At 43.9% G+C, this 60,948-nt stretch overlaps 3 protein-coding genes and 1 pseudogene across 8 annotated transcripts; 2 read left to right on the top strand and 2 right to left on the bottom strand.

Annotated features, from left to right (window-relative positions):
* Positions 1 to 2,973: 2,973 nt before the first annotated feature.
* Positions 2,974 to 13,953, top strand: TMEM14A (transmembrane protein 14A). Of its 5 annotated transcripts, none has more exons than XM_024557859.3 (5): positions 2,974 to 3,132; positions 7,039 to 7,116; positions 10,508 to 10,609; positions 11,218 to 11,305; positions 13,393 to 13,953. In XM_024557859.3, the coding sequence occupies exons 2-5, from the start codon at positions 7,047 to 7,049 to the stop codon at positions 13,430 to 13,432; spliced, it is 300 nt and encodes a 99-aa protein (XP_024413627.2). In that variant the 5' UTR covers positions 2,974 to 3,132; positions 7,039 to 7,046; the 3' UTR covers positions 13,433 to 13,953. The 5 variants fall into 5 exon arrangements, with proteins under 5 accessions (XP_024413627.2, XP_024413628.2, XP_045049345.2 ...); XM_024557860.4 differs by having other exon boundaries at positions 2,983 to 3,227; XM_045193410.2 differs by lacking the exon at positions 2,974 to 3,132 and adding an exon at positions 5,109 to 5,208.
* Positions 13,954 to 22,022: 8,069 nt separating this feature from the next.
* LOC128779552 (large ribosomal subunit protein uL15-like) lies at positions 22,023 to 29,879 on the top strand (annotated as a pseudogene).
* A 1,357-nt stretch (positions 29,880 to 31,236) lies between these two features.
* On the bottom strand, positions 31,237 to 44,127 carry LOC112302231 (glutathione S-transferase A2-like). The gene is made up of 7 exons (XM_024557857.4): positions 43,998 to 44,127; positions 39,290 to 39,396; positions 36,919 to 36,970; positions 36,601 to 36,733; positions 34,377 to 34,518; positions 32,242 to 32,373; positions 31,237 to 31,497 (listed from the first exon to the last, which is right to left on the bottom strand). Exons 2-7 carry the CDS (start codon positions 39,374 to 39,376, stop codon positions 31,375 to 31,377), a joined length of 669 nt encoding a protein of 222 aa, XP_024413625.2. The 5' UTR covers positions 39,377 to 39,396; positions 43,998 to 44,127; the 3' UTR covers positions 31,237 to 31,374.
* A 2,086-nt stretch (positions 44,128 to 46,213) lies between these two features.
* On the bottom strand, positions 46,214 to 60,396 carry LOC112302174 (glutathione S-transferase A2). 2 transcript variants are annotated; one of them, XM_024557770.4, is made up of 8 exons: positions 60,278 to 60,351; positions 57,187 to 57,304; positions 55,668 to 55,761; positions 53,211 to 53,262; positions 52,257 to 52,389; positions 49,548 to 49,689; positions 47,327 to 47,458; positions 46,214 to 46,590 (listed from the first exon to the last, which is right to left on the bottom strand). In XM_024557770.4, exons 3-8 carry the CDS (start codon positions 55,752 to 55,754, stop codon positions 46,468 to 46,470), a joined length of 669 nt encoding a protein of 222 aa, XP_024413538.2. In that variant the 5' UTR covers positions 55,755 to 55,761; positions 57,187 to 57,304; positions 60,278 to 60,351; the 3' UTR covers positions 46,214 to 46,467. The 2 variants fall into 2 exon arrangements, with proteins under 2 accessions (XP_024413538.2, XP_024413537.2); XM_024557769.4 differs by lacking the exon at positions 57,187 to 57,304 and having other exon boundaries at positions 60,278 to 60,396.
* Positions 60,397 to 60,948: the final 552 nt, after the last annotated feature.

Below are 60,948 nucleotides of genomic sequence, written 5' to 3' on the forward strand. Positions count from 1 at the left end.
GTAGTCCCTGCTCGGACATTTTCGCTGGGAAGATACTGAGCTTATTGTCATCAGATGAGACTGACACTAGGAATCAGTGTCATGTGGGCGTGAGAAGAGCAGAGCCGCAGATTGGGGTGAATGTTACATTTGACTGTTCAGTTTCACCACTACATAAAGGAAAAGAGGGATGTCCGAAAGTCTGCAGGAAGTTCAGAAAAGTATTATTGGAAAGGGGGACAGAAAGGATAAAGTTATTTTTCTATGTGGGACAGAAATATGTCATTTTTTATTAAATATAGGAAATATCTAATTAGCCCTATTATTTTTATATTCCCCTTTTAAAGTCTTAAGCATCTTATTTTGATTTACATATTTGTATTTAAAATAGCCATAGCATATTAACACAGCAGTATGTGTCTAATTTAGAAATAAACATTATAGCCCTGGCTGGCATGGCTCAGCAGATTGAGCGCTGGACTGCGAAGCAGGGGTTTGCCGGTTCGATACCTGGTCAGGGCACATACCTGGGTTGTGGGCTGGGTCCCCGGTAGGGGCGCACAGGAGGTGACTGCACATTGGCGTTTCTCTTTCTTTCTCCCTCCCTTCCCCTTTCTCTAAAAATAAATAAATAAGATCTTTAAAAAAATAAATGTTATACATATATTGGGATGCTTGCTCAAAATTTCTTTTACCGATGAGCATAGGCCTAAATAATAAGTAGCCATATGGGCTCTATCTGGAAGAAGAGAAGAATCAAGGACCTGACGCAGGCTTTTATGTTTTTGAAAAATCCGTAAGTCTTCTGTGACTTCGGTTTTTATGAATCCATCTCCCAAAGCCAGGGTACCCCTGGAAGAACCGGTACAAACTGAGTGTCTGAACATTTAAAACTGAGGACCAGGCTCAGGAACCACAGCGCACTCACTCAGGTGTAAACATCCTGTGAGGTCCTGCCTGAGCAGCTGGTCTGTCTGTCTGTCTGTCTGTCAGCCTCTCCACCTTGCTCTGCCTTTCTCCAGTTCTGCACATGTACAACCTGTGAAAACCTGCACTGCTAAAGTTTGGGAATTCTCCAAATCCAGAGGAGCCCTGAGAATTTGGATAGGAAAAAGAAATTCTATTTTCATTAACCTCTAATTAAAAATTTAGCATTTCTTTTTGTTAGGAAAATAGGCAGCAAACCACAGCAATATTAGCACCTGTGACTCTGTCATCACTGGGAACTACAGTCGGTCAGTCACATGTTGCAGATACCTGAAACTATTTGTATGTGCTCCACTACTTGGAAGTTATGGTCCTTAGTAAACCCACTCCTAGATCTTGTAATTTAATAAAGAAGTGCATCTATTATGTCACAGATTTAATGTTTAATGATTTGATAACTGTATTTCAATAAAATTGGCTTCCTTGGCAATCCTATGGACTTGTCTTGTGCCTTTCTCCAGACTGCCAAAGGGCTTGAGGGCACATTGGGAGCTAGAGTGTCCGCTGTGGATCAGGAATAGGAAGCTTTACAGATCGTAGAGGTCAGTAGACTTTGCTGTACCCCTCCCTCCTGCTCTAATCTTACCATTATCTGGGGTAGGAGGTTGCTGGAGGCATGTGAATTGACAGGACAATGGGCCCTTTGCCTAAGGACCTTCCTGTTTCTAGCAGTATGGAATTTCCATACTATTTCCATAATATGCAAAGAGTTGCCCTTCTATGTTAGGTGAAAATGCACCGAGTAGCAATATCACAAAGCTATTCTTACCTTCAAACACCTTTGTGACAGGGGTGGAAGGGGTCTCAGACAGCATCTAGTCTGAGCAGCATCTTAAATCCAGGCACTGAGGTTCAGAGGGAAGTTATTTACCAGGGTTTACATCAGTTAAAGATAATGGTGCATTCCAACAGGGTTTTAATTTTATTCTGAATGGGATAAGTGTCCTGGGAGTCTGAAGAAGGAAGGGGCGGGGGAGGGAGAGGGAGGGAGAGAGAAGATGGGAACAGAAGGGGATGGAAAGGAGCTCTGGGAGAACTCAGAGCCAGATTTCAGGACACTTCTTCCAACGCACATTCCAGTGTCTGCCATCAACTCTCCTGTGAATTTTCAGGAATCTTAACTCCCAAGGGCCAATTTAGAGTTCCACAAGTTAGTCACATTACTGCTCAGACGCGCTTTGAAGCGCATGGAATAGATTCAACAAATTCCACAGGATTTAGTGTATATTCCTAGCTCCTTAAAAAAAATTAATTGTATTATTCCCAGCTCCACAGGACTCCTAGAGCTAGCTGCTTGTTGACGCCTACACGACAGCCTTCTTCGTGTATCTGAAGGGCTATTATGTAAGGAAGTGGCCTAGAAGGCAACACGAGTGAGATGAGAAGTTGTTTCCAAAGTCAAATTAAGGTTCTTTCTGGGAATGGATTATCCAGGCATTAGACAGATTTTAAGTGCCTTCCAATTCTGGTACCCAATACATACCTTTCCCTTCAGATACTAAAAACTCTGCAAACCCTGGGCGTGGATTATCAAATGGATCCTGACCTCCCCGCCACATCTAGATGACCCCATGCAGTGTGTCCATGAACGGGGCTTGAGCTTTGAAACCTGACAAACGTAGGCTCTACTTTAGCACCCCAGGGAGACTGGAGCCCCCTCCACTGAAAGCGGAAACAATCTGCTGGAGAGTATGTAAAATACTTGGGTTGTTGCAGACACAAATGTCCCTGGAACTTCAGGGTTAAAAATCTCTGTGGGATTCCTGCTACACCCAGACCCACACCCTGCCAATGCTTCTTAGTTCCTCTCCATCCCGCAGGAGGCAGCAGGCAGCAGCCCCCAGTCCCCGGCCCAGGGCCAGAGCCGAAAGCGGGGCAGACGGAACAAGAGTCCAGATCCATCGCCTCTCTGGAAGCCTCAGCACCAGCGCTCCACGGTTCCTACCGGACTGCCCGCCTAGTTTCCACCGGGCGGGTCTGGGCGGCGCAGCACTTGACCAAGGAGGGAAGGACGCCGCGCATGCGCGCTGCGGGCAAGGCGCCGCCGGAACCAGCCGCTGCGGTCGAGTCCCTGGAAGGTGGGGCGCTGGCGAGCAGGACCACTTCCGGACTTCAGGTAGAAGTTTGCCCGCACCTGGCTCCCACGAGGAGGGCTCGGGGCTGCAGGTGAGTTGTACACCTTGCAGTCGAGCATTCCCTGCCCTGAATTTTCCACCAAAGGTGCAGGAATAAGCAGAGAACTAACCATACAGAGAACCTTGGTAGGTGTTTTCAGGAGATGGGGTCTGCTCTCCAGGGATCGCTTCTCTCATCCTCCTGGGACCTCCCCAGATTTCCTCCTTCTCACGGACCTGAATCTACCACCAGTCCCCCCGTCCTGTCTTCTTGGAGCTAGGGAGAGGTGGGGAGAGTGGGGCTCGTGGATCATTGAAAAAATGCTTGGCAGGGCTTTATCCTTCCTATACCACCGACCTCACTCGAAAATGTGTCTTTCGAGCCCCAAGGAGTGCAAAGGTAGGTAGGTAATTGTTGATACTCAACGTATAAAAATGCTTTTTATATGGTAGCTTACGGAAAATGTTAGTGGGTCCCCCAAGTTTTGGAGGGCTAGGGACAAGGCAGGGCCCTGCCACCTGCTTTTGTACACGGTGTAGTAAGTCATTTTGCTGCATTGCACCCAGGATGCTTTCTGGCCTTTCTAAGTGCTGAGCGTCTGGTTGGTGAGGGAAGTCTGTGATGCGTCCCACGTCGTCCCCACCCACATCCCTTTCGTGTTAACTCAGCCTCTGGCTTTTCATGTGCGCTTCTGGGTTGCTCAAACGTTCCTGCCATGGCAAAGGAGTAAGAGATGTGATTGATTTTTGCTGAATTTTCTCTGTGAGTACAGAAACTTCTTGCAAGGATTGGGAATGTATTCATTTTACCTCCTAAGAACAACACTCAGTTGACTTAAGGAGAGATTAAGGCAATGACTGTTTCTTGGTATTAGGTCAGTATCACAGCGTCTTCAGACGGAAGTTACCGGGTTCACTCATCACTCTTTCATTCAGCAAGTATCTACTGAGCACCTGCCTGTGCATGGCAATGAGCTTGATCCTGTGAGAAAGACAAAGATGAATTTAAACTGAGCTTACCTTCAAGGAGCTTGACTGGCTGAAAGAAGAGATAAGCTCTTATAACTAACTCTATGCCAGGGCACCCCAAAAGCGTGTCAGGGGAGGAAATGGGAGGCTTGGAGAAGAATCAGCCTTTCACACCAGGTGGTTGGCTTAAAAAGAAAGTAAGGTCCCCAAATTATTTCCTGATGATGAGTGATCTCTCTCGTACGTGTCAGACCTATACAGGTGTTCTCCTTACGGCAACAGCCTCTCAGCTAATTTCCCTGCACTTCAACACATCTCCCACATCTGCAGCCATGAAGTGCTTGTGGGAATTAAATCTGATGGAGAGGCTCCCTTCATTCATTCCTCACTGCCCTTGGGACAGAAACCAGACTCCCTCACATGGCTGCTCAGGCCCTGTCTCTCTCACCAGGCCCATTTCTTTTCACAGCCTCCTTGTAATTATTTCCATTCCGAAAACATGCTTTGTCATGCCACTAGGCCTTTGTATATGTTCTCCCTTCTGCCTACAACATGCCCCTTCTTGCTACCCTCTCACTTAGCTTACTCATATTCTCCCCAGGTCCCAGCTGGGCCCTGCTTCCTCTAGGAATCCTTCCTTAGGCCCCCAAGCCTCATTAGGTGCCCATGCCTCTCAGGGCTCTTCCCATATCTGCCTCCTCTGCTGAGCTGTACTGTAAGTCCTGGAAGACCAGGACCCAGTTCAGGAGCTTTTCATTGCTTCCTACCACCTTGCACAAAGAAGATGCTTAATAAAGTGGCTAAATGTGGCTTGTAATGTTATGGTTTGATTCATTAAATGTCTGAATCATAAATTCATCCTTTCCCAGTCGTTTTCTCAGTGGCCTTATACACAAGCTTAAAAGTGGGTGTAAGGGTGAACAAGAAGAATAGTCATTAGAGCAGCTAGTATTTGTTGAGTGCTCGGTATGTGCCAAGCACTGTTGTGTTTTACAGTTTTAACTCATTTAATTATCACAGAGCTATGAGGTAGATATTTTTATCATCCCTGTTTTACAGATGGAGGTACTGAATGACACAGACATTAAAGAACGTGCCTAATGTCACACAGCTAGTAAGTGGTGGCATCAGATGTGAAGCCAGGCATACACTGTGGAGTGTGAGTAACTTGCAGAAAGACAGTAAGTAGGGTTGACCCTGAGCTGCTCATAGGGCTGAAGATGACAAGGCTCCAGTTGAAAGACTGGACAGTGTGCTCCCGACTTTAAGCTATGGAGCCAGTCAGAAGCGATTAATTCAGAATTTAAAACTCTGAAGAACATCAGTTTCACTTGCGTATTCACTTTTTTCCGGCCAGCAAACTCAGTTATGCGAGGTACCATTGCTAGTGGTTAGGAATGAAACTTCTCTGAGTCTGAAATCATGATTCTGCTATGTGACCCCGGAGGTGTTGCTTGCCTTCTCTGTGCCTCAGTCTCAGCTGGAAAATGGGGATAGTAATGGTAGTACTTACTTCATAGGCATTGTGGTCATAATTAAATGAGGTGATACATGTAAAGCCTTAGAATGGCCCCTAGCACATGGTAATTGCTCATAAACAGTATCCTCGTTATTACTTTTCCATCATTTAGTTAACAGTGGTTTTTGAATGCAGGTCCTTCCCACGCATAGAGTCCCACTGTACCACTTCTTGGGCAGAGATGAGCTTCCCTATTTTATTTAATTCTTTCCACAGAAGTTGAGGAATTTTCAGTGTAGCCTCTTTTTCAGTTCAGTCTTCTCCTCCCATGCCTGAGATTCCCTCCCCCAAGGCCCTTCCTCACAGTAAGTTCTAGCTTACTCTGAAATAAGCTCAGAACGCTTTTTCCATTCTTCTGGGTCAATTTGTTACCAGCTGTTACAGGAAATAAAAGGCTGGGTTAACCCAAATGACAAGCCGTGAGAAAACAAAAAATGCAGTGAAATCTCATATGTCATTCCTTGTATGTACAAAGGTAATTATTTTCCCCATGGAGGAAATATAGCTGTAAAAAAGCTAAGTTACAAAGGCACCACAAGGTCTCTTAGAGGAGCTGGTGGTAAGGATGGGGTGGGATGCGAGGACCAACAGCCAGCTAGTGACAGGTGCCTGTCTCCAGCCTGTAGGCAGCACACTTCGTCCTACAGCTCAGAGAACCAGGGCAGGACGTCAGTGGAACCTCTCACCCCTGGGTGTATGTTTCAGTTGCCACAATGGTGCACAATAGAATATCATCGTCACTCAATTACCTTGGTGCCCGGGCTTCATTATATTTGCTAGTGATTTACCACTGAGTAAGTGTCCATGCCTCTGCCACCAGGGAAGAGCCATGTCATAACAAAGCCAGTGACAAAGTGGATGTTTCAAGTGAATCTGTGGTTCAATCAATAAGTGTCCAGATCACCCCTGTTCTGTTCTTCGGTGTAAGGAGGATGGAGGGACAAATATCTGCACAAATATGAAAGAATTATAAGATGGAGTTTTGCAGTCAAGGAATGTAGAGGAAGCAGAGTAGTTTGCTCCAGTAGTTGGACGGTGCAGGCTGGAGTGGTTAAGGAGGTTGGGAGGTGGTCAAGAGTGGGGTGAGGTGTAGAGGGTGGGTGGGGTTCGTAGTCGGGAGAGAGGGGGACATTCCAAGCACAAAGTGAAAAGCAAAGATTGTGGTGTTGTCTCCAGTGAGCAGAAATCTTACCCGGGGAAGTGGAAGGGACGTAAACAGCTGACCATACAGCAGGTCTGGAAGACAAGGAAAGGAGAGTCAACATGGGCGTCCCCCGAGTGTGTGTGCGCGTGGTGAGCATGGTGGCACAGCAGTTGAGTGGTGCACGGGTGAAGATCTGGCCTCCCTTTTCTAGTAGAGAAATTCATTTTTATCCTTCTGGTTAATGCATGTCATTTACGTGCATTTGTTCCCCCAAACTCATTTTATTTTGTAAAATTTGTCCTTTCCCCCTTGCTTTACACTTGCAGCCTTGCCAATGGACCTTGTTGGTTTTGGTTATGCCGCCCTTGTGACATTCGGAAGTATTTGGGGATATAAGCGGAGAGGTAAGCCCAAAGAAGAGTTTTCGTCAGAATGACGTGGTGGGGTTGGCGATTGTGCCAGGATCAACTGAGGGTCTGTAGGTAGGACAAGAAGCTACAGATGCCCTAGAGGTGGCTGAGGACCAGCAGTGGGAGGGATTCATGGAAGGGATTCATGGAAGGAAGGGGGTTACGTGGGGCTGGGTATAAACAGCATGCCAACCTGGGGGTTCTGGGTCTGCCTCCACTACAGAATTCTAATTTCACCTGTCATTATCAATGACATAATTAATTGATTTAACCTCCTCAGGGCCACTCACTTATCAAATGAGGAAATCTTTTTGTTTATGTAGTCATAGTGTCAAAAAACTGAATTATGTTGATGTGTGCTGCAAAGGAAAATTTCTTGAATACTTAAATATAATATATGAAGTTATCTCTCCATCTGTCCAGAAGAAGGAAAGAAAAAGGACCTAGTGGATAAATTAAAGGGTTTTCATGAAGAAAAATGAAAGGTCAGGTTTTATATTTCACTTTGTTTTAAGGTAGAAGCATTTGTAGTCACGATGTCAATATTGCTCTTACGTTTTTATGAAATTTTAAAGATGAAGTATATATATATTTTTTTCTTCCTCCTATCCCACCCTCTGTGAGTGATTTAAAAATAGAAAAGGTCAAAGCCCAGTTGGGCATAGATTTAGGTTTGTGTTTGCCAATTATTTCCAATTCTTATTATTCTTAAATTTTAAGTAATGTAAAAATTGTCAAGGCATTTTCATTCCAACATTATTCTATCATAACAAGTCCTTTCATGAGCAGGGGTTTTTTTTCTTATCACTTAAAATAGTTTAATTAATCATAAGCCAGTTTTGATGCTTATAAGGCAGTATCTAAGGTTTAAGTAGAAAATCTGTTGCAAGAGAAAACGATGAAGTATATTTTAAAGAGTGTTATATTTGTGGCATTGGTGGACTTGAGTTTGAGTGAAAAAACGAGGTCTACACAATTATCACAGTTCCTTCCTTCCTTACAGTTGCTAAGAAGCCCAGGGCCAAGAAGAGCAGCTCTGCCCAGGGTGTGAGGGGCTGGCAGGGTAGGGTAGGTTCTCCGCTATGACCCCTGAGAGCCTGTAATTCACCTTACACTTCTGCTGTTCTTGTTTTTTCTCTCGATATGTGTAGCATCGTGGATGTGTATTTGATGGGGGGAAACGATGACACCAAATGAAGACCTGTAAACAACTACATAAAAGTTGATATTTCATAATCTACATTAAAGAGGCCTCTGTAAAATCCTGATAGGGTTGTTATAAAAAAGTTTTTTTCATTGTCAAAAACATGTCTAAATAACCTTTACTACGGGACAGGAAAGAACATCTAGACATTTCTGCCTGACTTTAAGAGGGATGGGAAGAAGGAAGTGTGTGTGTGTGTAGAGACATATGTGGGTGTGTAGATACATGTATATACATATACATGTATGTTGTGGAAGGGAGAGGGGGAGGGGATTACTTCACTATTCTCACCCAAATCTCTTCAAGAACATATGAAAGCCCATTAGCTGTGCCCAGCTGCACGATGTGGTTCCTTGGCTTCCTGCCAGAGCCCCCCACTAAGTGACCCTGGAAGCCCCCCAGGGTGTCATATGTTCGCAAAGAAGCCCACCCCTGTAGCATGTGCGTTAAGAGCATAGGCCACAGAATCATGCATTCCTAAATTCTGCCCTTGCCACTACCACTCACTAGCTCTGATACTCCTGTGAGTTGTTTTAACTGCTGGGCTTCAGTTCCTCATTCGTAAATTAATCTGTTAAGGTTAAATAAAGTATTCTCCTTAACCGTGGTCGTATCTGACTTCTGCTTGAGCCATAACAGGGAGTGCCCAGGCATGCATTCCATCAGTATTTATTTAGTGCTGGCTGTGCGCCTGCACTGTGTCGGGCCCTGGGAAGACAGCAGTGAGCAAAAAGACCTGGCACTCACCCCTGAAGGTGGGGGAAGACTGACATTACGTATCTGATGATGAACAGTGGGAGACTGTCCTGGGGTCCCTCGTTCAGAATGGTGGGTCAGAGAAGGCATCTCTGGGGAGCCAACACTGAACATCGGAAGGTGAGCTGCAGTTGACCAGGCGAACACTGCAGGGACAAGCAGTGCAGGCAAGGAACAGCATGTGTGGGAGCCATAAGGAATAGAGAGTTTGGCGTATTCAGGGAATGTAAGGAGGCCAGAGCTCCAATAATAGAGCAAACTTGGGGTTTTTCTAAGGGCAGTGGGAAGTACTGAGGGTTTTTAATTAGGCAGGGTGACCTGTCTAGATGTATGTTTTTAAAAGATCATATTACTATGTTTAGAGAATAGATTTGGGAGGTTTAGAGGGAGTAATGAGAAATGTAATATCATTTCCAACTGGAACATTCCAAGCCTTTATATATTTGACATGGATGATATTATCAACCCAGTTTTGCAACTGATAAAACTCAGAGAGGCCAAGTGACACAGCCAAAGACCTTCTGGCAATAAGTAAAAGAATTTGGTCTAGAATCTAGGGCATTTGGCTTCTCCTTCGGGATGCTGCTAGTGCTGCTGTTGGGGTGTGTGTGTGTGTGTGTGTGCGTGTGCGTGTGTGTTGCTGCAATGGTTCTTAACCCTGGTTGCAATATGAATTCCTAGAAATTTTAAAAACAAAGCTGCCGTGACCGTACTCCTAGAGACTGCAATCCAGCGGGTTATAAATAGAGTGCATCCCACACAGCAAGGAGAGTGCGTGTCATGTCCAGTGTCACTGGCACGGAGCCCAGTGCACAGAAAGCGCTTGGAGTTGGCCCCAGAGCCCTGGTGCCGTGGGCGGGTGGGTCAGGCTGGCTGACTGTGTATGTGCACTGGTTCTCCCCATTTCTTGGTGTAGCCTCCATCCCTGAGTCCTGACATCCTGAGGCTGGAAGGTTTCTTAACTATTCAGGGTAGAACCAGTGCTTGGTTCGCATAGCACTTCTGTCTCCAACCCTACGAGCTAAAAATACCTTGCATCTTACTTTTATCATCACACCTCACAGTGAAAAGATGGAGGCCAGGAGAATAGGAAGAAAACAGAGAGGGACCTAACAAGTCAACGGATTGCCCACGGTCATGCCATCAATGTCAGAACCACTACTATAGGGAGACTGTCTTATTCCCTGAAGTGATACCTAACCCTGCATCGCTGTGCATTCAGGGCTTCTCTGCCTTGCAGCTGGGGTTCAGCAAGACGCTGTCATTTCTTACAAACTACCCATGAATAGGCCGATACTCAATTTGGCTTTGTCCAGTCGCAGTGCCCAAGTACAAATACAGTTAAATGTGCGTGTGTTATACTCCAAGTAATTCCTTTCATTTTGTGATTCTTTTTCTGAGCCCATACTTTTTTTTCCCCGCAAGGTGGTGTTCCATCTTTGATTGCTGGTCTTTCTGTTGGACTTTTGGCTGGCTATGGAGCTTACCGTGTTTCCAATAACAGGCGAGATGTTAAAGTATCTCTGTGTAAGTAAGGCATTTTCCCCAGCTATGGAGAACCAAACCTGGGGGTAGCTGATACAATGCTTCTAAATTTAATATTATTACTTAGTCTGTTGTTATTTAGTCTCTAGGCATCAAACTTCCCAAAATAGAATGCTAAAAAATAAAAACTGGAAACCTTCTTCCAAATACTGAAATAGTATTACTTTATTAATTAGGTCTTACTTTAAAAAAAGATACTAATTATTTTCTTTACATGCAGTTACCTGAACACTTACTGAGTGTCTCCTGTGGGTCCAGGTGTACTGCCCGGTGTTCCTGAGGAAAAGCTGGATTAGCCAACAGTCCTAGCCTTCCAGGAGTATTCTATAAATAAAAATTTAAGTTAGAAGAGACTTCCTTTTCAAAGATATTTCAAGAATGGATTTTAACATGCTCGTTTACTCAAACCTTCGTGATGAGCTAGTTTAAGTGTTTTCATAGAGCACTTCATCATTTGTAGAAAATAGCAACTCAGTACCTATGCATAGTAGTTGTTACATTAGAAAGCTGAAATGACACCCTTTTTTCCCCACAAGCAAGCATTGATAATGTGTTTGAAACTCCCGTTCATGCGTTGGTCTGTTTTTCAGTTACAGCTTTCTTTCTGGCCACCATAATGGGTGTGAGGTTTAAGAGATCCAAGAAAATAATGCCAGCTGGGCTAGTTGCAGGCTTAAGGTAAGAGGGGAAGAGAGCGAGAAAAAGAGGGAGAGAAACAGTGATGTGAGAGAGAAAGATCAATTGGTTGCTTCTTGCACGGCCCCACTGTGCAAGATGAAGGGATCCAACCTGCAACCCAGGCATGTGCCCTGATCCAGAATCGAACCAGTGACCCTTCAGTTCACAGGCCAGCGCTCTGCACCATCCACTGAGCCACACCATCCAGGGCGAGAAAAACTATTTTGATTTACATTTTCTTCTGCCATCATTTTGAAGTGCTGAATTTTTGGTGAAAGTCAGTTTTAATTTGAAATGTCAAGGTATTTTTTATCACAATAAGCATGACTGTGAAACCTTAAAATATCTGCATTCAGCCAGTCTTTGGTATTGATGTGCACATGGACTTTTTTTCTTTTTTTAAGATTTTATTTATTTATTTTTAGAGGGGAAGGGAAGGGAAGGAGAGAGGGAGAAAAACATCAATGTGTGGTTGCCTCTCGCACACCCCCTGCTGGGGACCTGGCCTACAACCCAGGCATGTGCCCTGACTGGGAATCGAACCGAACCCCTTTGGTTCACAGGCTTGCACTCAATCCACTGAGCTACATCAGCCAGGGCCACATGGACATTTTTATTGCGTCCACTTAGTATTGCTGTATTGTGTGGTCACATGTATATTTTACCTTTTTCAGAATAAAGAACTAAGTTAAACCTCATTGTTCCTCAGCAGTTACCCTACTGAGGCAGTGAATGCATTGATTTAAATCTGAAACTCATTCTCTCTCGGGGAAGAGGACAGAATGACAGTCTGATGGTTATTTTGAGTTTTTAAGAGAAAAAAACCCTTTTTAAAAATAGATAAATAGGGGGCCTCAAGTTTCTCTTAATTTGATTCCAGTAATTCTATCCACGAGATTAGTCATGTTACCAAGAAAAAGTTTATAGGTTACATTTTAATTCTTCCTGAAAGCTGCCTTTATATACTGAAAGCCATAAACATGCCCATTTCCTTTGATAAACATTTTCGATTTTTGGAATTTATTCTGAGGAAATAATGAGATGTATCCAATGACTGATGTTTATTGTAATTTTATTCCTAATGCAAAACATGATAAACCTAAAAAATTCACCAGTAACGAAATGTTTCAGTAAATATTTTGTCCACTTAATGGAATATTGAGCAGGCATTTCATGTCATGGTTTCAAAAACTATTTAGTGGCACTGGAAAGCCTTAATAACATAAGAAGAGAGTTTTTTTTTTTAAAGGATAAAAAACAGCCCAATATGATGTAATCTCAATTTTTAAAAGTTTGTATATAAAAAACCACCTTAGGAAGGGAAATGCCTCAAATGGTTCAAGTTCGTCTCTGGGTGGTAGCATAACGAGTAATTTTCTTTTCCTGCTCCATAGAATTTTCTGGTGTGGCTGTGTTTATGCTTGTGATTTGGGGAGGAAAAATGTGATTACAGAGACTGCTTTCCAGTTCTAGGCCTGTCTAAAACTGATCATTGTGGTGGGAAGAATCAGAAGTAGGGTTTGCGGATCAAGAAGACAAGACCCCAAAGATATCAAATGCCTTTTAAATTGCTATCTTCTGAAAAACACCACTGTGTGTTTTAGATTAATTTCCCTATTTTAGGAAAATGACAGTCATTAGTTTCAGTTCTGATGGTTTAAGGAAAACAAATGAAACATGTTTATTAAAAAGAAAAAAAAAAGTCCCCAATCAATGAAAAGTAGCTGAGGTGATAATAATAGCCCCTCAGCATTGTTCCATGATTATTTTTGCAACTCGCTTTACTTCGCAAGCTTTTAAAAGTTTTGTATTTCTTTTGAAACCTTTCTCTCATAAAGCTTCATCGGAGACCTTAAGAACAGCGAATTCTGATTTTTCTCATTCGTTGAGTGAACCTTTTTAAGTGGCTATTCAGTCGTGTCTGGGAAGTAAGAGTACAGGGATTATGAGACCCCCTTGCTCCAAGGAGTAGGGGTCAGGGAGAGAAGCCTGGGAGCCAGAGTTTGGTCTCCCCGGGGAGGGGAGGCGGCCCTTCTGTCTCACCCGCCTGAGAGCCACCCTCCCTTTGCCTTTTTCTTTTCATCCAGCCTCCTGATGATCCTGAGACTTGTCTTACTGATGCTCTGAGAATCCAGGGAACCAAAAGCTACATTCACGTCACTCTACGCTCATGGGCAGAACACACTCTCGGAACTCAGAAGATAAATTTCGATATGGAATATTAAGTGTCTTGTTTAATATTAGAAATGAAAGAAACTGTTACCTCTAATATGAACACTAGTCTGAGGGGTTTCTTTTTTTTAACAAAACTTTGTTTTCTAATTGTCAGGTACTGTTTTCATTAAAGATATTTAATAAATTGTGATACACTCATTAATTTGCTGTGTTTAGTTTTATGTGTGTGGTACTTTTCAACAATTTCCAGTACCTTCTGAAGTAAGTGTAAATGAAATCACAGCGTATCAGATCAATTGGACTTCACAGAATGCTAATGTATCTATATGTCATTTCTATTATATTAGAAATTATGTTTTTCCATTTTCATTGTATTGCTGCCAATGTTATTTTTCTTAAAAAAAGCTCACTCTCAAACACTCTGTACTAAAAGAATGTATTCAGTGTTCAAATAAAAGATGTTCTATGTTAAATCTGTTCTTTTTTTTCATTTTAGTGTCTTCTCTACATACTCAAACCATCTTTGAAATTTAAATGTTCAATTATTAATGAAAGAGGTTGGGAAGGAGGGTTGTTTAAGCCAAAACTCCTCCTCAGGAGCAAATATTCATTCTCTCTCCCCACTCTGCCACCCCTCTCTCGCTGTCTGTCACAGCAATAGTTCTGAAACAAAAATGATTTTGTCTCAAATCACCACTTTATTTTTAGGCATAGATATGACTTTTTAAAAAAGATTTTATTTATTTATTACGATTGTTTTTTTATAGAGAGAGAATGGAAGGGAGAAAGAGAGTGAGACAAACATCAATGTGAAAGAGAAATATCGATTGGTCGCCTCTTGCATAAGCTGCAACCGGGGTCCAGGCCTCCAATCCAGGCATGTGTCTTAACTGGTCATGCAGGACGACACCCAGTCCACTGGGCCACACCAGTCAGAGTGGCATAGTTAAGACTTTTAATGTCCAAGGCACTTACTTGCAGGCCCCAGGCTGAACATCAGGAGACCTGAGTACCAGCCCAGTTCTCCCACTGGTGGCAGTACTCTCTTTGGAAGGTCATTTCCTCTCTCTGAGACTCAGTTTCTCATCCCTCAGGAGGAATTTGGACCAAATAATTGACAGGACGCATTAGAGCTTTAAAAATGTGCAGTTTTTGCCCTGTTGGCTCTGTGCTGTGGTATCGGATTTCAAACCCTTCTTTATTATTATATTTTTGGGGTTTTTTTATTTAAAATTTATTATATTTTTTCCATTACCATTTAGTCCTCTTATTTTTAAAAGTATATTTTATTGATCATGCTTTTACATTTGTCCCAATTTTCCCCCCTTTGTCCCCTCTGCCTGGTACCCACCTTCCCTCCAGCAATCCCGCCCCTTTAATTCATGTTCCCACCCCCTTTAGTTCATGTTCATGGGTTGTGCATGTAAGTTCTTTGGCTTTTCCATTTCCTACATTCTTTTAAAGAGAGGGGAAAGGAGGGAGAAAGGGAGAAAAACAGCAATGTGGGAGAGGTATGTCAATTGGTTGCCTCTCGCATGCCCCCTACCAAGGACCTAGCCCACAACCCACACATTTACCCTGACCTGGAATTGAACCGGCAACCCTTCGGTTCACATGCCAGCACTCAATCCACTGAGCCCCACCAGCCAGGGCTCCTATACTGTTCTTAACATTCCCTTGTCTGCTTTGTACCTACCAATTATGCTTCTTCATCCCTGTACCTTTTCTCCCATTCTCTCCCTTCCCCCTCCTAACTGATAACCCTCCAAATGATCTCCATATCTGTGATTCTGTTCCTGTTCCGGTTGTTTGCTTAGTTTGTTTTTTCAGACTCAGTTGTTGGTAGTTGTGAATTTGTTGCCATTTTAATGTTCATGGTTTTGATCTTCTTTTTCTTAAATAAGCCCCTTTAACATTTCATGTAATAAGGGCTTGGTGATGATGAACTCCTTTAGCTTTACCTTATCTGGAAAGCACCGTATCTGCCCTTCCATTCTAAATGATAGCTTTGCTGCACAGAGTAATCTAGGTTGTAGGTCTTTGCTTTTCACAACTTTGAATACTTCTTGCCAGCACCTTCTTGCCCGCAAATTTTCTTTTGAGAAATCAGCTGTCAGTCTTCTGGAAACTCCTTTGTAGGTAACTCTGCTTTTCTCTTGCTGCTTTTAAGATTCTCTCTTTATTTTTAAACTCTGGCATTTTGATTATGATGTGTCTTGGTGTGTTCCTCTTTGCGTCCAACTTGTTTAGGACTCTGTGCTTTCTGCACTTGTATGTCTGTTTCCTTCACCAAATTAGGGAAGTTTTCTTTCATTATTTTTTCAAATAAGTTTTCAATTTCTTGCTCTTCCTCTTTTTCTGGCATCCCTATGATTCTGATGTTGGTACATTTGGAGATGTTCCAGAGGGTCCTTTTACTATCCTCATTTTTAAAAATTATTTTCCTCCCTGCTATTCTGGTTGAATGCTTATTTATTCCTTATGTTCCAAATTATTGATTTGAATTCCAGTTTCCAACCCTGTACTGATGGTTCCCTGTAGATTTTTCTTTATTTCACTTAGTGGAAACTTCACTTTTTCCTTTTATGTTGTTGCCATACTCAATGAGTTCTTTGAGCATTCTGATCACCAGTGTTTTGAACTCTGCATCTGATAGGTTGGTTACCTCCATTTTGTTTAGTTCTTTTCCTGGGGTTTTGTGCTGTTCTTTTATTTGGGCCATATTTCTTTGTTTCCTCAATTTGGCAGCCTCCCTGTGTTTGTTTCTGTGTATTAAGTAGAGCTGCTTTGACTCCCTGTCTTAGTAGCGTGGCCTATTGTCAAAAAGGCACCTGCGGAGCTTTCAGTAATTGCCAGGATGGGGCAACCTGCTTCACCTCTTTGTGGCTCTCTGTTGGGGGAGGGCTCATAGAGGGAACAATGCCATTGCCTGGCTTCTGGAGGTTTGCATGGCACTTGCTGTGTTTCCAGTCACTTCACCCACTTCTGGTATGCAACTGGCACCCTTCCAGCTGTTCTACTGCTGGGTGGGTTTGCATATGTTCTAAGTCCATGTGGGTCCTTTAAACAGAGCCTCCTGAAAATCCAGCAGTTTATTCCACTGCCTTAACCCCCACTGGTTTTTACAGCCAGAAATTATAAGGATGTATTTTCCTGGTGCTGGAACCCTGGACTGTGCTATCAGGCCTGGAGTTAGGATCACTCACTCCCAAGGTATCCCTCCCAGTTTTTATCTATCACATGTGAATGTGGGGCCAACTGTTCTGCTGCTGCCACCACTGCCTCCCTGTGCCTCTGCCCATCTCCACAACTCCATCCCTCCTACCTGTGTGGATGAATGTGGTTTCTTAAAATCCTTGGTTGTCAGACTTCCATACAGCTCAATATTCTGATGGTTGTGGGTGTTATCAGTTTTGAGATGTTGTAATTCTTTCTATGGTTGTGTGAGGAGAAGTGTATCTACCTACACCTCCATCTTGACCAGAAGTCAGTCCCCTTATTTTTTTTTAATTGAGGTAGCGTTGGTTAATGACATGTAAGTTTAAGGTATATAACATTGTAATTCAATATCTGTGTATGCTATAGTGTACTCACCACCAAAAGTCAGGTTTCCACCCACCACCATACATTTGACCCCCTTTATCCATCTCACCACGCCCTACCCCATTCCCTTCCCCTCTGGAAACCAGCAATCTACGGTCTGTATTGATGAATACGTTTTTGTTTAGTTTGTCATTTGTTTCCTTTTTGTTTTATAGTGCAGATATAAGTGAAATCATACAGTTTTTGTTCTTTTCCGCCTGACTTATTTCACTTAGCATAATGCACTCAAACCCTTTCTTTAAAGGAAATGGTGGGTAGAGCTCCCAGCTGACAACAGCAGAGTTAGCATGATTGGATTCGGTTACTTTTCCCAACTGACTTTCAAGGAGGTTGTTAAACCCTCAGTGATAAGTAATTCAATTAAGGGAAAGAAAGAAAAAAATAATAACTAACCAAATAGGAATACAAGACAAATTCCTTTGATACTCTTTAAAAATATGCTACCTGAAAAAAAAACAACTCACTAATCCTCAGGTGTCAAAGAGGTTGTTGCCACAAGCAAGTCTGGAAAAGCAGCGGTCACTGGGCTGCTCCCCACTTGCTGACTGTCAGAGGTAATTGAAGAGAACCTCCATGTTCAAATTGCCAACAGCTTGTACTCAAACCGTGATTACGACACTGAAACTAGTCTGAAGCTATGTCGTGTCCTGAACTTTTCCCCAAGGGTGGTGGAAGTGAGCAATGATGGTGCATCAGCTTTGATGGTGTTCTCAGTAACGACCCAGGTCAGAGTGTGATCATGAGGTCACTCTGGGGCACGGAGGAAAGACGTTCCTAAATTTTTGCCCAGTGAATGTCTTTGAGGTGATCCCTGCCATACAGAGCCTTTCTGGTCATTAAACTAAGGATGATGTTATTCAGTGCTTTTCTCATAATTGCTCTGATTTATTGAGCATTTGTTACATAGAAGACACTTTGCCAAGTAAGCATCTATGGAGCGCCTGCCCTGTTCACAGTGATTCCCCCTCTCTGGGAACGGGTGCATCTCTGTCCCCTCCTGCCCAGGGGTGATGGGTTCCTGCCAGCCTTGGCTGCACTACAGAACCCCACCATCCAGCTGTGACCAATTTGACCAAGTTCCTTGAGTCACCGGACTCAACTGACACCCAGTTTCTACCCTAGGATTTTAGCATTGAGACTCTAGGCCACTCGGTGTGACTGGAACTGAAACAATCTCAGGAACTGTGTGGGCAACCATGTTTTGTCACAGAGTGAGGGAGAGAGAAGGGTAATTGGGAAAGAAAGGAAAACCAAGCCAGTGGATGGAGAGAAGTAAGGAGGTTGAAAGAGTATACAGTAAGACCTCACTTAATGTCAATAGTTTCTTGGAACTGATGAAAACAAGGTACAACAAAATTTATTTTACTCGAGGCTAATGGATATATAAACAAGAGTTAGGTTCCTATGACATCGTTATAACCGAACCATGTTAAATGAAACGATGTCATTTGAGGACCTGCTGTACCAAGAAATGTTATTTCTGTATGTTATTGTGTTGAATTGGGAAAAGCCTGATGAATCAACTCTTCCCATGAACAGGAAAGCATGGCGTTCATCCTGGTATCTGCCAGCGCCTGCAAGTGGAGTGGACAGATCCCTCTCCTTCGCCCATTGAATTGCCGTGCTGCTTTCTGCATGGTTTCCCTTCCTAATACCTGCTCCCTGGGCTGGGTTTGGCAAAACCGGTAGGCACGCCATCTGGACGGATTCCTCTCCCCACCACTACCGCTCCTGTATTGTTACATAGTCCCAGCATGCTCCAAGCCCTGAGACTATCTAAAGTATGAAAATTATGTTATTTTTCAAAACATTATTTTAATTAATTTTCTTCTCTTTTGAGAATTGAAAGAGAACCAACAACAAACACCCTCACTCATATATAACATGCCATATCCTTAGGGGTGGGATAATATTTTCAGGCTGCCAAGGATTCTGTACGTTGTATCTCCACTCTCTATTTTCTTCTACTTATTATCTCTCCCAATTAATTCTGAATTCAGTGAATGGCAGAGAAACAAAGAAGAATGCTGAGACTTTGGAGTTGCAAAAGCTTGAATTTGAATGTAAAAGAGCACAGAGTATATGCCATGTTTGATTATCTATTGCTATATAACAGATCACCCCAAAACTTAGCAGCTTAGAACAGTCATTTAATTGTGCTCACAATTTTGTGGTTTAGGAGTAGGGAAGGGCTCAGCTGAGTGGTTCTTGAGGGGTCTTTCATATAGATGGCTGCTGGGGCAGGAGTCAGCTAAAGAATCTACTAGACTGGTTGTCCATGGTGGCTCCCACATATGGCTAAGAGCAAGGGTAGGCTCCTGACTAAAGTACCCACCCAGGCCTCTCTATGTCGCTTGGGCTTCTCACAGCATGGTGACTGGTTCTGAGAGGAAGCATCTGGAGAGTGAATGTTCTGAGACCAAAGCAGAACCTGCCAGCCTTCTTCTGTTCTAGTTTCAAAAGTCACACTGTATTATTGTCATATTCTATAGGTTTCAAGTGAGTCACAGAGGTCAGCCCAGATCCAAGGGGAGGGGAATTACAGCCCACTTCTCTGTGGGAGAAAAGCCACCTTCTTTAATCCAACATATGCTGCAAACAAATGATTTAGAAAGATGGAGAAAGAGCCCAGATACCCTCTGGAATTGAGGTAGAGGAAGCAAGTTGGAGGGGTACAGAAGAGAAATTAGTTCCCATGAGAGGAAACTGCTCTCTTTTCTCATATCAGCCCAGTCAAATGCTAGAGAAGGCAAGCTAGGAAGTGCCAGAATCCCAGTGCGACTTAGGGTATCTGCAAACCTGGGAAACATTTTCCTTACTTCTTGCAAACTCAGAGTGACTCGAAAGCATTGAGTAGAAATGTCTAGGTGCTGGGCCTAGGCAGGTGGGCTTGAGATAGCCTGAGAGTTCTCCACATAAGAGCCAGATGTTTCCAACACACAGTTACAAATGCACAAGACCATACGGTGCTTGTGTAGGGTGTGGCAGTTTTCTGCAAGACCATCACCAGGACGTGATAGGAATGAGGACGTCCTGGCAGCCTCCTGTGTGGACAGAAGTCTGCTATGGACAGGTCGGCCCTCTCCCTGGGGCCTGGGACTCAGTTACAAACCTAGAGAAAGTATGCGGGTGTGTTTTGGGGAGGAGACTGAAACTGTCTGTGATTTAATTTATGCCCTTTGCGGAGTGGGGCTCAAATAGAAATTAAGTGCAGTTACAGAAATATAAAGAAATTCTTGTTCTCTTGAGTTGGTGAACTGATTCACCCCATTTTATATATCATGAAGTTCCCTTCTCAGAGTAGGTGGCTTAGAATCAATTTTAACAGTCGGTAAACTAATAACTATCAAAAGAAAATAGACCTTACATTACACAAAAATAGAGGGAGTATCTTGTTTTATATTCAAAGGTCTGTTCTTCACAATAATGTCTAATGCTCTGAGAGAACTCAAAGTTTTAGAATCCCAGAAAGATGGCCTAGATAGGATTCATTCTGAATAGCAAGACTGGCATTCTTTTAATATTTCTTAAAAGCAAAGTGTATTCTGAATGCCAATATTTCAAGTCACAATGTCTTGACTTTTTATTTTCTTGAGGTGTTTATCTCCTAAAAGGTAATGAAGCTATCTTACAGGTGGGCTACCTCTGAAAAGATGTATCATCATTCCATAATAATTTGAAGAACTTACAATTAAAAGTACAGATCAAAACTGTGGTACTGTTATTTATAGGAAACTTGACCTCAATTAAACAGTTAACCAAAAAAATCCTGTAAGAATTCAAATAAACTCAAAATGAAAATTTCAAATGTGGAAAACATGTCGCTGATTTAGAAATATACTCTTGGTATTATGTGTTCATATATGTGTACTTAATACAGATATATTACAGATTGTATGTACATATATCTGTATAAAATATCCATAGATGTAACAGATAATGGTAAATCCCCACTCTGCTCAAGTTATACATATTAATTTAAGGTCAGAGAGTAACAAGAGTATTTGACAAATATAAGTGAATCAATATGGTTTATTCATTTTAAACTATTTATAATTTTGGCTTTCATTAAGGCTATCTTATATACAGAAAAATTATTTAATATTTTAAATATCTGTGATTTTGTGTTAAGAATATAGTAAATCCATTCTAGAATAATTTCTGGATTTTAACAACTGAACTTGTTTGCTTAGGAGAAAGTCCTGGATTCCTTAGACAACTGATATCAAACAGAAATCTGAGCAAAAAGTATTCATGGAATATCATCTTCCATGAGCTTTTTCCAATGCTCCTTCCTTTTGTAATTCCAAATCTGTCTTTTACTGAAGTCAAGGGAAAGTTTCAGAAGGTGGCCCATGAGACCTTGGAAACACCGGTGATAATTCTCTCCACCTATTTGCAGGAAAGGAGGGATAGAAGCAATTCTTATGCACTTATCTCCTTCTAGCCAGAAGAACTCCGTAGCTTTCTGCTTGATTCTGGTTGATTTCATAGCTTTCAAGTGTACCTCTGAAGTTAAAAAAAAAAACAACTTAAAATCCATTGTTTAAAGTGTGTATGAATAAAAGGAATTAAATACCACAGTAACTGCATGTGCCCCGCCCGCCTCTTTTTGATTTTCAGCCTAGCAGTCTGGAGTTTTATCTCCAATCCTGCTGGCACCATGCTTCCATTCTGCTTTGTCTAGTGAAACTGGGTTTTTGTGATGTGGGTTCGTGGGTCCTTTAAGATAAAGGATAAGAATTTTCCCCTTGATAGAAGGCAGTCTAGTAACCTAGCGTGCAGTACATTTCATGTGTCCTTGGTTACTGAATATGTATTTCTGGTTTATGAAAATCTTTATGTTCTGCTTATGACAAAGTGAGCTTGCTTTGCTCCCACAAGGATGCTGTCGTGGTACTTGCTGGACTGACTTGGAAAGGCCTGTGCTTCAGTCTCCTTGCAGGAGGCTCACTTGGCACTAGGAACTAAATTGTTGCTAACAGTCAAAAAATGAGGCTTTGCAAAATAATCAGGTGATAACTAGATGAGCAAATTAGTTAATTTATTTAAATTATATTGGAAAAAATTTAAGCGAAATCAATTATCTTTAAGAAATCTCAATGGCCTATTATATTTTAATCTAATATTCTTAAATTGTCAAACAATTTTGAAACAGAATTTTGCAACTAAGTGCAGTTCAGCCTGTCAGCATTTAGAACATGTTTTCTTCACATATGTGTATGTGTGTGGAACTTATATGTGAGTGCACAGATACATTCTTGTACTGGAAGCTTCACTTCAATACAGATTAGCATAAAGATATTCATTTCTAGAACACAGTATTAGGGCCCTGGCCAGGTGGCTCAGTTGGTTGAAGCCTTGTCCTAATTGCCCTGCCGAATGCTGCTTTCTCCGCTGGAGGTCAAGACTCTGCAAACTTTTCATAGCATTCTTGAGGAGCCCGAGCTCTGCAGGAGGGGGGCTGTCGCTGATAACTTGTTATTTATTTTGTGAACATTTTGACCTTTTGAAATGACGCAGGATTGGACGAGATGAGTGTGATGGCATGTGGGCAAGAAAGGCATAGAAATCACTAAATCAGGGAAAGGGAGCCCCAGGATTATATGAGCACTGGAGCTTGGTGGGGGAGGAGGGCTCTGGCAGAAAGTTGCTGACAGAAAAGGAGGTTGGGCTTGGATTTACAATAAAGATGTCAAAGAAGAGAGAACTGAGAAAACACCTTTGAACCAACAGAACTAATGTGACAATTTGTTCATTGGTTTAGAAAAAAGTTCAAGACTTTGGAAAGAGGAAGTAGAGTCAGAGTATAGGCTACTGGAGTGTGGGAAGTGACAGAAGAGGGAAGGAAACAGCAAAAAAGAAAACCAGCCAGGGACAAACCCCCCCACCCACCTGTTGGTCCCCCACAGCCTTCTGTCTCAGACTAACTGGGCATCTGCCCGCACCATACAGATGTAGCCCACCTCCCTATACCCACCAGGCCTCACCAGGCTCGTAAACAGCTTGGTTCCAGGCTGTGACCCCTCTCCCAGTCAAACCAACGTAGAAAGAGCCACCATCTTAGGCCGAGCTCGTGTTTTGACTTGTTTTGGAGCGTTTATTTTTTATTTTTATTTTTTAATGAAGGGTGGGAATGTGGGTGGCTAAAGGGGTTAGGACAGGAGAGACTGAAGCCTGTGTGTCATTAGAAGGCAGCGTGCCAGAGGATAGATTTCGGGGGCGTTATTTGCCTCCGTTAGTTTTATTGCCATAATTGGGGGTATAATTGACATATAATAAAGCGCACATAATTTGATTGTGCAACTAGACAAGTTTTGACGTGGGTATATACCTGTGAAAACACCACCACCATCAATACAATGAAATAGCATGTCTTCACGCCCTTTGGAACCCCTTCCTCCTGCCCTTCCCCATACCACTGATCTGCTGCGTGTTGCTATAAATTAGTTTGCATTTTCTAGAATTGTATAAATAGAAACACACAGTAAGTACTCTTTTTTGTCTGGTTTCTTCCACTTGGCATAATTATTTTGAGCTTCATCTATGTCATCGGACATATTTATTCTTGGTTGTTGTGAAGTAATTATACTCGTTTCTTGTGGCCACTGTAACAATCACCATACACTGGGTGGCTGAAACCACAGAAATGTATTCTCACACCGTCCCAGAAGCCTGAAATCGAGGTACCATCAAAACTGGTTCCTTCAGATGGCTCTGAGGGGGAGTTTGTTCCATGCCCCTGTCCGAGCCCTGGCGGGGGGAGGGGAGGCTGCCAGCAATTCTTGGCACGCCTTGGCCTGTGGATGCGTCACTCCAGTCTCTACCATAGAAATGGACGGTGGAAGGGGCACTGAAAAGAGGACTGAGGGAGTAAGAAGGAAGTGGAATGAACTGGAAGGTGTGAGGGAAAATGTGGAGAACAGCTTCAGCCTCTCAGTCAGCAGTTTTTTGTCACTCACTTGGAGGTTTACTCCAACATGCATTCAAGATTTACAGAAACATTTCTCTGTTCCAGCAAAGGGATTGCTCTGAACAGAAGACACCCAGTGCCCTCTGAAAAGTTAGTCTGACTCTGACACGGTGACTGACCACTAGGTGGCACACTTTCTGGAGCAATGGGACCTCTCTGTGATCAACAACTTCAAAGCCTTTAGGAGCCTTTGTCACTTTAGTATACAGCCTCAGCCATTCTTAGGTGACTTCTCAGCTCCAAATGAAACTGAGTATAACCTACTAAACCTTCCTTTTCTTTTCTAGATAACGTGTACTGTCCCGTTCCCCTTGCCCCTTAGGAGAGAAAAATTCTCAAAAGGGCTGTTAGCAGCTGCTCTTTCTACTTCTCACTTCCCATTTTCCCCTCAACCCACTCTACTCAGGCTTCTGGGCCCCGCTCCACTGCACCTGACCTCATGAAGGGGAGCAGTGGCCGCTGGGAACCAAACTTGATGGTCACTCTTCCGCACTTCCTTCCTCCTTCCTTCTTGACCCCACAGTTTCCTGGCTCTCCCCCTACTTCACTGACAGACACCTGGCTGCAGATCCTTGGCTGGCTCCCACTTCGCTTCCCTTCTCCTCTCTCACTGTTCTCCCATCCCAGGCAATCTCCTCAATCCAGCACAATCATCAAAGGAGTGACTTCCAATGCTAGTTTCCATCTCGCTCTTTTGGATGGATCGCTCTGAGGAAGTTAGCTGATCTGTCACGAGGACACTCAAGCAGCCCTACAGAGAGGAAGACATGACAAGGAACGGAGGCCTACTGCCGACAGCCAGAGCAGACCTGAGGCCTCTGACAGCGTCGTGGGAGTGAACCATCCTGAAAGTGGACCCTGGTCCCCACTCAAACTTTCAGATGAGTACAGTCCCTGCTGATGGCTTGACTGCAACCTTTTGGGAGATCCTGACCCAGAACTACCAACTAAGTTGCTTCCAGGCTCCTGACCCTCAGAACTTGTTAGATAATAAGTGTTTGTGGCTTCATGTCACTAAACTCTGGGGTGATTTGTTTTGCAACAATAGGGAACTAGTATGCCTATGTCTACCTCTCTGACTTCATCCTTCCCCGTGCTCCCACAACATCTGCCTGCCTGCTGTGCCTGCAACATGCCAGAGTTGTTCCTGACCAAGGCCCTTGCCCTCATTGGTCCATGTGGTGAAGATTCTGTTACCCTGGATTTTCCATGCCTGGCTTCTTCCTGTCACTCAGGACTTAATCTTCTGTGACCACTCATTCTAAGTTAACCACCTCCCTATCACCATCCCAAAAAGTCTCCATCACACTTCTCTGTTTTACTTCCCTCATAGTGTTCATCACTAATCAGGGTTAATTTTTTTCCCTTGATTTGCTCATTTACTCTATCTGAGCAGGAAAATGCTGTCATAGGTACCATGGCAATCCTTTGTGCTTAGAAAAATGTAGGGAACAAAATAGATGCTCACTAAACAGTTATGGAATAAAACAATGAATAAAATCATTTCAATGGTTTTTATTGGAGCCATAACTCTTAAGAACAGTTCATCAGTTTCTAAGGCCAGAGTCTAAATACTTTTTCTACTAGGTATGTTTAGCTGGCTTGTTGACTTAGAATGTCGCAACTACATTAAAAGTTTCAGAGGACAAATATATTTAAACAAAGGTAAACAAAGATTGTGGAAGAAAGGTAGGAGGCGAGATGTATCAAAGTCAACACAGATTAAAGTTGTGCTGACTCAGGGCTGCCTCAGGCCAGGCAGCTGTGATTGCTAGAATGTTTCTAAAACATATTTGTTCTTCAAGAAGATTTTAGAAAATTGTAAAGTTACCATATATAATAGCTCAAATCTTGCTCCATTTTCCCCAGTGCAGTCAGAGAAATTAATATCTACTTTCATTTCAATTATATATGTAAAATCTCTCTATAAAAATGGTGGATGGTGTAAAGATCAAATACCAAATGCTAATTATGTTGTGACAAACATATTTATGTTTTTATACCAAAGATTACCTAGGAGCAGTATTCAAAATATTTAACATCTGGTATAGGAAATATAAATTAACATATAAATCAGCATATATATCAAAAATTAAAAGCGTATTTCCATTTATATTTCCAGTTATTTTTACCTAAATTTTGTATAGCATAAAAATGTATAAAGCTGAACTTCCAGCCAAGATGGAGGCACAGACACACACACTGTGCCTCCTCTCACAACCAAAAGGACAACAATTTAAAAACAAAAAGCAACCAGAACTGACAGAAAATCGAACTGTATGGAAGTCTGACAACCAAGGAAATAAAGAAGAAACATTCATACAGACCTGTAGGAGGGGTGGAGATGGGCAGCCAGGGCAGAGAGGACTCGCAGCAAGGCAGTGGCTGGTGGACCCAGCGAGGTGGCAGCTGGTAGAGTGGGCGGTCCCTCATTCGCATGCCAATAAACCGGGAGGAACAACTGGGGAGTGAGACAGACCACGCAACCCAGGGCTCCAGTTCCGGGAAATAAAGCCTCAAACCTCTGATTGAAAACACCTGTGGGGGTTGAGGCGGCAGCAGGAGACACTCCCAGCCTCACAGGAGAGGTCATTGGAGAGACCCACAGGGGCCTAGAGCGTGCACAAGCCCACCGACCTGGGAATCAGCACCAGAAGGGCCCAATTTGCTTGTGGTAGTGGGGGAAGTGACTGAAATCCAGCAGAGAGCAGAGCAAGTACCATTGTTCCCTCTCCGACCCCTCCCCGGCATACAGCGTCACAGCACAGCGATGTGGGTTGCCCGGCCCTGGTGAACACCTAAGGCTCCGCCCCTTACTACGTAACAGGTGTGCCCCGACCAAAAAAAAAAAAAAAAAAAAAAGGCCCAAATGAAAGAACAGATCAGAGCTCCAGAAACAATACAACCAAGCTACAAAGAGATAGCCAACCTATCAGATGCACAGTTCAAAACACTGGTAGTCAGGATGCTCACAGAATTGGTTGAATTTGGTCGCAAATTAGATGAAAAAATAAAGGGTATGATAAGTGAAATAAAGGAAAATGTACAGGAAACCAACAGTGATGGGAAAGAAACTGAGACTCAAATCAACGGTGTGGACCACAAGGAAGAAAGAAACATTTAACCAGAACAGAATAAAGAAACAAGAATTCAAAAAATGAGGAGAGGCTTGGGAACCTCCAGGACATCTTTAAACTTTCCAACATCCAAATCATAGGGGTGCCAGAAGGAGAAGAGGAAGAACAAAAAATTGAAAACCTATTTGAACAAATAATGAAGGAGAACTCCCCAATCTGGCAAAGGAAATAGACTTCCAGGAAGTCCAGGAAGCCCAGAGAGTCCCAAAGAAGTTGGACCCAAGGAGGAACACACCAAGGCACATCATAATTACATTACACAAGATTAAAGATAAGAAGAGAATCTTAGAAGCAGCAAGAGAAAAGGACACAGTTACCTACAAAGGAGTTCCCATAAGACTGTCAGCTGATTTCTTAAAAGAAACCTTGCAGGCAAGAAGGGGCTGGAAAGAAGTATTTGAAGTCATGAAAGGCAAGGACCTACATCCAAGATTGCTCTATCCAGCAAAGCTACCATTTAGAATGAAAGGGCAGATAAAGTGCTTCTCAGATAAGGTAAAGCTAAAGGAGTTCATCATCACCAAGCCCTTATTATATGAAATGTTAAAGGGATTTATCTAAGAAAAGAAGATAAAAAATATGAACAGTAAAATGACAGCAAACTCACAGTTATTAACAACCACACCTAAAACAAAAACAAAAGCAAACTAAACAAACAACTAGAACAGGAACAGAACCACAGAAATGGAGATCACATGGAGGGTTATCAACAGGGGAGTGGAAGGGGGAGAGAGGGGGAAAAAGTACAGAGAATAAGTAGCATAAATAGTAGGTAGAAAATAGACAGGGGGAGGTTAAGAATAGTATAGGAAATGTAAAAGCCAAAGAACTTATATGTATGACCCATGGACATGAGCTAAAGTGGGGGAATGCAGGTGGGAAGGGATGTATAAGGTGGAGGGGAGGAAAGGGGGGGAAATGGGACAAATATAATAGCATAATCAATAAAATATATTTAAAATTTTTTTTAAATGTATAAAGCTGTAGTACAAACCAATCACAAATCATTGTAATCTTTTCTAGTCATTTGTGACTTTTATGAACTGTCCATGGGTCCTGGGCTCTTTGGGTTGGCACAGGTACCTTCCTCTGTGAAGGCCATCAATTCTGGTTGTGGTGGCCCTTTCCTGCATCTGTGACTCCTGGTGGATTCCTAGGTCTCTCTACTGCTTTCTACCCTTGTCCCACTGAGAGGAGGGGAGGTAGCGGCCTCCCACGTGGCTGGGCCCAGAGGGCTTCACCATCTTTTGAGTATCTTAGCCTTACACCAATTTTTATAAATAGACATTCCATTAAACTCTCCTCAGTCACTGTTTTTGAGTCAAGGTGATACCTTATTCTTCTTGTTTTTATAGCACCAGATACAATGAGGTAAATCTTATAAAGTTTACTTCAGAATAGTAAAAGGGATTATAAAATGCATGTTATCAACTGAGGAGGGCTGGGTGTGATAGGGTTTTACAAGGTTTTATAAGGATGTTCTTGGAGGGACATATAACAAAGGCCTCTCCTCCTCATCAGTCTCTTGAGTCTAGAGCCAGAGGGAGCAGGTAAATGTGCAAAGGGAACCAGAAGCCTCCTGGGAAGACATCTTGGGACACCTTGGCTGGGCTGAGTTGGACTTATAACTATAAGGGCATGAGTCATTTGTCCTGTGATTGAGTCTGCCCCACCCCACTCAACTCAGGGCAGGTTCACGCTATGAAAAGACTAGGGCCCTGAGCTCAACCCCAGAGGTCCTAGATTTCCTGGCAGAGCCCCAGTTATGGGCTCAGTATGTGGCTGAAGCTAGGAGTCACTTTATCGCAGCCTCTCCTGCACAGTGACACAGAGATACGCCAGGGGGAAATGTATATCTCCATCTGTAGTCTGAGAACCCAGGCCTGAGTGACAGTAAGGAGGGAGACCTCCCTTCCTTCCCATTGCAGATACAGAGGATGAGGATGCTGCTGCTCAGGTGGACTAATGGTGGCTCAGGGAGCCTATGAGTCAACAGGCACAAAGGACAGCAAAACCAGGGGTCGCAGCAAAGGACTGAATGTTCTGTTTGTCTCAAGACAAGTAGAGTAAACCCCCCTAGTGGTTGGACTGAACACGAAACAGAGACTCCCAGGATGGGGGAAGAATGTTCTTGCTATTCTGAGTGGGATGCTTGAGTGACTTAAATTGAATATTTAAAAGATACGATATGATTGGCATCTTAGCCACCAACATAGCATCTAGCCTGAGGAAGGCCCAGAAACTTTGGGGCCACGTGGGCTATGGCCACCGCCACATCGGCAAGCATAGGAAGCACCCGGGAGGCCGAGGTAACACTGGTGGCTTGCATCACCACAGGATTGATTTGGGCAAATATCACCCAGGTTACTCTAGGAAAGTTGGTATGAAGCATTGCTGCCTACAGAGAAACCAGAGCTTCTGCCCAATGGTCAACTGTTATAAACTGTGGCCTTTCGTCAGTGAGCAAATATGGGTAAATGTGGCCAAAAACAAGACTGGAGCTGCTCCTACCCCTGCTGTGGTGCTATCGGGCTACTACAAAGTTCTGGGGAAGAGAAAGTTCCTGAAGCAGCCTCTCATCATGAAGGCCAAGTTCTGCTTCAGAAGAGCTGAGGAGAAGATTTAGGGTATTGGCGGGGGTGTTGGTGGGGGTAGCTTGAAGCCATGCTTTTGTTTTAAAAAATGATATTATTCTATATGTATATCTGGCTGGTAAAGCAGAATGTATGGCTGTACTTCAATGGCTCCCTATTTTCCTTAGGACAAAACCCAAACTTCTTTCCATGGCCTTCAAAGACCTTAGGACTCTATGCCTTGTTCCCCGATCTCAGCTCATCATCTCCCCTCCCCACCTGAGGAATGTTCCCCTCAGACCTCACAGCTTCTCTTTCTTCAAATGCACCACTCTGATTCTCTCCGGCCATCGACCCTGCTGACCTTCTGCCTGAATTCCATCGCTGCTGCTTAACCACTCACTTCCATAACTACGACTTTCCTTCCTTCAGCTCTCGTGTCAGACACAACTCCTCTCCTTGAGAAACTGACTGACCCACAGATTCCCACAAATGTGTCCTTTTCAGGTTCATGCCCAACATTGTTGCAACCCTGAGCATGGTCTTGTAGATTAAGTCATGTCCCCCCAAAAGTGTATGGGGAAGTTCTAACCCTGGGTATCTTTGAAGGTGACTATCTGGCAATATGGTCTTCACAGATGTAATCAAATCAAGAGGAAGTCATACTGAATTAGGGTGGACACCAATCTGAAGACTGGTATCTATACAAAACGAGGGGAATCTGGTTAGAGACAGACACAGACATGGGAAGTCTGCCACACGACGATAGAGGCAGGGACTGGAGTTATGCATCCATAAGACAAGCAATTCAAGGACTGCCCGTGACCTTCAGAAACTAGGAGCACACGAGGACGGAGCCTTTCCAAAAGCCTTTGGAGAGAGAGCATGACCCTGCTCACAACCTCATTCGCACTAAAAGACTCCAAAACTGTGAGAGAATACACTTCTAATGTTTTAAGCTGCTAAATTTGTAGGACTGTGGTACAACAACCTTAGGAAATTGATATACGTGGTTTGGGGTTAGAATTACCTATTTTGGGTTTCTCTCCTTAGAGTAACCCCAATGAGGACAGAGACAATATCTGGCTTTGCCATCATTATTTACCCAGCTCCCAGAACACTGACTAATTACATGTTACATGTGAAATAAATAGTAATTTCATAATTGAATAAAACACATTTTTTATATGAAGAAAATGGTTTGAGAGAGAGAGGGAGAGAGAAGAAAGTGTTTATGTTGTGTGTCAGAACGGAAAGACTATTTTTGTGGAACTAAGAGTGTCAAATGAATGTTTCTACCTAACTCTTTTGATAATGTGCTCTATGACAACCCTTAAATAGATCAAAGAGTCCATGAAACTTTTTCTCCATTTATTAAAGGTGAAGACACATCCTAGAAGGTGATCATGATTTCACATTTGACCAAAACAAAATAGACTGCTGGGCAAGTAAATCTGCAGAGTTGATTTCTAATTAAATTAGCACTTATACTTTGAAAAAGATTCTTAGTCTCACAAGTACCAGGATTAACTTCTAAGTAGAGCACTTCACTGTTGAAAATTTCAGAAGATCGATCCTGCGCATGCTGGGCGTCCATGCCAGCTTTATTTAAATCCTGAAAATCTTCCTGATTTCTTCTAACGCTTTCTCATCTAGGGGAGGCTTCCTCTGACTGCCAGGCTGCAGAAACTTCTTCACCGTAGGGAGGTTGCTAATCCTGGTTTTCAGGGCCTGCAATGCACAAGAGCACAGCCTCAGAGCAGACAAAACACCCACCCACCATTGGCACAAGCCAGGGAATCCAAGACCCTCCTAGACCACGACCAACAGAGTCGCCTCCCTCAGCACCAGCATGAGACTGGCAATCAAACAGCCAGTAAGACGTGAGCATGAGAGGAAGAAAACACAGCTCAACAGCACTCTCCCCAGAGACTCGGTGAAGACTTTACTCAGTTCTCAGTCCTCCCCGTCTCCCTCCCTACATGGGAATCCTGTCGATTCATCGATTCATCGCTCTTGTGCAAACAAGGAAGAGCAACACAGATAAAGGTGCCAAACCGGAAAAATGAAGATATATGAAAGTTAGGAGGAACTGAAGACATGAGGAAGGAACTCAGAGGAAGGACACCTACTCACACAGACTCAGGTGACACAGACAAGGACACACCTGGGAGGAAGGGAATCCAGAGGAAATGAGGACAGACGCTGCAATGGGAAGAGGGCTGAGGACAGAAATGCCGAGTCCTGGGTCTGTCTCATTGTAAAAGACAAGCTATTCTCCTTGGGGCAGCATCCACCTCCACTTCCCTTGGCAAAACAAGGTTCTTTTCATGCCTCAGACCTGGGCCTATGAGCAAATTCTGCAGACCTGCAGGCAGTGATGTGGGTCACAACATCACCTGTCCAAGAGTCCAAATACTAGATTCCAAGACGGGAGATGTGGCCCTTCCCTCTGCGGGCTGTGACACAGATTACCTTCAGCAGAGGGAAGTTGGCCAGAAGGCTGGGGTCAATCTCTTCAACAGTGTAGATAAGTTCCACCAGGTGAATGTCAGCCTTGCTCAGCCTGTTGCCTACCAGGTAGTCTTGTCCATGGCTCTTGAGCACCTGGTAAATTGGAGGGATCATATTATGAACACAGGCACAATCACACGGGGCCCTGCTCCTGCCCAGGTCTCTCCAGCCCAAATTCTTGCCTCTGCTGCCTCACTGGGCAGGTGGGGGCATCAGACCACATTCACTGCCCCTGGTTCAGTGAGACAGAGGGGAGCAAGGCTCTCCTGCTCTCTCCTCTCTCTTCAGTTAAAGCACAAGCTACCGGTTCTTATTCCCGTCCCCACGTCGCTGGGCTCCCCATGTGCATCTTCTGCTGGCCCGGGTTTCTGTGTGCCACATGCCCTGACCACCCAGACGCTCTGTGATGTCAGGACATGGAGGGCTCTCCACACTGTCCTCTCTCTCTCTCCCTTGGGAAAAGACTCCATCTCCACGGCATCCTTCCTCAATCCTGAGCAGACTATTTCAGGGTCTACACTTCTCCTCTGTCTGCTCTCCTCATTTCCCGGTCTCTCCCTCTGGGACCTGACATGAACCTGGGTCAACGTGAACTCACCATCTCCCTCACAGCATCGTCTCTGACTGCTAACTTGCACTGTTTTGCGATCTGCTGCTGAAATGTCTAGGTCTGAGATGTCTAGGTGAATGTCTAGGGATGCTTGCAACTCACTTTGTAATATTTCCAAAAATAATATATTTGATTGATAAAGGGGTCGAAAGATAGAAACTCATAATAAAGCAAACATAATGAAAGGCTAATAGTTGTATTATTGTGGTGGGTCCATATGTGTTCATTGTAAATTTATTTCAATTTTTCTGAAGGTATGAAAGTTTTCATAATAAAATGTTGGGGAATATGTGATATTTCTTAAAATGGTCCAGCAATATGGAAATCATAAAGTATTAAGAGAATAAGCACATCGCACCACCAGCTGAAGACACCATTTTGGCAAATACACTTTCAGATCATGTATACATATAAAAGAATAGGTAATTACTTAATAAAGATTATAGTAACATCAAAACGTATTTTTTAAGATTTGTATTTTCATGTTATCATGGAGCCTTTGACACCAAAGTGTGGATTCCCAAACTGTAGTGACTAATGAGCTTGCCGTTCTGTGGGTGACCGCTAAATGCTCAGCACCGCAAAGGCCAGGGCAGTGTATTTTCAGGCTCGCATTAAATTCTTTGTTTCTTGATACAGATGGACACACAAGTAATGAATTAACATTTGTAGGATGAATGAAAGAATGCCTTATAAATGCTTTTTAGTGCTTTACAGAGACGAGGGTATCGATGTTAAACCTTGTATTTATGTGGAATCCTCCTGTATCTCTCATGATTATTTCAGTCCATAATTTTTATGTGCCTTGATTTCAGGAAGTTTTAATCTGATGTGTTCTTCTTTTTCCCTTCACAGTGAAAACTATGATGTGTACTACATACATAGTGATGAACCCTATTCCTTAGTCTGAGAGGCTTTCCTCTAAAGTCTGACGACCCAACATTTTGGGCATTGTTTCTTAGCATCTTTTCATCTGTCTCCTCCTGTCCATCCCCCCACCCCCACCTTGTGTAGACGCATCTCACACATCCCTGAAACGCTACCCTAGTCTCCTCTCGGGCAGCTGGGCTCCTGTCCCCCTCTCATGCTGTCAGAACACTTTCTGACCCATGGCTTTCCTCATGCTCCTCCTGGATGAATAGCCCCTGCATGGCGAGTCTCTGCGGAGTCTACTCCATCCCCAGTGTGGCTCTCAGAGCCTCCCATGGCCCACACTCTGACCATGACATGGAATGCCATCAAATACAGAGCTCTAAATTGGGTCCTGGCCAATGGCAATGTTCTGGAAGATTATCACTTGGGTGTAATAGACACGTACCCTCCCCACAGCTGATTTCTGTAACATGCCTAGGGAGCCAGGGTGCTACATGAGCATTCAGGAGGGCTCAGGGGAAGCGAAGGTCAACAACACCCCAGGACTGCCCAGGCACGATTTTTCTTTGTCCTCTCTCATCTCAGTGCGCCAAACGCTGAACAGCCCACCTACTTTTTCAAAGGCAGGGAAATAACGATTTGTTGTTCTCTCTTTGATCTGGGCCATCTTGGCACCCTTTTGATCAGGTGGGCACAGTGGAAAAAGCATGATCATCTCGTACAAATCTGCCACACCTTCTGAATACATATCAATCCTGAAAGACAAAAATGATCCAAGTGTTCATTGTCGCCTGACTGACGAGTTACTCTTTAAACATGTAAACAATGGGGCATCAGGAGGTGAAAGGCAAACCACTTCCACTGGGTGCATTTTCTCCTGCCACTCACTCACCTACCATTTTCACTTAATTTTAGCATTTCATATGAAGGTAGATATACACGTTGAAATTTTCATTGTACACATGACCAAATACAGGGCCAGAGAACAGCGGTGAGGTGTCCAGAGTCACAGGCAGAGAGAACCCGGTGGAATCACTGCGAGTAACCACTGAGACAGTACCTAGGGTTTGCCACGTCTGCTGCGGTTTGTTCTGGGCCCAGGCTCAGTGTGACTCTTAAGGCTAAAGACCTGCCAGCTGAGTAATCTCCAGAGAGTCCCTGGCAGAGCCACCTCCGTCATGTCCCTCTCCTTGTCTCATCCTGTCACATCACCCAGGCCCATGTACACTCCCAGTGGAAGCAGTTCTTCCCACTATTTCCCATAGAGCACCGGTCCACAGCCCTGCCCCGTACTGGTTCCGAGCTCCAGCCGAGTTTGCACAGCTCCGAACGCCACCTAAAATTGCCCCTGAACTGGTGCAATTGTTTCTATAATTCCAACCAGTGCATATTCCAGGAGACATGTTTTTATTGTTCCTTGCTGGGCTTCTTATAAGTGGTTTCTTAAAAAAATAAATAAATAAAAGCTTTATTGACATATAATTCCCATACCACAATGTCACTCTTTTTAAATGTACAATTTTGTAGTTTTTCATAAAGTCACAGATTTCTGTACCATCACCACACTCTACTTTCAGAATATTTTCATTCTCCCAAAAGAATTACTGGGTGTTGTTGTAACATTCCACATTTCTTTCTGTCCCCACCCCCAAGCCCTGGGAACAAAATTGCTTTCTGTTTCTATGAATATAAATGTTCTAGACATTTCATCTCAGTGATATCACACAATATGAGCCTTTGGTGTCTGGTTTCTTTATGCAACATAATGTTTTCAAGGTTTATCCATGTTCATTGCTTTTCATAGCCAAATAATACCACACTGACAGATACGCAAAACTTTAACTTTGTGCATTAATATCAGTTGATGGACATTTCTGTTGTTCCCACTAATTGAATACTGTGAATATTGCTGTTATGAATGTTTTTAATTTTTATTTACTGGTTTAGAGAGATAGAGAGGCAGGGAAGAGAGAGAGAGAGAGACATCCATCTCTTGTTTCACTTATTGATGCTTTCATTGGTTGGTTCTTGTATGTGCCCTGACAGGGGATCAAACCCACAACGCTGGCCTATCCGAATGATGCTCTAACCAACTGAGCTCTCTGGCCAGGGCTTGAGCAGATTTTTACAATTTTTAGTATAGATGTGCTTTTGACTCTCTTGAGTACATTCCTACTAGTGGAGGTGCTAACATATGGTAACTCTATGTTCAAATTTCTGAGTAACTGCCAACAGTTCCTTACAAGACTTTAGTTTCAATCATGCGGTCCCATCACTATGGGAAGGAGAATGGAGAACCTCCCCCCCACACCCCAGATGTGGTTGTATGAAATGAATCTGGCTGTTTCAGTTCTGTCTCCAACTGTGCAAGGTAACCCCGGCCTCTTGAGGACCAGCCTCTGTTCACCCTTGTCAAGGGGCCAGTCCACACAACTAGCTGATAGGTTAGGCTCCTGCTAATCATTCTAGTAATTTCTGGAACTTGAAAATTAGCTCCTTTGGAGCTCCCCTTCCCCAGCCTCATCATCCTAAAGGCCTGAGCGCCTGGAGTCCTGGCTGCCCCATCCTCCTGGCTTCATAGCTCATCAGTGTTTGGAAACCTCTGTCACCCCTGTGCTCCACCGCGGACTGAGCCTTCTTCTGTGCTCCCACCTGCTTGGCTCCCAGTCAGGTGGGATCCCTCATCCTCATGCTCCCTGCTGGACTGGACCTCAGTCTATGCCTCCAAGGCCCATGCTGCTGCTGGTCATGATCCCTGACACAGCCTGCTCATTCATGGAAGAATCTAAACGGGTGCTATTGATTGTTGAGAGGGGAAAACAGAAACAGTACCGTACAGGGCTCTCTCCTTTATGTCTTTCCCATAGAGGTTGTGTTTGGTAGCAATGTAGTTGAGGATGGCTCTGGTCTGCACCAGCTTCATCCCATCGATTTCGACCATCGGCACTTGCTGGAACATCAGATACCCATCTTATGAAAGAAAAAAGAAAAAGTACAGTGAAATGCTTCATAGAGCACACACTGTTTTAGGATGAAAATATGTTTGTTGAAATGACTAAAGATATGAAAGGAAACAAAGATTATTGCCTGGTGTTCAGACCTCCTTATGGACTGGCAGGCCCCCTCATCAGAGCACTTTAGACACTTCGTCTTACCGTTCCTTAACTTCAGCAAGTCTTCTGGAGCTTCCAAAAATGTCTCTTCAAACTGGAAAGCAGAAACAGTAAAGCAGTTCTTGTTATTTGTTCCACAGCATTACAGGACTTTCAACCTTGAATGACCTCTGTCCAGTACCTAACGTGGAGGAGGTAAGCTCTCTGAGTTTGGCAGGTACATGGAGGAGTGTGACCCTGGCCATTTGTGAATCTGGGTAAGAGCCATCATGAATACAGCGTGGGTCGCAGCATGTAACTGCTCCTATTGGATTCATTTGGAGGTTCCACTCACCTCCACCCTGCTCTTCTGCCTGTCAATGATTAGGTTGTGATTTGGGAGGAGAGTGTTATTGGAGGGAAGGGGCTGGGAAGTTCTGCTAGTTCTGGGGTTTTAACATCTTGGGAAAGCCTTTGTCTCCACGTGAGACAGGACAGTGTGTGTGTCCCAGCACGGGGTACCCATGGGTCAATGACCATCTGAGATGCTGCCACCAGGGGCCGCAGTCCGCATTATGGGACCACAGTAAAGGTGAAACGGGTCCTCCTTGCTGTACAGCTTGAACTCTTTCTACTCAGAATTTCCCCTTTTGGAAAGTATGCACACACTAGGCTGGAATTCCCAATAAGGATGAAAAAAAGGTTTCCAAATTAGTTTTTAAATTTTAGCCCCCCCCCAAAAATATCCCCGGGTTTCTGATATGACTGCCTGGATGTGAATATCACCTCTTTCATGTACTTGTTTCATTTACTTAAGCACATTACTGAATCTGTGTCTCATCTCCATCTATAAAATGTCTGTAGTTATGGTACCTGTGTTGTAGGTTTATGTGAAGATGAATCAACTAAGTTGCACAGGCCTTTGAACAATGCCAGCTGAAGCCTAAGTGCTTCATAAATATAAGTTGTCATTAGATGTTTAAAGATGGCTACTATTTCATAATATCATCCATCCTTTCTCCTTTTAATTTAAAGAAATCTAACATTGGTGGAAATGCACTGTTCTTCATCTATAGTCCTAGTCCCACGTGCTCTCCAGTCAAGCTGGGACGCAGTAGAGGAAGCCTGGGATGCTCTTGGCCTCATTCCAGCCCACCCTCCTGTGCTGAACTCATCCTGCCCAGAGGCCCTGAACATAGCTGAACTCTGCACTACAGCAAAACTGTGGGGTTTCGGTTTATGGAGAGAAAACAAGCTGGATGGCACTACTTGTATTTGTGTACTTGTTTCTTCATGGAATTAAGAAAGGGCCAGACTGAAGTCCTATGCATTCATTCAGCAATCCAAAAAGCATAATCCAAGGCTTAGGGAAACCTGTGATTACGGAGGGTAGCACACGGAGGGAGCACACCAGAGCTCCCGCTGCACACCGCCACCTCACCTGAAACCCTCTCCTACTGCTCTAACATGAGAGACAAGGTCTCCTGAGTTCATCCACAACTCCCTGCCCAGGAAAACCCTCAGAGACACTGGGTCTCTCTGATCTGGACTGAAGATTTTCTCACTGACACCTCTAGAGGGCAGAGGTGTCCTCCTAGATGCTCCCATCCCTCCTCTGAAGCACCCATTCACTTGCCTGCATCCTCACTGGAAGGTAAGCTTCCTGAGCGCAGGGGCCTTGTCTGTCTTGCTCACCCTGTATCCCCAGGACCTACCCCAGAGCCTGGAACTTAAGGGGGCCCAACAGATTTGTTGCTGAGTGTGTGTATTAAATCTTTAACAGGCAGTTTCTTACAGTCTGCTCCTCCCCATTTTTCTGGCTAATGCTTTAACTTCAATTACATTAATTTTCATTCATTTATCTTTTATTATGGAAATTTCTAGCATGCATAAAAAAGACAGAGAATGACCCCCTTGTACCCATCACCCAGTTTCAACAATTACCAACTCCAGCCAACCCCGTGTGGTGTCTCTGCCCACCTACTCTCCTCCCGTAGTAAAGCCCATTCTAGACATCATGTATTTCACATTTAAATACCTCCATCTGTATTTCTGACACATGAGAATTACTTTTAAAATAACCAAAGTACATTATCGCACCTAACACCAACAACGATTCTTTCACCCAATGTTCAATGAACGTGCGTGGTTCTAACTCCGCAGGAAAGTTGCACGTGGTATTTTGTGGTGTGTTATATCCAAATCCAAATCAGGTCCTCATTGTGATTAGTTTCCTAAAGTTATTTTGACTGTTTATGTTCTTCGATGAGAAGAGATTTTAATATTAGACCAAATCTGTTCATCTCTTAATAACTAGCAGTTTTTCTTTTAATGCAAAACTCATGACAAGGTAAGAAAAGCTTTTAGCCTAGTCAGAAAGCAGTTCAGTAGTCAATTTCCAATCCAGCTTAAAATGGCAGAACTCAGAACTGACCTCGACTCCAGCTGCAGCCAGAAGCCACCGGATGGGCTCCATTCGACCTCGTGCATTGATGTAGTGAAGCTTGGGCTTCCCCGCCATGATGCGGCCTCCTGTTTTCTCTAAACGTGAGTGAATGAATGATTGAATGAATGAATGAATGGAACCACAAAAGCAAAAAGTCGCCTTATGATGTGTGGTGGAAGAGCACCAACAATGCTGAAGGAGCATCTGCCCTCTTTGTGGCAGAGTTGGAAGAGTCTCTGGAATGTCCCTTTTGGCCTAAATTCCCACCCATCGCTAGCCAACCCTGGAAACTTGCTACAAACCATTCTCATGTCTCTATTGGGTAAAATCTGATTGACTTGGCAGGCTAATGGGGGGAGTCTGTGGTAAGGGTGTCTGTGTGCATGTTAGGGGGAGGGGAAGGATTAGACAACTAATTTCTACTGAAAATCTAATGATTCTGACCCAGTGCTACTTGCTTGGGACACATCATATTTTTAATCCTCGCAACAGCCCCGTGAACTAGTTGTTACTGTACCCACTATTCAGGTCATGACACCGAGGCACAGAGGCTAAATGCCATGTCCATAGTCACACACCAGTTAAGGAGGGACATGGAAATCCACATCAAGCACTAAAAAGGGGCAGGGCTGGAAACCACCCAGGTGTAGGCCCTGGGAGCCTGTGAGGGGCCTGGAAACCAGAGGGCTTCACTGACGGGGGGTGGGAGAGGGAGCAGAGTCAGGCCTCAGCATCTTGGCGGCTATGCTGCATTTGTTCAAAAGGTGAAATTAGGGCTGAGACTCACCTAACTGTAGCTCAAACGACCTTAATTTTTTCCAAAAACACAGGGTGCTGATTCCTTACCTTTCCTGGAATTCTACATTCTACCTATACTTGGTACGTTTTATAATCTAGAGAAGTAAGTGATACTGCCTTACCTTTACACTCTACAGAGTGGAACTAAGATTTGTTCAATGTCTGCCAGACAATGGGCTTTCTCTCACCTATTTATGTTCACTTAATCCTGCAAAAATCACCTGAGACGGATTCTGTTAGTACTTTGATTTTACAGTTGGGGATACTGAGGTTTCCAGAGTAACTTACTGAAAGTAAGTGGTGGACCTGGAACTCAAACCCACTTCTATTAAAAACCAAAATCTTGGCTTTATTTTCTATCTTAGTGTTTTTTTTTTTTAAGATATGCATGACAGTTCTGAAGTGAATTGTGACATTCACCAATTTAAAAACTGAAATTAAAAACAGAACATATCAGAGTGCATTATACACAGTCTAGGTAAGCACTGGTTCACAAGGTCTCAGTTTCGGTTACATTTGTTACATGTATCGGTGTGTGGTTGCATGCATGTGCATTTGGTTATTATAATAACAGGAGGTGCTTTATTTGTGTCTGGTCAACAAACTGTGAAAGCCCTTGGTCTATCTCAGCCTGCAGAGCAAGTGGGCGTAGCCTGGAACCAGATGTTGAAACTCAGTGGCTCTGACAACGGACAGGACTGGTTCTGTCACTGTGTGAATGAAGGCAGCCAGAACTCATTAAAAGCATGGATCTAAAGCCAGGAGTTAGAGAGGAACAATCTTTAGATAGGAGATTGCATTTTCTATCTAAATCCCAAAATCTGCTTAGAAAATATTAATTCTCCTGCGAAATTGTTGTGGTGGAGTTTGGGACAACAATATACTTCCCTTTACCCAAATGGATATAATCTCTGAAAACATGAGTGTGACTTGAATGTTAGGCATCAAAATGTTTTCAATGTCCACAATGTTAATGTGAGATTCAATAGCCTAAGCTTTAGAAAGGAAAGAGTCTTTGCCCTGACTGTTGTGGCTCAGTTGGTTGGAGCGTTGTACCGTACACCAAAAGATCACTGGTTCGATTCCAGCCTGAGCACATACCTAGGCTGTGGGTTCAGTCCCTTGGCAGGGCATGTACGAGAGGCAACTGATTGATGTTGCTTTCCCTCTCTCTTGCCCTTCTTTCCCCTCTCTCTAAAATCAATAAGCATGTCCTTGAATGAGGATTTAAAAAAAGAAAAAAATAAAGAATCTTTTGTAGTACTATAAAGGACACACGGAAAAAACCAAGAGGGAGGGTGGAATCAAAGGAGGGAGGTGGGTATGGCTGGGGGTGGGGGAGTGGTGGGGAGAAAATGCAGACAACTGTAACTGAACAACAATAAAGCAATGTATACAAAAAAAGTGAAAAAAATAAAATTAAAAAAATATTTTGGAAACATACTTAATTAACCTGTTTCATAAGTGGAGACTTTGTGTATTATACTCTCTTATCATGGGAAATGGAGACGCTATGATTCAGCAGAATGAAAAGGGGAATAAAGCTTGCACTAGCTGTGAAATGTGTCTGTTATGGGCTAGAATTTACAGAGCTTAGTGACTCACATCCTGTCATTAAGTTCCCTTTCTCCATCGATTGAGGCTCAAGTTACAAAGGGAAATAATTTCTATCTTATGTAATATTTTATCATAAAGCTCCTCCTCAAAGGCAACTTTCTTCACCTCCCAAGTAGGAGTTCCCCAATGCCTTCATCAAGACTGGGCCAAAAGCTATCATGAAACTGTGGTCAACAAAAAATGAGGACCTGAGAGATGCAACAGTGTGCCAGAGGTGACACTCTTGTTCCTGATTCACAATGAGTCTCTAGCAAGTGTGTCTGCCTCGGCAACAACCCTAGGAAACAGTTTTTAATACCCTAGTTTAAAGATGAGGAAACAAGTTCAAAAGATACAGCGCCTGTCCTATGCGCTTATGCTTTGCGAGCGTTGGGTTAGTTTGAGCTCATCTTCTGATTTCAGGTCTGGGGCCTTTTCACTCCACCATGGGACATGTCAGCAGGCTCTGTGCTTCTCTCTGAGGCCCCTGTTCATTGCCCCACTCAGAATCAATTAGCTGACTAATGGTTAAAAGGGAGGGAGAGAGAGACATTGAATTCACGAGTTCCTTTCTGTTAGCTGATTTTTAGTGGCTTGACAAGAAGAAATATTAGGGAGTGCTTGCCTTGCTTTACATTGACACCCTAAAAGCCTGTGAGTAAATTGAGAACTAGCATAACTATATTTTACCTCCCCAATGAAGTAGATTTATATTCCTTGAGAGGAATATATCCTATGATAATTCCATCATGGACTTAAGGAGTTAAGTCTCTGGGGGCGGTCCTCATCACGGTGTTTCTTCGCAGAAAGATGAGGGACTTAGAGACAAAGCCCAACTCCTTTCCTTATGAGGTTCATAAACTTGGCCAGATTGTTTAATATTTGCACCCCAATTTTCTCTTCTAAAAATGGAGATAAGTATATGTAATTTGAGGGATTTTGAGACAGTTAAACGTGATGATCTACATAAAAGTCATCATAGGAATCCGCAAATGCAAGTCCCCTCCTGTTCCTAGTTTCTGGGAGTCAGGTAAGGCTCTGAACACGTTGGGTAGCACATGCGTCTTCTTTCTTCTGTCTGTCAGTCCATCCACCTGTCTGTCATCTATCTATTATCTATCTATCTATTCATCTATCCATCCATCTATCTCTTGACTCAAAGCTCCAGCACAAATAAGATTTTATCCACCTTTAATCATTCTGCATGTTAACTAGCTTTTAATCATCAACCATGTTGTCCTAACAGACACATTTTTTGGCAATTTAGCTGGAAATACCATGTAGCTGATTGCACTTGGCTATGTGATTTTTAGATCTATGTGATTTTCCCAGGATAAAGTCGTTTTGAAAAGACACTAATTCTCTGTCCACTCATACCTGCCATTGCACCAGACTGTAAATAGCCCCGGAATGGAACTTTACCCCACTCTGTGTTCTTCCTAAGTGCAGAGTAAAATGCAGGGCAACTCTGCCCACAGAACTGGGGGAGGGACGATTTCTTGCAAAAGTTGTAAACAAATAATTATTGTCGATATCTGAAAGCTGTAAAATTTAAAAATATGAGGAAGTATATGTTAACACTATTGTCAAGTATAGCCCTTAAAACCAATGAAATGCACATTTCTATAACAAATATTTTTAACAAACAAACAGACAGACAGACAGACAAAAAGCCCATGGACGGGACAGCTCCCCACTACGACGAACTACCCAGCCCAACACACCAACAGCACCGTGGTGAGAGACCCACTCCGGCTGCCTGCTGGACTCGCCATGGGCCCCAGAGAGACAGCGGGACTGCTCAGTTAGCTGAGCACAGCTGAGAAGGAACACAGTCTAGTTCCCCTGACACTTAGAGTAATTTCATCCTATTATAATAAATTTCGATTTTGAATTTTCACAGCCTCTATCTACAGGATTACAGTATTACCATTCACAGCTGTGTGTGTTGACTTCTTCCATAGAGAAAGTAACTTTAGTATGAACACCTACACTCTCTCTTGCACTGGTCATATTCTCAGGTTACCTAAAATGATAATAATATTTCCCCCCACATTAATTTTCCTCACATCACAATGCTCATGCCCTCGTTTGCTAAATTCTTCACTTTCACTTTTTCATACAGACGTATCCAACAGCAACTCGTGAACTGTCTGTCCCTAAGCACACCGAAGATGTACCATGTGAGTAGAAAACAAATATTTGCTGTGCTAAGGACATATTTTGAAACATTTCTCTTTTTTTGGTGACTAAGATGTGAGGATGGGAGGCATTGTATGAAGGTTTAAAAATCAGTACTGACCTTGTCAAAGACCGTCTCCCACTTGCTCAGCAACTCAGTGCCAAGTCCTCCTGTGTTTAACAGCTGTCTTTGTAACCGAACGACGCCTCCTCTCTGAAAAGGTAACTTCCACATAGGGAAAATCCGTCCCCCCCCCCACCCGCCCCACGCCCCGCGGTGTTCGGGGTTGATGGGTCCCATGCCAAATTAGAAAAAAAAATGCCAAGTCATCCTTCCTCGTCTCATGAAATGACTGATTAACAGGTTCCTCATCAAGGTCAGCAAATAAAAGATTAAGCAAAGCATTTCATATTGTTGGACTCTCTGCCAGGGAGTCGGGCGCAGCTTTAGGAAGAAGCTTGCGGTGAGGTTTTCTTGAATTGGATTCAAGGACGACAGTGGATAATAAACCTCCACTGAGAGCTGATGTCAGTAAAGGGCAAGCCGATTGTGGAATACTTTTTATATTGGGTTGCAGATAAAATACAGGACACCCAAGTAAATGGGACTTTCAGACATGGGACGTACTTATACTAAAAATTATTTATTGTGCATCTGAAATTCACAGTTAACTGGGCATCCTGTGTTTTCTCTGCTAAGTCTGGCAACCCAATCAGTATGCATTTTCCTCTATGCCACACTCAAGCCAGCCTTGCTATCCTCTGGGCCTTTGCATATGCGGTTTGTTCTGTTTGGAATACCCTGTTTCGAGATCTGACTGTGTTTTTTACATTTTATGTGTAGTGTCCGTTTTCCCCACAGTCTGTGAAGTCCCGGGGGCAGGTTTTCATCTTGTTTTCAGTCTCATCCCCAGTGTCTGGCACAGAGCCTGGCACATAATCAGAACTCAATAAATAATGAATAGTTTTAAAAAATACTTAAATGGAAAATTTCCAGCTAATACAAACAAACATAGAGAGGGTAGTAGAAAGTAGAGAAAGGCCAATATCCCCACCCCCCTGCTTCAGCAATCGCCAGCAATCTCCTTTTATCTCGACGCTGTGGGGGTGACATGGTGGCCTCCTGCAAAGACAGATCCCCGTCCAAGTGCCTGGAACCTATAAATGTGACCGTACTTCGAGAAAGGGCCTTTGCAGATATAATTACATAAAGGAACTTGGACTCCTGGTGTGAAATCCTTCCTGCACGAACTCAAGAACCCACACACTACAGGCCAGCTTAAGGCAGACCTCCTTCTGGGCTGGTCCCTGTCTAGCAACATTATTACCATTTGTGATGGAGCACTGGGGATGGCGCAGGGCCCTGCCCTCACACCACGGCCTCACAGGACAGTGGGGGAGGCACAGTGGCATTCAACTTTATTAATGGTTTACAGGGCTCCAGGGGAGGCACAGAGGAGAGCTCAACCCTCCTTGGGAAGCAACTGAGGTAGGGAGCTCAGCACAGGCAGGTGGGAAGGAGGTGTGACGAGCAATGTGAGGAGGCGCCCCGGCAGGAAAGGCAGTCGCTGAAGGGGTTAAAGAAGGTGGTGATACTCAAATGTGCATTTTAGGGAAACCATTCTGGTTGCAAGCAGGCAGCAGACCAGATGGAAGTGACACTACGGCCAGGGAGCCCTGGGTGTCTGTCAGCTCCCCACCCCACACCGTGGGGAAGCTCCCTCTAGGGAACAAGAAATCAGTAGGCCAAAGTCCAGATTTTCTGGGAGGGTGTTAATTATTAGCCCCAAATGTGGCTAAAGCTAGAAATCACTCCTAATCCAGCCACTCTGCCCAGTGACAGGCCAGAGAAACATGATTTGATAGATAATCATTTACATATACTTTATACATATAACCTGTATCTTGCAAGTCCAGTTCTGAGCAACATCGAGTAAACGGAGGGGAAGCTTAGCCAGGGCCCCACCAGGCGTTAAGCAGCAGAGCGAGGAGGTGCCAGGTCCGTCATGGACGAAAAGGGACAAGTCACCAGAGAGCACAGCTTGGGCGTGTTTTACTCTTTATTGCTTCCCCGCCTCCTGGAACACCAAAGAGTCCAGAGTAGGCATGGGCTGTTGTACTGCACAGGAGAAAAACAACAAAACAACAAAAACCGTTTTTATTATCAGAGGAAAAGGGCTCCTGAAGAAAAGAATTTCTCTGTGCCATTACCCTGAAAGTTAGCAATTTCCTGTTAATGCCTGAGAGCATAAGATATAAATATTTACACTTGACTCTTTGATAGGCTCTGGGACAGATGTTATGTGACAATTTCTGGAAAAGATGATACGGGCCTCATAATTTGTTTCCCTTTTTTATTTAATTTTTAATTTTGAGAGGGACACAACAGAAGATTAAAAATCTGATTTCATATTGGAAAAAATGAACAAGAATGAAGTGTAACTAAATCTGCTCATAGGCACTTATTATTTAATTACTTGGGAAAAGCTTATTATTCTCACAACAGCCGAGATTTAAATTTCGGTAGAGCACTTCACTGCTGAAAATTTCAGATCGGTCCTGCGCATGCTGGGCGTCCGTGCCAGCTTTATTTAAAACTTGAAAATCCTCCTGGCTTCTTCTAACACTTTGTCATCTAGGGGAGGCTTCCTCTGACTGCCAGGCTGCAGAAACTTCTTCACTGTAGGGAGGTTGCTAATCCTGGTTTTCAGGGCCTGCAGTGCACAAGAGCACAGTTTCAGAGCAGACAGAACACCCACCCACCATTAGCACAAGCCAGGGAATCCAAGACCCTCCTAGACCACAACCAACAGAGTCGCCTCCCTCAGCACCAGCATGAGACTGGCAAACAGACAGCCAGTAAGACGTGAGCATGAGAGGAAGAAAACACAGCTCAACAGCACTCTCCCCAGAGACACGGTGAAGACTTTACTCAGTTCTCAGTCCTCCCCGTCTCCCTCCTTACATGGGAATCCTGTCGATTCATAGCTCTTGTGCAAACAAGGAAGAGCAACACAGGTAAAGGTGCCAAACCAGAAAAATGAAGATATAAGAAAGTTAGGAGGAACTGAAGACATGAGGAAGGAACTCAGAGGAAGGACACCTGCTCACACAGACTCAGGTGACATAGACAGGGACACACCTGGGAGGAAGGGAATCCAGAGGAAATGAAGACAGATGCTGCAATGGGAAGAGGGCTGAGGACAGAAATGCCGAGTCCTGGGTCTGTCTCATTGTAAAAGACAAGCTATTCTCCTTGGGGCAGCATCCACCTCCACTTCCCTTGGCAAAACAAGGTTCTTTTCATGCCTCAGACCTGGGCCTATGAGCAAATTCTGCAGACCTGTGGGCAGTGATGTGGGTCACAACATCACCAGTCCAAGAGTCCAAATACTAGATTCCAAGACGGGAAATGCGGGCCTTCCCTCTGGGGGCTGTGACAGAGATTACCTTCAGCAGAGGGAAGTTGGCCAGAAGGCTGGGGTCAATCTCTTCAACAGTGTAGATAAGTTCCACCAGGTGAATGTCAGCCTTGCTCAGCCTGTTGCCTACCAGGTAGTCTTGTCCATGGCTCTTGAGCACCTGGTGAATTGGAGGGACCAGATTATGAACACAGGCTCAATCACATGGGACCCTGCTCCTGCCCAGGTCTCTCCAGCCCAACTTCTTGCCTCTGCTGCCCCACTGGGCAGGTGGGGGCATCAGACCACATTCACTGCCCCTGGTTCAGTGAGACAGAGGGGAGCAAGGCTCTGCTGCTCTTTCCTCTCTCTTCAGTTAAAGCACAAGCTACCGGTTCTTATTCCCGTCCCCACGTCGCTGGGCTCCCCACGTGCATCTTCTGCTGGCCCGGGTTTCTGTGTGCCACACGCCCTGACCACCCAGACGCTCTGTGATGTCAGGACATGGAGGGCTCTCCACACTGTCCTCTCTCTCTCTCCCTTGGGCAAAGACTCCATCTCCACGGCATCCTTCCTCAATCCTGAGCAGACTATTTCAGAGTCTACACTTCTCCTCTGTCTGCTCTCCTCATTTCCCGGTGTCTCCCTCTGGGACCTGATGAACCTGGGTCAACGTGAACTCACCATCTCCCTCACAGCATCGTCTCTGACTGCTAGCCCACTTGTGTCTGTCAATAACACTTGTGGAATATGCTATAAACCACACGCAGAACTGCCTCGCGTGACTGCACTGGTCTGTAACTACTTTCAAGTGCATGAAAAAATAATGTTTGGTTAGAGAAGCGAGGGATGGTGAGATATATATGATTAATCAAACACTTATAAAATGTTAATTTTTTAATCAAGGTGGTTAGTATATACGAGTTTATTGTAAATCTCTTTCAACTTTTCTGTGTTTGAGTTTCTCATTCTTAAATATTGGAGAAATATGTGATGCTTATTAAAAATTATTGCGGCAATATGCAAATCATAGAGAAAAAACACATATGGCACCACCAACTAAAGATAATAACATTTTGGCAAATAGACTTTTGATTATATATACATACAGCACAACGCATACATAATTAATGAATATAATAAAACATTAAATGCTATATTGTCATGTGCATTTTACATTCTTTACAAAGAGCCCCGTGTTCCTGTAGTATACTAACAAAGCACAGTGTAGTATTATGGTTACTATAGTATAGTACCTATAGTACTATACGGTAGTATAGTACAGTATAGTAATGTCATTATAGCTAAATTGCTATGCCTGCTTAGCTCTCCATCATGTGAAATGTGCCTAAACTCTTAGCACCACAAAGGCCAGGACAATATATTTTCTGATTAGTGTCAAAGTCATTGCTTGTTGAGTAGAATCTGATGCAAAAGCAATGAATTAACATTTGCTGAGTGAATGAATGATTTAGTGCTTAAAAAAATGACTGTGTCAGTATTAATTTCTTGTTTACATGTAAGCCTCCTGTATCTCTTACAACTTTGTTTTTTTCAGGACTTTTATTTAGCATGATTTCAGGGTGTTTCAATCTTGAAATATCTTCCTTTTATCTTCAAAGAGAAGCATTAACTCAGATATGTATTATGTACAATGAGAGGAATTTATTTCCTTAGTTTTGCATGACTTTCCTCAAAAGTCTGGGATCCATGTCCGCAAAATTTGTGCATTATTTGTTCCTTAGCATCTTTTCATCTGTCTCCTCCTGTCCATCCCCCCGCCCCCACCTTGTGTAGACACATCTCACACATCCCTGAAATGCTACCCTAGTCTCCTCTCGGGCAGCTGGGCTCCTGTCCCCCTCGCATGCTGTCAGAACACTTTCTGACCCATGGCTTTCCTCATGCTCCTCCTGGATGAATAGCCCCTGCATGGCGAGTCTCTGCGGGGTCTACTCCATCCCCAGTGTGGCTCTCAGAGCCTCCCACGGCCCACGCTCTGGCCATGACATGGAATGCCATCAAATACAGAGCTCTAAATTGGGTCCCAGCCAATGGCAATATTCCTGGAAGATTATCACTTGGGTGTAATAGACACAGACCCTCCCCACAGCTGATTTCTGTAACATGCCTAGGGAGCCAGGGTGCTACATGAGCATTCAGGAGGGCTCAGGGGAAGCGAAGGTCAACAACACCCCAGGACTGCCCAGGCACGATTTCTCTTTGTCCTCTCTCATCTCAGTGCGCCAAACGCTGACCAGCCCACCTACTTTTTCAAAGGCAGGGAAATAACGATTTGTTGTTCTCTCTTTGATCTGGGCCATCTTGGCACCCTTTTGATCAGGTGGGCACAGTGGAAAAAGCATGATCATCTCGTACAAATCTGCCACACCTTCTGAATACATATCAATCCTGAAAGACAAAAATGATCCAAGTGTTCATTGTCGCCTGACTGACAAGTTACTCTTTAAACATGTAAACAATGGGGTATCAGGAGGTGAAAGGCAAACCACTTCCACTGGGTGCATTTTCTCCTGCCACTCACTCACCTACCATTTTCACTTAATTTTAACATTTCATATCAAGGTAGATATACACGTTGAAAATTTTCATTGTACACATGACCAAATACAGGGCCAGAGAACAGCGGTGAGGTGTCCGGAGTCACAGGCAGAGAGAACCCAGTGGAATCACTGCGAGTAACCACTGAGACAGTACCTAGGGTTTGCCATGTCTGCTGCGGTTTGTTCTGAGCACACGCTCAGTGTGACTCTTAAGGCTAAAGACCTGCCAGCTGAGTAATCTCCAGAGAGTCCCTGGCAGAGCCACCTCCGTCATGTCCCTCTCCCTGTCTCATCCTGTCACATCACCCAGGCCCATGTACACTCCCAGTGGTAGCAGTTCTTTCCACTATTTCCCGTAGAGCACCAGTCCACAGCCCTGCCCCGTACTGGTTCCGAGCTCTGGCCGTGTTTGCAGTGCTCCGGACCCCACCTAAAATTGCCTCTGAACTGGTGCAATTCTTTTTTTTTAATATCCTTACCTGAGGACACTTTTATTTGCCTTTTTAAAGAGAGAGATGGAGGGAGAAGGAGAAACATGGATGCGAGAGAAGCATCAGTTGGTTGCCTCCATACACACCCAGATGGGATCTGAGTTGGCACTAGGGATGAACCCGCCACCTACGTATATGGCCTGACCGGGAATTGAACCCACAACATTTTGGTTATGGGACAACGCTCCAATCACTGAGCCACACCAGCCAGAGCTGGTGCAATTCTTTATATACTTCCAATCAATGCATATTATAGAGGTCCTTTACTCACTTTTGTCCACACTGGGTTTTCTGCAATACTTATAAATATATCAGCTTTATTGAAATACTGTATTTACAAACCATGATCATCACTCTTTACATTGCAGTATTCAATAGCTTTTAGTACATTCTGAAATCATCACATTCTAATTCCAAAACTCTTCTTTCAGATTCAAAGGAGATCCTATGCCCTGAACTGTCATTCCCCACGTCCCCCAAACTCCTGCCCCAGGCAACTACACAGCCACTCACTGTTTACATGGGTTTAAATGTCTAGACGTTTCATACGAATGGAATCATTCTACATATGGCCTTTTGTATGTGGTTTCTTTCATTTTGGGTAATATTTTCAAAGTTCATTCATGTTGTCACATGCATCGGAGTTTTATTCCTCCCTATGCCTAAATTATGTTGGATTGTGTACACATACCACCCTTTGTTCAAGCACTCATCGCTTGATGGCCACTGTTTGGTGCTCCTACTTTTTGAATATCATGAGCAACGCCATCACGAACATTTGTGTGCATATTGGGGCAGGTCACCGAGATGTGGATGTCATTTGACCCGCAAGCTGATCTGGGGCAACTGGAGGCGCCCCACTCCCGCCCCTGGGCTTGGAATGTGCTCTCCACGTGCCTTCCCCAGGCTAGAAGCTGTCCAAGGACACAGCCTTGAGATAGGAATGTAGCGATAAGACCATCTGGACTGGGCGCATGACGCAGTTAAGGCCTCTCTATAACCTCTTAAGATTTTAGAAAGTGGGTTCAGAAAACTAGTCGTCTTGTGGGTCACCCATGACAGGCCTCATAAGTAAGTTCCCTTGTTTACTAAGCCCACCACCTACCAATATGGACTGGCCTGCCTTGCTCTTCAGTCTCTCTGCCCTCCAGGTACTGGGGCCAGGGTCAGACCTCATGTGAGGGCTCCTGAGCAGGTTTGTGAAGCAACAGTACCAGTTTAGCGTAGATGTGCTTTTGACTCTCTTGAGTAAATTCCTACTAGTGGAGGTACTAACATATGGTAACTCTACGTTCAACTTTCTGAGTAACTGCCAACAGTTCCTTATAAGACTTTAGTTTCAATCATGCGGTCCCATCACTATGGGAAGGAGAATGGAGAACTCCCACACACACACACCCCAGATGTGGTTGTATGGAATGAATCTGGCTGCTTCAGTTCTGTCTCCAACTGTGCAAGGTAACCCCGGCCTCTTGAGGACCGGCCTCTGTTCACCCTTGTCAAGGGGCCAGTCCACACAACTAGCTGATAGGTTAGGCTCCTGCTAATCATTCTAGTAATTTCTGGAACTTGAAAATTAGCTCCTTTGGAGCTCCCCTTCCCCAGCCTCATCATCCTAAAGGCCTGAGCGCCTGGAGTCCTGGCTGCCCCATCCTCCTGGCTTCATAGCTCATCAGTGTTTGGAAACCTCTGTCACCCCTGTGCTCCACCGCGGACTGAGCCTTCTTCTGTGCTCCCACCTGCTTGGCTCCCAGTCAGGTGGGATCCCTCATCCTCATGCTCCCTGCCGGACTGGACCTCAGTCTATGCCTCCAAGGCCCATGCTGCTGCTGGTCATGATCCCTGACACAGCCTGCTCATTCATGGAAGAATCTAAACGGGTCCTATTGATTGTTGAGAGGGGAAAACAGAAACAGTACCGTACAGGGCTCTCTCCTTTATGTCTTTCCCATAGAGGTTGTGTTTGGTAGCAATGTAGTTGAGGATGGCTCTGGTCTGCACCAGCTTCATCCCATCGATTTCGACCATCGGCACTTGCTGGAACATCAGATACCCATCTTATGAAAGAAAAAAGAAAAAGTACAGTGAAATGCTTCATAGAGCACACTCCTGTGGGATGAAAATATGTTTGTTGAAATTATCTGGTAACACTTTAACAGGATGGCATTTTGTTTCTAGTTTTTTATACTCCTTCTTTTTCTTATCAATCTGCCTTTTACTTTTTAACCTACCATTTCCTATCACATACATGGTAGATCCCTTGTAACTTCATGTCAGTTTGTCTCATGGATAACTGAGGAAGAAGCTGGAGAGAGGCTGCAGCAGGCTGCCAGCCAGAGGACATTCCAAATGGGGAGTTCCCGAAGGAACTCTCACGATGCTCATGGCATTTAAGGTGGGTTTGGGGAGCTATGTTTATGGAGGGGTTCCTCTCCCTGTACTTTGACATCTGCAAGACTGCTGGGATATTACCTTGCCAGACCTGGCAGAGAAAGGACTCAAGGCAACTGCTCTGCCTGTTTTTGCCCTTGTCACCCTGATGCGTGTGTCTGAGTGGCCACGGACAGGCAGACTGTGTGGGGTCCTGAATTGGTGCAGCTCACTTGTGGGGCAGAAAAGTGGGAGAAGCAAACGAGGGGCATCCCAGGACAAGGGGATGGTTCCTTTAGCAAACTCTCAGAGAGTTCAAGCCCGAGCCCTGAGTAAGTTATAAGACCCACTCAAAGAGCCCTACTCCTTACACTTGGAACCACTTTTCTTCCTCCCCACATGCCCTACCTGGCTCCACTGTGCACACACATAAGCAGTGCCTGGTGTTCAAACCTCGTTATGGACTGGCAGGCGCCCTCATCGGAGCACTTTAGACACTTCGTCTTACCGTTCCTTAACTTTTCCAAGTCTTCTGGAGCTTCCAAAAATGTCTCTTCAAACTGGAAAGCAGAAACAGTAAAGCAGTTCTTGTTATTTGTTCCACAGCATTACAGGACTTTCAACCTTGAATGACCTCTGTCCAGTACCTAACGTGGAGGAGGTAAGCTCTCTGAGTTTGGCAGGCACACGGAGGAGTGTGACCCTGGCCATTTGTGAATCTGGGTAAGAGCCATCAGGAGCACAGCGCGGGTGGCAGCATGTAACTGCTCCTATTTGGAGGTTCCACTCACCTCCACCCTGCTCTTCCACCTGTCAGTGATTCGGGAGGAGAGTGTTATTGGAGGTAAGGGGCTGGGAAGTTCTGCTAGTTCTGGAGTTTTAACGTCTCGGGAAAGCCTTTGTCTCCACGTGAGACAGGACAGTGTGTGTGTCCCAGCACGGGGTACTCGTGGGTCAAGGACCATCTGAGATGCTGCCACCCAGGGCCTCTTCTGCCATTTACATCACTCCATTTTATTTTATAGTTTGGAAGGGGTACTTTATGGTAAAAAGTTTTGGAATTTTTGGTTTCTAACTTTCTCTGTGGACCGGTCTATTGTAGATCCACATAATTCCATAGAGGAAGACCATATAGAGAATGAGTTACTTGTGCAGCAATTTATAAAGCTCCCAGTTCAAGACAAACATAAGGGATGATGGGTGGTCATTAGGGAGGGTGGCGAAGGTAGGAACGGTTGGCTGATGAGATGTTGGTGCGAGGCTGATGGAGATGGATAGGATTGGAAAGATCAGCTTTTGGCATAGGGAACCCGGAAGTCCTGACAGAGAGCCTCTGATAAGTCCTAGCCCCATGTGCTCTCCAGTCAAGCTGGGACACAGTAGAGGAAGCCTGGGATGCTCTTGGCCTCATTCCAGCCCACCCCCCTGTGCTGAACTCATCCTGCCCAGAGGCCCTGAACAATAGCTGAACTCTGCACTACAGCAAAACTGTGGGGTTTCGGTTTATGGAGAGAAAACAAGCTGGATGGCACTACTTGTATTTGTGTACTTGTTTCTTCATGAAATTAAGAAAGGGCCAGACTGAAGTCCTATGCATTCATTCAGCAATCCAAAAAGCATAATCCAAGGCTTAGGGAAACCTGTGATTACGGAGGGTAGCACACGGAGGGAGCACACCAGAGCTCCCGCTGCACACCGCCACCTCACCTGAAACCCTCTCCTACTGCTCTAACATGAGAGACAAGGTCTCCTGAGTTCATCCACAACTCCCTGCCCAGGAAAACCCTCAGAGACACTGGGTCTCTCTGATCTGGACTGAAGATTTTCTCACTGACACCTCTAGAGGGCAGAGGTGTCCTCCGAGATGCTCCCATCCCTCCTCTGAAGCACCCATTCACTTGCCTGCATCCTCACTGGAAGGTAAGCTTCCTGAGTGCAGGGGCCTTGTCTGTCTTGCTCACCCTGTATCCCCAGGACCTACCCCAGAGCCTGAAACTTAAGGGGGCCCAACAGATTCATGGCTGAGTGTGTGTGTTAAATCTTTAACAGGCAGTTTCTTACAGTCTGCTCCTCCCCATATTTGTGGTTATATCTGAATTTTCATTACTTTATATTCTAACATTATGTATTTTTATCCTTTTATTATGGAAATTTCTAGCTTATACAAAAACAGAAGTACAAAAATCCTCTTTGTATCCATCACCCAGCTTCAATAATTATCACTCAAGCCAATCTTGTATCTTCTGTATGCCTACCACTCTCCCCATCTTGTGAAAAGTTGAAATAAATCCCCTATAAAATATTTCATACTAAATACTTCAAATTGTATTTCCATAACATAATAACTATTTAAAATAATAACCACAAGCCCTGGTTGGTGTGGCTCAGTGGATTGAGTGCCGGCCTGTGGCTTCACCAGTTCAATTCCCAGTCAGGGCACAGGCCTGGGAATCTGACCAGGTCCCCAGGTGGGAGCGTGTGAGAGGCAACTAATCGATGTTTCTCTCCCTCTCTTTCTGTGTCCCTTCCCCTCTCTCTAAAAATAAACAAACAAAATCTTTAATAAATAAATGAATAAAACCACAATATCACACTAAAGTCACAACTAAAAAATTAACAATAATTTTAATATCATCTAATATTCAATCAATAATCAGCTTTCTAATTGTTGTATAAGTGTCATAAATATTTTCCTGCTTATTGAAATTCAAATCAAAATAAGGTCCATGAATTATGATTAGTTGTTGTTTCTTTTGTTTTCTTTAAAAATTTCTCTTTACTCTTCCATGGGCAGGATTTCTTTTTAATCTTTATTGATAAAATAGTCCAATTCTTTGATATACATAATATTGTTATTTCAGGCAAAACCTTTTACAGACCATCTAGAATGGATGTCTCCCAGCTTATGTGAGAAAGTACTTTGATTCAATTTCTGATCCAGCTCAGAATGGCAGAACTCACTGACCTCGACTCCCGCTGCAGCCAGGAGCCACCGGATGGGCTCCATTCGGCCTCGTCCATTGAAGTAGTGAAGCTTGGGCTTCCCCGCCATGGCTTCTCTAAAAATGAACGAACGAATGAATGAATGAACGAACAAGACCACAGAAGCAAAATGTATTCTATGGTGTTCATTCAAACAGAAGAATGAAGCATCTGCCTTCTTCATGGCGGGGCTGGCAAAGTCCCATGGAGGTCTCCCTCGCTCCATATTCTTACCCAGTGGCGGCCATCCGTGTGAAATTGCACCACGTGAGTCTCCGGCTGCCACTCTCCTCACTCTGAGGGTACAATAAGCAGACTGGATCCCACACAGGTCAAGGGGGCCTTGAAACCGGAGGACTTCAGGTTGTGACGGGAGGAGGAGAAGGGAGCAGAGTCACCCCTCACTCTGACTGCCATGCTGCACTGGTTCAAACTTAACTGGGGCTGAGTCCTAACCTGGCTCTCACCAAAACCTTTTACGTTCTCTGCGCAGAAGAGGATGCCCCTTCCTCTTCTCTGTTAGAATGCTTTATTTTTCTGCTGCCGGATGAATTTTATTTTCCATTTAGAAGAAGGGATCTTAGAGCATTACCTTTATAGTATATGGAAAGGAACTAACAGGCTAAGTGTCCACCACATAATGGACATTTTCTCATTTTTATCCTCATTTCATCTTCATAAAAATGACTTGATGTAGATCTTATTATTATTCTAAGTTTACAGTTGGGGTTCCTGATGTCTATAGAGGTTAAGCAACTAGTGTAAATTAAGTGGTAAACCTATCATTTAGACACACATAAAAACAAACAGTTTTATTGGACACCAAAGCCTTGGAGCTTCTCTATACCAGTATTGTGCAAACTATACATTGTGGCCCTCAGTCTAAACCAGCACAGTGGGTTCTGACTAGCATTTCATTTGCAATGTAATAGTAAACATCAGAGTATCATATGTAGCAAGGCTAAGTATTTTAAAGGTTTTATTTATTTGCTTTTTAGGGAGAGGGGGACGGAGGGAGAAAGAGAGGGAAACATCCGCATGTGAGAGATACATCAATTGGTTGCCCCTCGCACACTCCCAACTGGGGAACCTGGCCCACAACCCAGGCATGTGCCCTGACCAGGCATCAAACCAGCAACTTTTTGGTTCGCAGGCCAGCTCTCAATCCACTGAGCCATAGCCAGGACAGGCTAAGTATTTTTTGATAAAATTTTAATTTTAGTTACATTTCTGTTGTGCATGAGTGTACATATGTGGTCGTGTGCTCTGGTTTGTTATAAAATTTAAGACATAACATTTGTCAGGGGCCAACTAGAGAAGTCTGACATCTCTTGCTCTGTTCTGAGGTTTCTCTGCACCTTTAACATTGGGGGCTGGGTAGCTTTTTGTTGTGGGGGAGCACTGGAGGATATTTACTTAGTAGTATCCCTGACCTCTACCCATGAAATGCCAGTAGAGTAGGGCCCTGCCCCCACCCTCCCAGCATGAAGAGGCCAGATTACCTCTGGCTGAGAGCCACTGCTTCCTTCCCTGCTGAGACAGCAGCACATAGATGGGAGGAGCCAAAGACAGCTCCGCACACAAAGACCGGGCAAGTTCAGCAAGGGTCTCCCACAGGTTCTATCAGCGATGAGAGGACGAACACAGAGGCATCATTGAAAAGAAAGGGTTCAGTTGCCTATACTTAGGGTGGAACAATTTCCATCCCATGTAGTCACCAGACACCTGGTCAGAAAATACTTTTAAACATTTTTTGCAAGACTGTGGTTGTTGATTGTTTTTAGCAAAAAAAAAAAAAAATGTATTTGTCTTCATGTAATAGTTACATTTTTTGAAAAGTTGTATGAAGCTTGAATTTTTACATGTCAAAAGAGTTTAAATGTTCCAGAGGATATTTATTGATTGATTGATTGATTGATTTTCTTAGAACTGTGTTTCTGGCTGCCATGTAATGTGTTTCCTCTTTTTTGGAAGCTTCACACAAACTTCCTCAATCAACACTCACTGAGCAGCGTCCTGTCTGGAGCAGTAACGGCTGGTTGGGAACAGAGCACAAGCCTGATTTGCTTGCCCAAAGGGGATTGAAGTCTAGTCAGAAAAGTGGGCTTGTAGACAACTGAGACTCTGAGGCTTTCCTGCGTAAGACCTCGGTTTTATTCTTAGTATGTTGGCATTTCTTCCAGGGCACTACCGACTCTCATTAGGTCACACCCTACGGGTAACTTCACGTGCCTTCTAAAAACTAAATCTGTGCCCCACAGACACAGGTAGCTCCCCCGTCAAGCCTTCCCGTGTTGTAGAGCTAGAAGGCACCTGGAAGTCGGGTTGTCCTCCAGGAGGGTGATGAATATGCTGCACACCAGACAGGGTGGGACTTGCCAGCTAGCTAGTTACTGATAAAGTCTGAATTAGATCCTAGATCTCCTGACATTCAGACTAGTTTCTTCCTACTATTTCTTATTACTGAATTCTCACAACCTGCAAAGATTAGCTTCTGCGTCTCCCACTAAACTGCTGAGCTTCCAAAGAAGTTGTAGGACACAGGACAATCCACTGAGCACAGTTCCGTGCTCCATAGGCGGCTTGCTGAAAGTTCAGTACACCCCCCTGCGACATGGTTAGGTATCTTGAGAGCCACACTTTTTAGTGTTTAGCATTTCCCTCCGAGGGCTTGGCATTTTACAACACAGCAGTATAGAGTAAATAAAAGCTGAGTAAATATAAGCAGATCATGGTAATGAAGTAACCAATCTGGATCATAAAACCCAACACTGTGCTATTTAAACAAAACCATCAAAGCAGAAATTTCCATGGTGTAGAAATAAAATGACTATGCAAAACAAAACAAAAAAAACCCCAAAAAGCCACCTTGGGAAAGTGATCTGGCAAGGTAGTCTAGGGGAATATTTAGGTAGACAGAAGGAATTTGTAAATGCTCTGTCGGACTGGAAACTGCACAGCGCAAGAGGACGCTATTTTCTTAAACGTGCCTGAGAAGCACTCACAGATGCACTTGCCTTCCTATCCTAAAAGCTCTACATTGGGTCGGCCAAAAAGTCCGCTTAGTTTTTTTTCCATAAAATAAAAGACACATTTTTCACTTTTACCAATAACTTTATTGATTTAGATATTTTGAGTATGTCGGCTATCTCCTGCTATTGGCTGCTGGTGGGTAGAGGCCAGGGGTGCTGCTAAACTTCTTCCAATGCATAAGACAGCCCCACAGTGAAGAATCATTTGGCCAAAATGCCAACAGTACCAAGAAACTTCGCAAACCACTTTTGACACACTCGATTGGTCACAGAGCCTTCTCCATACACTGCACAGATCTTTGTGTTTCAGTTGCATTTTCACCTTTCTTAAAGCTTAATATACCGAAAATGTTACTTATCCCACTTTCAATATTAAAATGGTTGCATAAAAATTCACAATTTTTGATGTTTTTTAAATATGCATGCTGATATGACAGCTGTCACAAAACAATTAACAAAACTGTTTCGAATGAAGTTAAATACAACTAAGCACCACTACGGGCATCATAGAGAAAAAAACTAAACAAACTTTTGGTCAACCCAATATATTTAGATTTGCTAGTTATTTTGAGTCTTTTCCTTATAAGTAATCTTTTCCACCCTTTGGTCCCAAAGCATTAAACCAGGAAGAGGAGGAGAAGGAGGAGGAGAGGAAGATGGAGGGGTGGGGTGAGAAGGAGGGGAAGAAGGAGCAGGAAGGGAAAGAAGAGAAGGAAAGATAGCATGCTGCTTGGCTCTCCACCACAAAATAACTCATATAACAACACACTCATGTACGAGAAACCAGCCTTGGGGATGTGAGTTCGGGTTCTGCTTAGCAGGTGTTTCTGTTTGGTTTCCCAACAGGAGGTGCTGGTTCGAGAGGCATGAAACCACTGCCATACACTGTCCTCTCACTGCTCGGTGAGTGAGTCCATCAGGCTTAAACCCAGCACAATCGTGTGCTGGCTGCTATATGAACACACCAATGCATCATTCATAATAGCAAGTCTAAGTTCACATGTAATGTCATTACATGACATTAGTGTAAGCTCACATACTCTCCTGGGCACTGAATTTTTGTATTTTCACACTACCTGTAATAATAACACTCTTACTTTTCCCATACCATCCAATTCTTTGCCCTCATTTTCTAAATTCTTGATTACTATTATCCTTTAAAGATAGGTCCTTGAGGAACTAATAAACAATACTTGAATTGTGTCCTGAGCACACAAAGAAGGAGAAATAAGAACATAAAGGACCCACATAGCACTGACAGGTATAGCTCAGTTGGTTGAGCATCGTCCCACCAAGTGAAAGGTCATGGGTTCGATTCCTGGTCAGGGCATATGCCTGGGATGTGGGTTCAGTCCCTGGTTGGGGTTACATACAAAAGGCAACTGATCGATGTTTCTCTCACACATTAATGTTTCTCTCTCTCACTCCCTTCCCTTCTCTCTAAAAATAAACAAATAACATTTTTTTAAAAAGAACCCACATAAAATAACACATTGAAAAATATTTTCCAAGTGAAACAGACACAAGAAAATTTATAAAGAAGTATAAGGTCAATACGCACCTAATTAAAGTTCACGCCGTCTCTCTGCTCAGCTTCTCAATGTCACAGCCTGGCATCTGTGTTATGTGCTTTAATACTGTGACAACCCTCTGGAGGGGCGGAGTCCAGTAGTGGGCAGTCCCACAGCTCTCCAGCTTCCACAGAGTTCAATGCTAGACCAGAAAGTGAAGGACACATCAACAATGTTTCATTTCAAGGTTATCTATAAATGCACAAAGAAGGGATTTCAGGTTTATTTGGCTGCCCAGCGGGTCAGGGGGAACCAGGCTTCTTCTGTAGGATTTCGTGACATTGGCAGTGAGGTTGATAGCAGATGGAAAAATCCTGTGGGAAAATATACCACAGAAAGGTAGTGTCAGAAAAGAGGACAGGGCGGTGAAAGTGGGGAGATGGCAATCTAAATTTGTAGAAAGCACTGAATGATGAACACAGTTGCAACCCAAATTCTCTAGGCCCAAAGAATCTGGCTGAGTTCTCCTAGCCCTGGGTGGGGGGAGCTCAGCTGCCTTACCTGGGCCATTTGTAGGCCCTTCCTTCAGTGAGCTACACTTTAGCATTCCACCCCAGCCCCGGGACCCTCGCATGTACTGTTTCTTGTGATGGGACCATTCTCCCCTCCCTGTGCCTCCTCTGTTATGCAACATATGTCCCTCCAGCCGCGTTCACTGGGA

This window comes from Desmodus rotundus, chromosome 11 (genome assembly GCF_022682495.2).
Source record: "Desmodus rotundus isolate HL8 chromosome 11, HLdesRot8A.1, whole genome shotgun sequence".
Classification (NCBI taxonomy): domain Eukaryota; kingdom Metazoa; phylum Chordata; class Mammalia; order Chiroptera; family Phyllostomidae; genus Desmodus; species Desmodus rotundus.

What these genes read in the sequence shown, in the direction of transcription:
- TMEM14A (XM_024557859.3), top strand. Translation starts at nt 7,047, where the DNA reads ATGGACCTTGTTGGTTTTGGTTATGCCGCCCTTGTGACATTCGGAAGT. An exon ending in TTGGGGATATAAGCGGAGAG is followed by an intron (nt 7,117 to 10,507) that starts GTAAGCCCAAAG and finishes TTTCCCCGCAAG; the next exon opens with GTGGTGTTCCATCTTTGATT. An exon ending in GGGCTAGTTGCAGGCTTAAG is followed by an intron (nt 11,306 to 13,392) that starts GTAAGAGGGGAA and finishes CTTTTCATCCAG; the next exon opens with CCTCCTGATGATCCTGAGAC.
- LOC112302231 (XM_024557857.4), bottom strand. Translation starts at nt 39,376, where the DNA reads ATGGCGGGGAAGCCCAAGCTTCACTACATCAATGCACGAGGTCGAATG. An exon ending in GACATAAAGGAGAGAGCCCT is followed by an intron (nt 34,519 to 36,600) that starts GTACGGTACTGT and finishes TTTGTCTTTCAG; the next exon opens with GATTGATATGTATTCAGAAG. An exon ending in CCAACTTCCCTCTGCTGAAG is followed by an intron (nt 31,498 to 32,241) that starts GTAATCTGTGTC and finishes TGTGCATTGCAG; the next exon opens with GCCCTGAAAACCAGGATTAG.
- LOC112302174 (XM_024557769.4), bottom strand. Translation starts at nt 55,754, where the DNA reads ATGGCGGGGAAGCCCAAGCTTCACTACTTCAATGGACGAGGCCGAATG. An exon ending in CTTGGAAAAGTTAAGGAACG is followed by an intron (nt 52,390 to 53,210) that starts GTAAGACGAAGT and finishes TTCTTTCATAAG; the next exon opens with ATGGGTATCTGATGTTCCAG. An exon ending in ATTTCCCTGCCTTTGAAAAA is followed by an intron (nt 47,459 to 49,547) that starts GTAGGTGGGCTG and finishes CCAATTCACCAG; the next exon opens with GTGCTCAAGAGCCATGGACA.